At 40.0% G+C, this 71,748-nt stretch overlaps 2 protein-coding genes across 2 annotated transcripts; both read right to left on the reverse strand.

The window, feature by feature from the left end:
* Positions 1–9,696: 9,696 nt before the first annotated feature.
* Positions 9,697–35,625, reverse strand: LOC141514247 (mitochondrial dicarboxylate carrier-like). Its single transcript, XM_074224899.1, has 11 exons — positions 35,440–35,625; positions 21,872–21,991; positions 18,378–18,492; positions 18,193–18,241; positions 16,825–16,866; positions 16,114–16,157; positions 14,856–14,926; positions 13,532–13,624; positions 12,956–13,033; positions 12,487–12,543; positions 9,697–12,307 (listed from the first exon to the last, which is right to left on the reverse strand). Exons 1-11 carry the CDS (start codon positions 35,527–35,529, stop codon positions 12,212–12,214), a joined length of 855 nt encoding a protein of 284 aa, XP_074081000.1. The 5' UTR covers positions 35,530–35,625; the 3' UTR covers positions 9,697–12,211.
* A 1,005-nt stretch (positions 35,626–36,630) lies between these two features.
* MRPL12 (mitochondrial ribosomal protein L12) lies at positions 36,631–54,471 on the reverse strand. The gene is made up of 5 exons (XM_074224900.1): positions 54,364–54,471; positions 52,851–53,037; positions 52,345–52,428; positions 44,884–45,021; positions 36,631–44,682 (listed from the first exon to the last, which is right to left on the reverse strand). Exons 1-5 carry the CDS (start codon positions 54,435–54,437, stop codon positions 44,566–44,568), a joined length of 600 nt encoding a protein of 199 aa, XP_074081001.1. The 5' UTR covers positions 54,438–54,471; the 3' UTR covers positions 36,631–44,565.
* Positions 54,472–71,748: the final 17,277 nt, after the last annotated feature.

The raw sequence follows: 71,748 nt of genomic DNA on the forward strand, positions 1-71,748 counted from the left end.
TGTCTAGACTTAAGAAATTGGAGAAAAAAAGTAATAATACGGATTAAACTTAAAAAGTATGTCATGTACATTTTTTCTTATTCCATAGAGCTGGTTGTTTAAAAAAAAGCCAAATAAAAAAACAAAAATTTACCATCAAACCCCTCTGGTTAAGAGGTATAAAATTCAGAATGAAAGAAATGGGGCGGCTAGGTGGTGCAGTGGATAGAGCACCAACCCTGGAGTTCAAATCCAGCCTCAGACGATTACCTAGCTGTGTGACTTTGGGCAAGTCATTTAACCCTACTGCCTTGGGGAAAAAAACAGAATGAAGGAAATGATGATCCTTATGTTTCTTTGCCCTAATGTGAAGTACATTTAGTCCTGAGACTCAATCAACATTTATTAAGCCCCTATTATCTGTCAATACTGTGCTTTTAGGAAGGACATGGACTACTGGAGAATATCCAGGAAGGTCAACCTGGCTGGTGAGTGATCTATGCCACATGAGAATAATTTGAAAGAATTTAGGATGGAAAGATGAAAAGAAGACAAGGATAACATGATAAATTTTCTTCAAATATTCCAAGGGAAGTCACACATTAGTGGAATTATGTTGATTTCAGTTGCTCCCTGTTGGAAGAATCAGTAATGATGAATGGGAAATGGTAAAGATGGGTTTAAATTTGATAAAGAGGAAAAATTTTCCCACCCTTAGAACTGTACAAAACTGGAATAGAATGCTTCCCAGAGGTGGCTCATTGACATAGAAATTCCAAAAGGAAGCTGAATGATTTCTACTCCAGAATGTTTTTGAAGGGGTTTCCTAGATATTCTTTAAGGTCCCTCCAACTTGGGAGTTAACTTTCTGGCAGTTTAGATCATGCCCGGCCACCATCCTAGAGGATGGTAGCCAGGTTGGCTAAGTGAAGACCAAATCTTTGTTACAACTATAGCCCCATGCAAAATTTTCTGCTGGGGAAGGTTTGATTGGGATGGGGGGGTCTTCTCATTCCTTTAGCTCTTTCAGAGAATAAAGAAAAGGTTATTCCTTGAGTCACAAGCCAAAGGTCTCTACCTAGAATTGTGGAGGCAAAAAGAGAGAAGTTCCCCTTTTTTTGACATAACTTCATCATAGAAACTATCCTCCATTTTTTTTAAGATTTTATTTTGTTTTACAATTCCCCCCCCCCATTCTTGCTTCCCTCCTCCCACCCTCCACAGAAGGCAATCTGTTACTCTTTACATTGGTTCCATGTTATATATTGATCTCAGTTGAATGTGATGACAGAAAAGTCATATCCTTAAGGAAGACAAATAAAGTATAAGATAGTAATATTACATAATAATATAACTTTTTTTAAATTTGATGGTAATAGTCTTTGGTCTTTGTTCAAAGTCCATAATTCTTTCTCTGTATACAGATGGTATTCTCCATCACAGAGAGCCCAAAATTGTCCCTGGTTGTTGCACTGAAGGGATGAGCAAGTCTATAAAAGTTGATCATCACCCCCATGTTGCTGTTAGGGTGTACAGTGTTCTTCTGGTTCTGCTCATCTCGCTCAGCATCGAAACTGTCCTCCATTTTACTAGAATTTGGCTTTCCTTTGTCTCAGTTATTTAAAATTTTCCCCACTTCTTGCCAGTTAATCCAGTTCTATTTAATGGCCAATAATGGTAAATTTTACTTCTAGACTGAAAGACATTCACCTGCATGGAGCTAGGTCCTCTTTTGTAGGATTATCTAAGAATACATGGAGCCTGGGGTGAGGAGAGTAGGCTGCTTTCTTCCACAGGTGAGTCTGTTTTTCTGTTTTCCTTTAGTGAAGTGCTACTGGCCTGCTTATGAGAAAAACATGATCTTTTTAAAACCACAACAGTATATGGTGGAATTGGCTGAGAAATCCAACACACAAATCCAGAAGAGGAAGACTGTGGTCCCCCTCCCTTTGGAATGGCCCCAAGGCCAAGGATATGCTGGCAAATGCTGAAATAGCTCTTCAAAAGGCAGTAGGCACTTTAAAATTTAATCTGCATTATTAACATTTTCTGCTTCCCTTTAAGTCTAGGCAATGAACAAAACAATAAATCAAGCCCTGGTTTGTTGCCTTTGCTGATTTCTGAGCTCTGGAAATGCTCACTTGGAAAATTTCATAGTCTGGCTAACAAGTACCAACCTGCTCCAGCAAGGTTCAAAGTGAAGGTGGGAGAGAACCTTTTAAAATATCTTTTAGAGGCTTCACAGAAAGGCTACCCATAGGATACCTGACCTCGGGCTTGAGGTATCTGGACTTTTGATTTCCATTCAAGTCAGTAAGAGCCTTATTCCTGATTTTGATTTCTATTTGTGTGAAATTTCCTAGAAAGGAATTCTGTTGAAAAGAATTTTCATCACATTGAAATGTTGTGGGTTAGGCTATGTCTGTTTAGTCTGTATTGTCCACATCCTGGAAATGTGTAAAAGCTTCACCTCACCCTCCCATGTGGCATCTCCAGGGTGACTCTGATTGATGAGTTACTTCTGAGGGTCCCTCACCTCTTCAGTACCTTAACCCTGCAAGAAGCAGCTTCTTCAGCCAACATTCCCATGGGATTGAGTCTCTCTAGCAAAATGTGAACTATGAGCTAGAAAAGGAAGACTGGCTCCAATCTTAGTTGAACTTTACCATGGACTTGAGTCTCTCTAGTTTAGCTTCAATGAGATAGACAAGAGCTAAGAGAATGGAACAGAACCCTGAAATCCTCTATCTTTCCTGTCTGACTGAAGATGCCAGTTTCCCACCATGTCTCAGATTTCTGAAATTTGATCAGTCTTAGTAAAGCCTTCCTGAAAGTAACAAAACCCTGAAATTACAGTTTTTAGATGCAAAGGAGAAATTGGCCATTTCCTCATGTTACTATGTAAACAGCTTTTTTCTTGTACCCCTTCCCAAATAGTAAGGCAAATGGCAAAAAAAAAAAAAAAAGGCAAAAAATAAAATCCTTGCAATCAAATTAGAATGGCTCCAGGAATGCAGGTGCAAAAAGGAAAGTCTCAAAATCTGTTGTAGATCTCTAAGAGGAATACTTTCTGAGGGGAATGATGTCAGCAAAAATCTGTCTTAGCTTTTCTGAGTGTCTGTGAGATGTAATCAGTTCAATGAGAAGGGTAAATGAAGCCTTTAATTTAGCTGCAGTTTTGGAAGGATGGAAGAAGTACTTAAAGCTAACTCGTGAGCAGGTGTATGATTTTCTCTCCTTTTTTAAGAACTGTCCAATCAGAAGAACAAGGAAAACTAACTTTAAAAGTCTCCAGGGGGGGAAATGGCCCCAAGAAAATTAAACAATGGAATTTATTTCAAAGGAACAGGAACAATAATAGATTTTCTTAAGGATCTTACCATGGATTGTTAGCTTGAGAATTAAGAATTTGGATGTTTTTAATCGGTCCTATAATAAGCTGAATCTGAGAAAGGGGATTGTGTTTTGCTAATTGACCATGTATTATTTTATGAGGCAAAAATGTGCCTAAGATGATTTATTATTCAACTGGAAGTTACTAAACTAACCCCTTTTTTCCTAACCAAAGATGGTTGCTGTTTGGAAAAGACTGTTAAAGTTTTTCATGAGTTTTTTTTTAATACCTCCAGGTATGAAATTCTATATGTTGTGTGAAAAAATCTTACATGCTGTGATTTGTAATGCTAGAGTTATAATTTTAAATGGAAAGAACCTTCAAGAAAAACAAAACACTGTTTGAGTCTTTGTATATCAAATTGGGGGGGGGAACGAATTAGAACATGGTGCTTTCTCTAAAAATATTTAAATATTTGGATCCTTCATGTGTCAAGAAAAAATCAACAATAAATTGAGAGCTAAACACCTTACAAATCCTAAATGTTTAAGGAAATGTCTGGTAATCAATTTTCTATGAGAAAAAAAATGCTAGCTTCTCTATGAATGTGTGTGGAAATAAGAAAGCTTCTTTGGATTTTAACTTGAGAAATATAAGCCATGATAATTAGAAAATTGGTTTAGTTTCAGATTAATGGCTTTAATTCAAAAAGGCTATAAGAATTTTTTTTAAAAACTTACATATTTAAATATGAGCTTATTTGGAAATTTCCCTTCAATATATGGATATTAAGATGGCTATTCCCTTCTTCCCATTAGAATTAAAGGGAGGAGAGGAGGAAGATAAGGAACTAGAGAATATACCTTAGAAATAACGTAATTCACAAGAATAGGGAACATTTAGAATAGAATTGTGAAAATATTGCTTATGTAGTAAATAAATGATGAATTTGGGGTGATGTTATTCTGTGCAGGCTGTAATCAATTATCTTTTCTCTTCAGAATGTCAATATTTTAGCCTCTGTTAAATCTATCACTACTTCTATTTATTTTTGGAGTTATGAATAATTATGCACAATTGTGGAAAGCTATCTGATTTCATATGACTCATCAAGTATATGGGAAAAAGTTCATTTACTAGATTCTTACCCTAGCCAAGGGGTTAGAACCTTTTTTTGGTGATATTTGGCATTGTCTGGTGAAACCCACAAGACTCCTTCTTAGAAGGATGTTTTTCAATGAAAAAAAAATGAAAATACATAGGATTACAAAGGAAATCAATTATATTGAAATACAGGCCATTAGGTGGCACAGTGAATAGAATTCCAAGTGTGGAATTATGAAGACCTGAGTTCAAATCCAACCTCAGACACTTACTAGCTGTGTGACCTTGGCATATTAGTTTACTTTGTTTTGCCTCAGTTTCTTCATCTATAAAATGAACCAGAGAAGGAAATGACAAACCATTCCAATATCTTTGTCAAGAAAACCTCAAAAAGAGTCTTGAAGATTTGGACACAACTGAAAACTACTAAACAAAAAGTTATCTTTTTTTTTATACTCAAGTTCATGGAACCCTTCCACTAGCTTATGATTCATGATTGGGTTAGGAGTAACCTATATGACTATGATAGACCCGATACAAAATTTTTATATTCATGTTATAAAAATATAGCATTTTCATAACAATATTTTATATAATATATATATTTACTGCCTTAATAATTTAAATTCATGGATTGAACCATTTATAACATGGAAAATAAATGTTAATTAGCATACAATTTGGTTATCAAATGTGACCTGCAATGTTACCAACAGAAGAAAACCTCTGGAGAAACAAACATTTGTGACTAAATATATCCAATGCAGTGAAACTAAAAGCTCTTTCCCATTAATTTATATTGTTAAAGCCTACTGAAAGGGCTTTAGCCAAGCCCAGCTTTGTTATCCATTAAGCCCATGTAAAAGAGCATTGGAATAAGGGAGGATTTCTAAGGCTATGAGAAATTCAACTCTGAAAAAAAAATTACATAATGAAGGAAAAGCCCAGAGTCACAAAACCCCAAGACATATCTTTTTGTCAACTGCCTGAGCAGAGTCCCAGGATGGAGTGCCACCCAGTATTATGAGATAAAAGAAGTCTTCAAGGAGGAGGGGGTCATTGCTCTTCTGATCTGGTACCAGTATTGGAGGCAGGGGTGAGGTAGCAGGTGCAGATGCAGGGAGAAATTAGGGGCAGGCCTTTTATCTTTACCTTAAGAGGGTAAAGGAGGTGGTGGGAGGTGGGGTGTTTGAGGGTATCCCAGTTAGGGTTGTTGGGGTGGAATGGCACTCAATACTTGATAGAACTGACCCTTTGATTCTGCAAAGAAAACAATGTTTCATCCCAAGAAGAGTTAATTATCTTAGTCATAATGGACATAAAATTGGCTTGGGTAGTAAGGCTAATTCTTTGTACTCTTTGGTTCTCCACTACCTAGGTATGGCATAAGCCATTGAGGCAGCAGTTAAACATGCTTGAACCTGTGGATGGGAAGTAAATCCCAAAAAAATCCAGGGGCAAGGTCAACTGGGTGGTGTGGCACCAGCCCTGGAGTCAGGGGAACTTTAATTCAAATTTGACCTCAGATACTTGACTTGGGCAAGTCACTTAACCCTGATTGTTTCACATCCAGGGCCATCTCCAATCATCCCCTTTAGTATCTTGCCACTGGCCTCAAATGACTCTGGAGGAGAAAGTGAGGCTGATGATTTTAAATCTAATTCACTTGCTTGTCATGGCATCACCTCCCTTTTTCTTTGAAAATGAGGAAAAAAGGAGGCAGCCAGGTGGCACAGTGGATAAAGCACCGGCCCTGGAGTCAGGAGGACCTGAGTTCAAATCCGACCTGAGACACTTAATAATTACCTAGCTGTGTGGCCTTGGGCAAGCCACTTAACCCCATTGCCTTTGGCTTGGGGAATAGCCCCTAGGATTTGGCAGCTGGTGATTCCCTGCAGCAGGTACACCATATGTTGCACTCGGGCTCATTACTGGGGCCTGGTCTCCATGGAAAGGCTTCTTCAGGGATAATCCACCACTGTTCCCTCCAGACTCTCTTGGGGTAGGAAGAACAGACAACAAATTCATTAAAGTGGAACATGGTCAAGAGTCCTCCACAGTGAAGGGGAAAAGAGGACTGGGCCAAGCTAATCCTTGCAGAGGGAAGTGCACTGGAGAAGAAGGAACCAGTGCTCCCCACCATGGAATAGGGAATAGTAGACTATCAAGTGTATTGCTTGAAAGAAGCAGCCATGAAAATCAGTTCAATTTTTTCAGGCCACGGTGACTGGGACCCCCATACCTTTCTGGGCATGTGATCCCAAGGTCCTCTGGCTGAACACAATGTCACCACCATTGGACTTGACTACTGTGACCCCGAATGCCAAGCCACACAATCAATCATTAAAAACTAAATGGACTTCAAAACACCTACCTTGGGAGGGAGATTGGGAACAATATGACTGCATAGTGGGGGACACTCATTCAATTTCGGAATTGGCAGTTCCAACCACCCACCACTGCCACCTTTATGGATGATCAAACAAAATATGGCAGCTAATTTGGGCTATTATGCTCAAGATTTTTGAGGTATTCTATACTTGTAAGTTTCCTAATATTTAGATAGAAACGATATGTTCCCTTGTGAATACATAGATCTAATGCAGTTAATACAAGACTTTTAAGGGCAGCTAGGTGGTGCAGTGGATAAAGCAAATGTCTGACCTCAGACACTTTTGGGTGACCTTGGGCAAGTCACTTAATCCCACTGCCTTGCAAAAAAAACTTTTAGAGCAATTTATTCTCAAATTTATATCAATCATTCAGTCATCCATCTTGCAAAACAAATTGTAAGGGAAACTGTGAGACTTTATAATAGACAGCATTCCAACCCCAGCCTGTTAGGAACTGTATAATGGCAAATTGCAAGTTAAATTTGTGCTAAGACTGGATTACAATGGACTTCTTATATGCATATGGGGATTGATGGGAATAGAAAGCTTGGCTTGATTCCATATAAGATCCTCAAGACAGGCCTTATGTGAATTGCCTGCCAGACCAAAAAGATCTCCACGTAGTGAGACCACACCAATGAGTTGAGTATGTTCACTAATAGGTTTCATTCACATCTGCCTTACCATCTGATATCACCTGTCAAAATATCCAATCAGGAAACTGGATCTAGACAAAAAAAATCCATATTGGAAACTCTTGGACATGGAGTTTTCCCAAATCCTATCCTATAATGCTACACCATCCCCCACCCCATCAGACCAGGAAAAAGAGGTTCAGAATAGACACACCAGTTTGTTTCCACTTCCTTTGGAACCTTCTACTCCTACATGACAACCAACAATATAAGCTGGATCCTGATCCTCAGCTTTGGACTTTCGGGTCCCAGAGTAAACTGCTTGTCTCATGCAAGACATTGAGGATACTCTGTCTTAGATTTTCTGTTCTTCCAGTCTCCGGGTATGTGACCAGAACTTTCTGTAACCCAAGGATAGTGATTCCCCCTAGTTTTGAGTAGGAGGTCAAGTACTACTGAGGAACTACTTAACATAAATAATACATATAATAAATAATAGAGTTACAAGTTATTTTGAGGAGGGAAGAAGGATGGAGGCAAGAGACCGTCTCTCCTCCCTTACACGAGTAATTTCATGTCACAAAATGGCCTCTAATTCAGTTAAAGAGGTTTTTCTTGCTTTTGTCTCAGTTCCCATAAAGCCACCTTATTTCGTTTTACTTTTAGATTGACTGAGCAAACAGTTCAGGTCAAAAATGAGAAGTTATACACGGAAACTGAAATGCAAATTAGTCCATTTCCATTGCTAATACGACAGAAGCTAGCCAGTGTTCCTGAGGGCATAATGGGTTTCTTCAAGACCCAGGAAAGACAGTCTTCCTGTAGTTAAATGTGTTAACATCTTCTGTGTTCTTAAATAAAATTCTATTGGATTGTTTTTGAGCAAGATGTGATTCTTTTACCATGGTGGGTTCTAGTCTCAATTTAACTAACTCCCTGAATGATTTTAGCTCCCTCCAGAGCACCAGCAAAATAAGGAGGCTAATCACCTATACTCATCAAATTAGGAGAGAAAGAGTCTAAAATAGAAAAATTAAAAATTCAGTGGCATTTACTAGTCAGTATGTCAGCTAGTGGGGCTCAGAAAACAGGCACACAAATTCACTTTTGTTAAAGGCTATGAAGTGGTTGAACCATTTCAGGAAAGCAATTTGGAATCACCCAATAGAAGTTAAAAAATATTCATGCATTGTGATACAAAAAAAAAGGGCTTATAGCCAAAGGAAATTTGTTAAAGAAAAAAAATTTTAGAATATAAAAAATATTCCTAGCAAATTGAAAACAAACTCTATGCCCAACAATTGAAAAATGGCTTAATAAATTACAATGACTAGATGTAATGGAATGTGATGCTCTAAACAATGACAAAGAAGAATCCTAAATAATTCAAAGAGACACATGATGTCATGCAGTGGAGAAAGTAGGACTAAAAGAATACAGTGATTATAACTGTAATTAAAGATGACAACAGCAATAAAATTCATGTTATATACAAAAAAATATTGATACAACCTTGTTAAAATTAAGTTTCTTTTAACAACTGGTAAACAACATTGAATACCATTACATGTACAATCACTTTTTTTGCACTATTTTGTTCAGTAATTTATATTTGTTTTTATCTCTTTTTGCTCATATTGTTTGAATGTTGATGTAGGTGGAAACTGAAACAAAATCATCAACCAAAAAAAAGGTGAAAAAAAATCAACCAAGAAACAAATGAGAAATTGAACTAGATAATCTCTAAGGTCCCTTCCATGAGGTATTGTGGTATTATGGAAAGAGGGGTCTTGGTTCAGGAGATCCAGTTCAAATCCTAATCCTCAGTTGCTTTATTGTATTGTATTTGGCAAGTCACTTCGATTTGGCCTGTTTCCTCATCTGAAAATGATGATCTGTTTACCCTTACTACTACCTAATTAATGATTCTGTGAATTATTTTCTGTGAATTATTATCATTCAACATTGGGTGAATATAAGCTATATTATTCCACCCCTAAAATTCTGATTTTGATATTTTAAACAATTCTCCTAAAAAATTAGTCCTAGTGTTGTTTCACTTGGGTTTTTTTTTTTTGGTGGGGGGGAAGGGAGTGTACAGTCCTATATTCATCCATAAGTAAAAAATCCTTTAGATAAATAAAATTCATTTCATAATTTACTTATTGAGGGAGAAGGGGACACAACTCAGGCTAGAGTGGGCTAATTCAGCAATCTACTTGTACTATTACCAAGACAGGGTAATGAAAAATTGAGATACAAACATTTCTTTTATTTCTGTCACCCAATTACCCATGTCAAGTAAATCAAATTGGGCACCCAGCTCTGGAATGACCCTCCCACTCCCTCAGGAAAACATAAGGGAAATTTCAGCAAAGACAAAATCTCTGCTAATTAACCTTCTTGGTCTCATTAAGTAAATTTCTGGCCTCCTTTAAACATAAGCCAGGGGTTCAGGACTCAATGGCACAATGCCCATAACCTACAAGATCTATATACAACATACAGCCATCTAACAGGAGAAATGGGGAACAAAGTCAGGGAAGAACTAGAACAAAGAGCCTTGGGGGCAGGAAGTGGTGGTAGGGTGGGCAATGGAGCTCACAGACTGAGGCTGTTTTATCTCATGGAATCTTCAACTAATCCAATTTCCTATCCAACCGCTACAAGGATTCTCCAGGTCCTTGCCTATGGTCGATCAGCTCGGCCCTTATATCCGGATGCTGGTGGCAGTCTCCCAATTGGTCATGGCTCTAGTTCAGCACGCGGCAGACCCTCAATAAAGACCTGTGGCTGTGAGGTATGTTTCTATTCTGGGCCATGCTTTCCTCCATGGCCCCAGAATCATTTTCCAGTTGCTTCCCTCACACTGACTGTAAGCTCAAACAGGGCAGCAGCAGTGACCTCTTTGAACACCCTCTAAAACTCAAGATCCAGTTGGTGCTAATGTGCAGAGGGATGAACTCACTAAAAACTTCCTCAACTGACTTAGAAAGGGAAGCTTTTCTCATTGATTTACTGAAGTTATACTGAACCATTAATAAGCTACCTACTCTTACCAAACTCAGGTAAGGAGTACTAATAATAGTAGCTCATCTCAAGGATGCATGCCATAAATTAACTAATGTGATCCTCATCACAGACCGGTGAAGGAGGTGCTGTCCTTAGACTCATTTTCAGATGAGGCTCAAACAAGTTGAGTGACTTGACCAAGGTCAAAAGAGCCTGTCTCAGGGGCAGGATTTCAATCCAGTTTTTTCCAGCTCTGAAGTCCAGGGCTCCTTCCACCACGCAGTGCTGTCTCTCTAATTTTCACAGAACATGAGGTCACAGTATCCTGGTAAAGGCTACAGGGCAGGTACTTGACAACAGGTGGAAAGGAACATTAATGTCAGCTAGAAAATGGAAAAGTAATGGGTCCGAGGAGGGGTAAAGATCCTCCAAACAGCTGCCTGACCTTCTGGCTGGAGATCAGTCAACTTGACTGGTCCAACTTTTTTCTACATCAACTATCAGGGAGGTAGGGAACAGTAAGAGCTAATAAAATAAAAAGTCAAAATATACAAGTTTCCTTCCACCCCCAAGCCTCCTGACCTTTGACACAAGTCACTCAGTAGCGGTGGTGAAATGTGGTACCAAAAAGTAAGGAGATGGGAGCTTGGGAGAGCCTTTAACATAGAGGAGAAATCCCTGAAATCAGCAGCAGTGATTTGGTGCCTGAGTTTTGGCTAAAATTTGATCTTTAAAGCAATCACTGAGCAGGAATTGGCGATTGGGGACTACCAGAGGGCTGACTTGGGAGATAGGGGATGGGAAGCTGTGGTGGTGCAAAGGATGTTACATACTGGGTGATGGGTTAGCCCCTTTGATCTGGATGGCAAAAGGACAGGAACTCAGAAGATGGGATGAACTTAATGGGAGAAACAACAAGAAAGTGAGAAGGTGTCACCAGAAGGATGAGAGGGAATAAAGAAGTTATCTAATCTTTTTTTCCATCAGGATCTGTGGAGAGCCACTCCTGTTGGTTATCAATTTTCCTCTTTCACAGTCAAAAGAAGAGAGGAAAAGAATAAGGCTCGCTAATGAACACAACCCCAAATACAACATTAACTGAGTAGTTAACTTTCCTCTACAAAATCTTTTGCACTTAATAACTGCTTGAGGTGAAGAAGGGAAAAGACACCCCCCCACTCCTTAGGTTGGGGGGGTCGCCACCACTCGGGCACGCTTCACAAAACTCACAAGGAACTGGGGCAGGGATTGGCAGAGGGGAGAGTTCTGTAAATACCCCCCCCACTTGTATAAAAGCAAAAGGAAGTTCAGGGTGGAAGGGGGCAGGGGGCTTTTTTTCAGATTGGCTATGAAATGTATTGGATCCTCCCCTTCAGTGAGGAAGAGGTGAAGATACAGAGAATCTGAGGGCCCAGATGAGGAGCCAATGGGACAGTTAAGGCAAATAAGACTACCCAGATGGGGCCAAAGTGACTAGTAGAATTAAGAGGTTTCCATCAGGATAGGATGAAAAGCCATTTTGATCTCTAAGATTGGGGAGGGGGGAGTAGGAGGTGAGGATAGGACACCTTTGGGACAATCATGCTCAAGAGCCAAAGAAGCAGTGAGCCAGAAGGGAAAACAAGACAGGAATGTGTAAAGTCCTGGGCCCTGAGAGGAGGCTTGGGTGCTACCTCCCTGGGTCTCTTTGGAAGCATCCTGGGTAGACTGGGGCCTTGCTGCATCTGCCTGGCTCCCACTAAAACGAACCCAGCTCAAACATCCACTCCAAAGTATAAGCGGAGCTGTTCCAAAAAGATGAAGGTGAGGACGGTGTGGGGGACTAGACGGATTCCAGCAGGTAAAAAGCCCTGAAGTGAGATAAGACAAAATAAAATTAGAGGGTAATGTGTTCTGGGGAGGGAGAGAGAGGGGCAGAGGGAGGGAGGGAGGCTGAACCGGGGAGGGACCCAAATATCCAAATACATTACCCACAATCGTAGCTACACCCACTCTCCTCAAATCCTGCTTCCCCATAGCTCACAAGTACCTTGTAAAAGGCCGTTGGTCCAAGTTTTGCTGTCTCCATAGCACAGTGGATGACACCCTGAAATAAATAAATACATCAGTGCCTCTGGAGGCCAAGAGTTCCATCACACTTTCTATAACGAGGCATGTCATATCCTCAGCTCTCCAAACTGACCACCTCAAGAACTCTCAATCTGGAATCAGAATTAGCTTTCTTGACTGTGTGGTCTTGGGCCAGATACACCTTTGCCTGTTTTTGAGACTCAGCATCCTCCTCTGTCAAAGGAGGTGGGTTAGATTAAATGCTCTTTCAGATAGCTTTCAGTTCTCTAGTTCAATGATGCTGTTTTAGTCACACCAGGAACTTAGTTTTCTGTAGCATGTCAACTGAGTTTCTGAGAAATAAGTTCATGGAGGGGCCAATCCTGAAAGTTGTAGAGCTCAAGGAAAGAGAAAAGATGGGTGGAAATAACAAATACTGACATAGTTACCTTATATTCCCCTTTGGAGTTCATCAGACGAGTCTTCAGTACATCTAAGGGTTGGCATAGAAAAGTGGCACACCCACCCTATGGAGAAGCAAGGTTATGGGTTGCAAAAGAAGCTCTCTTTCATGAGTCTTTTCTCCTTGAAGCTCTCAGGGGTCTTGCCTGGTAGACAGCTCTAGCAGTTGTCTAGTATCAGAAAAAAACAATACCTGACAGCCCTGGAATGAAAGCTCTCACCCTTCAGCTGCCTTAGGCCAAGGAAGAATTAACCAGACCCCCATCAAGGCTGCCTGCCATTCAACCTCCTCCTCATTCCCTCCCCATCTCAGCTCTCCTCCTCATTCCCCTCCCCTCTTCATTCCCCAACCCATCCTCACTCTCCTCCTCATTCCCCTCCCCATCTCCAGGCTGACTCAAGGCTCTCAGCCACTCCCAAGTGTTTTAAAAAGCCAAGTATGTTTTTATTGGATATAGAACGCCCCTCTTCTACAGTTCATTCCTGAGTAGAATAGCATCTTTGGACTTCAGGGGGCCCAAATGCAAACCAGAATGATCATTTAAAGGTCATGGGGTACTTACAGCGATGAAACTGGACAGGAAGTGGGCAAAAATGTTGTCCGAGATCATTTCTGTGCTAAGAATTAGCTGTTTGATTTGGTCATAGCAAGACAGCTGCAAGGATTGAGGGAAAAGGACTCTTAGCATCCTCACCAAGTCCAGAGGAAGCATTCCCTCCAGACAAGAATTATAAGGGAATGTGCTGCCCCAAAGTACACTTATGGGAAGTAAAAGTGTTTCAGTGAGGCCTCTCTTTAGTCCAGAACCTATTTTTCCTACATCAGATAATTTGTGTTAAATTAATGCAATTAAGTATCCATGAGAGGCACAACAGGGGATCCAAGGATAAGTAGAGATGGTTCTGCAATTGAGGAGCATATGATCCCACAGAAGGACAGGGCAAATTGAAGCATATGGGTATGTAAGGGAGGGGAGGGAAGGGAGAGGGAGGAATATGGAAAGGTCATAAGTATCTCATGTTGGTAGAGGGGGCAGAACACCAGCCTTAGAGTTAGGAAAACCTTACACATATCAGCTGTGTGTCCATAAGTCATTCTTTTAACCTCTCAGTACCCCCAGGCACATAATTTTAAAGAACAATGAGTTGCCAGTCTTTATCAGCAAAAAGAGTTTGCACACAGATGAAGTCAGAGATATAGCTAAGTTAGGAGAAGAAAAAGGGAGTAAAAATAAAGAAAAGAAAAGATATACTCTGCTAAGAAAGACCAGGGTGTTGCTTTACTTGGCTGAGTATCAAAATTCCAGCTCTTTCATTTACTTGACTGTGTGCTCTTGGACCAAATACTTCTTTTCTCTAGGATTCAGTTTTCTCCTCTATCCAAGTGCCCAAATGATATTTTTGGTAAATGTTACTTTATTATTTTATTTTTTTCCAATTCCATGAAAAGATAGTTTTCAATATTCATCTTTCCGTAAGCTTTTGAGTTCATTTTTCTATCTCCCTCCCTTCTCTTCCCCCTCTTATATATACAATTTTGTTTAACATATTTCCAAATCTAATTAATTCTTAAAGGTTGGCAAAAATTTCAGAAAACCAAGGCTGGGATCAGGGTGAGGGAAGGAAATAATGAATTGGGGGGGGTGGAGGGGGGAGAGACCAAATGAACAAAAGCAGAAGTTAAGGTCAGACAAAAGCAGGAGTGGCCCAGATCTGGCTGAGGAAGGAAAACAACTGGCAGCCTTGCCCCCACTGTGGGAGACCTTGGGCTGGGGGCCACTTGCCACAGTTGACTTTTGCACTTTGATTCCCTGGTCAAAGAAAAGAAAGCTAGCTGTACCAGATCCCCCTACTTTAGAGAAGGTGTGCAGCCCCAAGGCCACCTACCTGCCCTACGGTGACAAGAGCCCCTCGGGAAGATGCCATTGTAGCTCCAGAAAACAACTTCTTTACACCTTCTGCAAAAGAGCAGAAAAGACTACCTTAATGGTTTGTTTCCCTTTAGCTCTCTTTCCTGACTGTAAGAGAACAGTTTCAGTTCTCACTTTAACCCCTGTTCCCCATGGTCCATCTTCTACTTGTCCCACTGCTGGCTCTGCTGAATCCATTCATTCATCACACATCCCTTGGGGTTTCCCAGAAATTCCCCAGTATACATTTCACTATTATCAATTCGATTCCACTACTATGTGCACAGAACCCAAACAGAAATAAAGGTGGTTTTCTAGAACTTCACAATCTTATAATTAAGAGGTGGCTGAGTGCAGTGGACAAAGAAATGGACTTAGAGCAAGGAATACCAAAGTTAAAATCCAGCCTCAGATTCTTTCCAGTGGTATGAACTTGGGCAAGTTACTTAACTTCTCTCAGTGTGATCTATCCAATGGTGATAATAATAGCACCTACCTCAAATATGGCATAGATCGAATGAGTCAACATTTGTAACATGCTTTACAGATGCTGAAGCACTATATATGAATGCCAGCTATTATTATTATTAATTATTCTTCTTGATCTAATAGAAATAGGGAATAATGCAAGGTGGATACAAATAAGCTACAGTATGATAGAAACAAAGAAGGGATCCAGGCAAAGTAGTTTAAAATTAATTAGTTAGGAAGGAAAGAAGGAAGGAAGGAAGGAAATAAAGAAAGAAGGGACACAGGGATTTCAACAGGCAGTGTGACCTGAGAAAAGAGTATTCCAGACATGACAGAAGGCTGTGTGAATTTAGGGTGTGTAAGGGACTACAGGACAAGACCAGGGAATGCTATTGGAAGCTGGGGAAGCCTATGAAATAAGTGGCTCTGGAGTCAAAGGACTGACACTTACAACCTGGGGGGGACCTTGGGCAAATCATTTAACACTGCTGAGCCTTGGGTGTCTTTCCTAAAAAATGAGGGAGTTGAAGACAATGGCATCTTTAGATCCTCCATCCTATGGAAGGTATGAGAAAAGCAGGTCACCCCCATATAGTAGAGGATTTTGAGTTTATCCTGTGGAAACCATCCTAAGGCAATAGGTTTAACTACACCCTTCAGTTCAAGCCCAGGGACAGAGGATGTTCAGAGCTGAAAGGGCCCTAAAGAGGAGGGTTGCCAAGGACTGACCCAGAACTACACCATCCCTTCTGGAATGGACTTACCTTCACGGGCTATACGAAACAAACCGTCTAAAGCATGGGAGTAGCTATGGGACACAAGAAAAGTGCAAGGTAAGCTCCACTTAAAGGGAATTCACACACACCCCCCACCCCCCACCCCCAGTGACATTCCTTCCGGATCCTTTTGCTGATCTCCTTAACAATAATCTTTACAAACTTGGATTCCTGCCTCTGGTTTCCAGATCTCCCCACAGCAGTAAGGGACTTCACAGTTCTTTTATTCAACCTTCACTCCCCTTCCTTCTGTTCCAATTTATCTTCTCCCCAGCCAAACATTTCAGAGTCAGATTGTGGAGAGTGGGAAGGGACTCCAGAGTACTGGGTCCACTATCAGTCTCCTCTATACAAGCCATCCCTCAACTTCCAGTAATGCAGAGAGGGGATTATTACTTATCAAGGCCATTCATTTCATCCTGGGATAGCATTAAATGTCAGAAAGTTTCTTTCTAATGTCTTTACATACAGACATGAACTCTATTTCTCTGGTCCTAGTGCTGCCTGCTTGGACCAAGGTAAACAAATATCCTCCATTTTCTTCTTTGACCTGACACATCAATCACATCCCCACCCTAGGTCTTCTCTTCAAGCTAAACATTCCTTACTTTCTTCAAGTCAAATTCCTAAGATGTTCTTTGCCTATTATAAACTAGACCCAAGAATTAACAGCCACCCTGACCCTCTTCTACTACTCACTTCCGCCTTTGGTGCATAGGTAACTTCATGTCATTCTGCATCCTGAAAGCCAAAATCACATACAACAATCAAAAAAGGTAAGTTATAGGTGGCACAGGGGATAGAGCATGAGCCTTGGAGTCAGGAGGATCTGAGTTCAAATTTGATATGTACTAGCTGTGTGACCTTGGGCAAGTCACTTAACCTCATTGACCCACATAAAAACAAAAACAAACAAAAAAGACAAGATTAGAGAGAATGAGCAACAGATGGGGCTAAGATGAGAATCTGCCTGTTTCTAATAGTGAGATCCTGATTTCTATCCCAAGCCTCTGGAAGTTAGGAATTTTCAGACAACATCACTTATCAGAGGGTGGCTAGGTAGCACAGTGGATAAAGTACTAGCCTTGGAGTCAGGAGTACCTGAGTTCAAATCAGATCTCAGACACTTAATAATTACCTAGCTGTGTGGCCTTGGGCAAGCCACTTAACTTCATTGCCTTGAAAAAAAAAAACCTAAAAAAAAGTATCACTTATCAGTTTCTTTTTAAATTTTGTAAGACAGTGGGGTTAAGTGGCTTGCCCAAGATCACACAGCTAAGTAATTATTAAGTGTCTGAGGATGAATATGAATTCAAGTACTCCTGACTCCAGGGTGGGTGCTCTATCCACTGCGCCACTTAGCTGCCCTTTTAATAGTGCTTTCTGAACTAAGATTCATTAGAAAATTCTTTTATTATGGAATCAAGCTAATTCTCACACTAAATGTGAGTTAAAATAGGGCAATGAAAGAAAACTGAGTTTGGAAACAGGTCAAAATTTCACCTTTAACTACTGTAGAAGGTTACTCAGAAAATTTTTGACTCTATATTATATATAATATAATATATATAATATAATAACTTATATAATGTTACAGTAACATGAGAAAAGAAGGAAGGGTTTTTTGTTAGGGGTAGAGAGGGGGGATTGAACAGTGATCAAAAAAGTAAAAAAAATTTAAAGAGAATTACTAGAGACTAAAACTCAAAAAGGCACCAAATGAACATAAAAATTGAACTAAATGTCAGAAAAAATGGGTTTGATTTAAAAAGAAAATATTTTGTGTATATTAAAAAAACAAAAACAAAAAGATTGCTTTCTGGTTTAGGATTTTCATGCTATCAGGGCTTCTTCTTATTCTGAAGAGGAAATCAAATCCTATTGAATTATTTTTTAGATTAAACCAGATGAACAAGTACAGGTCTAGTCACATCTTTTTTTTTTTTTTTTTTGGTTTTGGTTTGTTTCCTTCCCTTTGTTTACTTCAAGAAAACCAAAATAACAATGGTCCTAAAGGGAAAGGCCGTCAAACTGACCAGATATGACTGAGGGGTCACACACACTTGCCTGACATTCACCACATCTGCAGGAGTCCCCACAAAACCACCAGCAAAACCTGAATGAGGAAAAGAGAATATAAAATCTCATAACCACGATCTGTCAACAGACTCTTGGAACCATATTTGGGAATCCTTCTGCTAAATCTACCTTCTCTCTCCCCACTCCCAAATATCCTTTAATAACCCTCTTACCTCCAAAAGATCCCAACAGAACCTTCTTATAGAAAGGGATGGGCCCATGGCTCCCTTGAGTCAGTTGATCTCGGAATGAGTCGTAGATGGCAAACCGAGTAAGGGAATAGGTCATCTGTGATTGACAGCACCATAATTTAGAATGATAGCTCTTGGTGAGACATCTTCACACATAGTATAGCTTCAGATTAGGACACAAATGCCAACAGGCTGTACCTGGACATAGCCCGTTGCCCTTAAAGCAATAGGGAGCCTGTGAGGGCTAGCTCTCCCAATCTCTTGGACTCCTATTTATTACAACTGCTATTCACTCCCCCTTCACTGATTTTATGAAGCTCAGTCCCAGTCCACCACTCAGGATGAAGTAGGTTTCTTTGTCCCTCTTCAGCCTGGGTCTGTGACCCTCTTCTTCCCCCACTCTCTTCAGTTTTCTTTCACCTAGAACAGGTGAGGACTTCTGCCTGGTAGAGCTGCCCACAGTACAGCTTTACTCTTTGCTAGAAGCCTTCAACTGAGTTAGATTCTTTTAAATTCAATTTTATTTTTAGTTCAAGATTTTTGTCCTCTTCCCCCACACTCTCCTCCACCCTTTGAGAAAGAAAATATAAAATCTATTACAAAATACAAATACTGTTGCAAAATAAATTCCCACAAAAAGGTCACATCCAAGACACACACACACAGAGAGAGAGAGAGAGAGAGAGAAGAAAATATGCTTTAATCTGTACTCCTGAGTCCATTATTTCTCTCACTGGAGGTGGATGACAAATTTTATCTCAAGTTTTTGGGAAATGTGATTGGTCATTGCATTGATAAGAATTCAAGTCTTTCAAAATTGTTTGTCTTTACAATATTGTTATTTTATGTCCCACTTGGGTTGGAGGCAAAAAACAATCAACTAAACTTTTTAATCACACTTTAATCCCTTGGTCATTTCTTCCCCAAGGTTTAAGTCCCAATACATGGCCCCAAGGTTCTGACTGGTGTAGTAAGCAAAAAATTTAAAATTTTAAAGTATGTGTTTCAACATGACAAATATGGAAATGTTTTACATGATTGCACATATATAACCTATATCAAATTTTAAAGAAAGGACAGAGGGAGGAAACGAGAAAATTTGAAACTCAAAAAATTTTTTAAATGAATCTCAAAAATTGTCTTTACGTGCAATTTGAAAAAATAGTAAAATACTATTAAAAAAGAAAGTGTGTGTGCTTCTGCTCACCAGATCTTAAACTCTACCTGTAAATCTTCATGACAAAGTGTGGGAAATAGTCCAGCTAGAAGGATTTTAGTCAAGAAAAGGAGGTAAGAGAGGCTGTCCTGTATGGTAGGAGCTCTTTGCAAAGTTTCTATTTTTAAAATTTAAATTTTTTTTTTAATGTTTAGCTAAGTTTCTTTACTTTGGTTAATAGAGAAAGCCTAATTAATGACATTCAAACTCAACTAATCCGCTCCTCTTCTGAACTTTGCCACTGCATAACTGCATTAAACACACTCAGTTTTACTAATTGGATATACAAACTTTGTTCTGCTCCTTTCACCTAACACTTTCACATACTCATTTCTATGAATCAACATAACCCATATGCTTAGCATTCTGAATAACAATATCAGATGTTAAAACTACACATAGCAAAGGGGCAAGTACAACTTTGATAGATTATATATATATATATATATATATATATATATATATATATATATATACATATATATATATGTATATATAAAGTGACTCAGTCCTATGAGAACTGCAGCAGAAAGGCATTTGAACCCAAAATGAATGAAGCCTTACTAAGGAACAATTAAAATAGTTTTTTTAAAAGTTAAGTTTGACTTTGAAGACCTGCATTTAAGGACAGCTCTCTTCCTTTTCCCTTTCCCACCAGTATGAAAGATATTCACAAGCAGAGCTAGGATTCTGACAAATATAGTACAGCACAGTGTTTGTGTGTGTGTGTGTGTGTGTGTGTGTGTGTGTGTGTGTGTGTGTGTGTGTGTCCAACTCCTGTTGACCCAGGTAAGAGAAACATAGCCAGGCAACAAACCTGCGCAGAAAAACACCCCAGGCCTTTCGTAAACAAGCTCAAAGTGCCAACTGTGTGGTTCATCAAAAAAAGGAAAGGAACAGTGCCCTTGTCCCCTCTCTTGACTGGATCCTAATTAGAACACTGGATTTATTCTGTTTACCACATTTTAGGAAGGACTTTGACAAGCTAGAGTTCATCCAGGAGGGTGGCCAGGATTCTGAGGGGACTGGAAATGATGTCAGGTAGGAAAAAATGTAGAGATTTAAGTTGAAATTGAGAAGAGTTGTTCCTTAACCCTGATCTAAAGGTTGATACCATGAAAAATTACAAAGACTGGGGGCAGCTAGGTGGCACAGTGGATAGAGCACCGGCCCTGGAGTCAGGAGTACCTGAGTTCAAGTCCAACCTCAGACACTTAATAATTACCTAGCTGTGTAGCCTTGGGCAAGCCACTTAACCCCATTGCCTTGCAAAAAAAAAAAAATTACAAAGACTTGACTTAGTTGGCCAGGGAGAACAGAAGAATGAGCACTGGTACATTGGCAGAGTTTGGCCTCCTTAACCTCGGTGCCTCTGAGTCTACCTCCAGTTTGGCTTGTATGGGTCTTGTTTTACCTATGTTTATAAGCTGTCTCGTCTGTGGTTGTTTGCTTGCTTACTTGCTTGAGAGAAGTCATTTTTTTTTTTGTTGGTTGTCATGATCTTTTCTTGCATGCCCAGGGAAGAGCAACTAGGACTTTAATAGCACAGAAGCTTTTTTATGTGTTTTTTTTTTAAGTCAATTGGGGTGAAGTGACATGCCTAGTAAGTGTCTTAGGTTCAACTAGGACCTGAGGTACCAGGAAAAATTTCCTAACTAAAATTCACAAACTTCAGGAGACAGTGGAGTTCCCAGTCCCTAAAGCTGTCCAAGTGGAGACTACAGGACAACTTTGCAGGGGGGGAAAAGGGTGTAGAGGGGATTCTTTGTCATTCCAGAACATAGGGGCTAGAATGAACGACTTTCAAAGTCCCTCACAACTCTAGAATTCTAAGCATTATTGTGTCCAAAATAGGGAGTAGCCTTTCCCAGGTATAGGTTGAGTTGAGTCCTGGTTAGGTGAAAGGGATTCCCAGAGGCTAGACTATCAGAAGTCTCTATCAACCTGAGGCATCTGTGTCTTCCTAAGGCTGCCCTCAATCCAAGGGGAGCAAAAAGGCAGGGAAGTCCCTCCACTTTCAGATCAAGAAAATCCCACAGCCAAAAGTCACCTTTATCAGGCTGGAGGACAGAGTTCAAATCTGACCTCAGACACTAGCTGGGTGATCTTTGGGCAAGTCACTATTAACCATCAGTTTTCCCCAGTCTGTGAAACGAGTGATAATTCCTCATTAGGACTGTTGAGCGTCTCAAAGGAATTTGTTCTCTTTAAAGTGCTTTAGAATAAATATGAGCATTATTATTACAATTAGCACCCCCACCTGCCGGCAAATGGAGGCGCTGATGCCATTGTACAGGGCCAAGAAGCCGTCTGTCCGCACCACTTTTAATGCCATGCCAGTCATCTTCATTTCTATCTTCTGCTGCGTCTGTAGATGGACCTGCACAAGTCAAAACAAAAAGCATTAATTAATTGTATATGAGGCAAGTTAAGCTGCAAAGGCTCCCCCCACCCCAACACAAAGAAAACAGAAAAGAATTTTTCCTTTCAAGTTCATAGTTTAATGAAGGGAAACAACATGCACAGAGCCAGGCAATGGGTTTCCAGGATGATGAGAGCCGGATTTGGGGATCCATCCAAGGTCCAAGTAATTAGTTAGAGAAGCCACAAAAAAGTAGGGACTCCAAGGGGCAGCCAGATGGCACAGTGGATAGAGCACCAGCCCTGGAGTCAGCAGTACCTGAGTTCAAATCTAGCCTCAGACACTTAATAATTGCCTAGCTGTGTGGCCTTGGGCAAGCCACTTAACCCCATTGCCTTAATAAATTAAAAATTAAAAAAAAGTAGGGACTCCATAAAAGACAACATGGGCTAACCAGTTTCCATGAACTTGTTCTGGGCCCAAGGGGAGAAGCTGTCGCTAAGGGCATGGTGAGGATGCTGTGGCACCTGCACACAGGCACATAGCAGTGGTGCCCCTGGACCAGGCAAAGCAGGAGACTATATCAGATAAGAGCCAATCCCTTTTAATCTCAGAAGCCTTGCTGAATACCTATTCAGAGAAGTGGTTCTAGAATACACCGAGTTTGAGCAATCCTTCCAAAAGCTTGTCACAAAACCAAATTGATACCAACATTTCCCTCCTTGGAAGGAGAGTTTGATAACAAGTGAAATTGCATACAGCAACCAGCAGGAGCTTAATAAATGTTTACTGAACGAATGAATACATCAACAAAAGGTGCTTATGATACCTTTTCTAAAGTCCAACAGACCTAACAAGATATTGTTGGAAATTACCAGTCACCAGAAAGCTGTTGGACATTGCCTGCTACCAAACAATTGACCTTGGATGCTGTTGACAAGGGAAGAGAATCAGCAACACAGAGTCCAGTTATAGAAAATGATAATTAGTCTAAGTTCAAAGTCAGTTAACCTTAATTGCATATAAAAAGGCCACTTATCTAGGTGCTGTATAGAGCTAGAAAAAAGTCATAAGAAAATTAATCTTGAACAATAAAAAGTCAATAATCTTAAGGGGAAAAAAAATAATGAAAAAAGTGGCAAGGAAGGGGACCTGGTAGTAACAGAATTCAAATTATGCTACACAGCAGTAATGACCACAACAACTTTGGACTAGATAAGAAACATTAATCATAGGGATTAAGCACAAAGTATACAGAAGCAAAGGAACACAATATTTGATAAACCCAAAGAAACCAGCTGTCAGAGAGACAATTCAATCACTCAAAAAACAAACCAAAAAAAAAATTGGGAAAACTGGAAAGCAATCTGGTAGAAATTATGATTAGACCAATACCTTGTACCATACACCCAGATGGCTGATTTAAGACCTTCTTGCTATTGTTATTCAGACATTTCAGTCTTATCCAACTCTTTGTGACCCCACTTGGAGTTTTCTTGGCAGAGATACTGGAGTGGTTTACCATTTCCTTCTCCTGTTCATTTTACAATGAGGAAACTGAGGCAAGTAGGGTTGGGTGACTTGCCCAGGGTCGCACAGCTACTAAGTGTCTGAGGTCACACTGGATCTCAGGAAAGTGAGTCTTCCCAGCATTCTATCCACCGTACCGCTCACAGCTGCATTTAAGACTTTTTTTCAGCCACAATGTCATCATAAACAAATTAGAGGACTAAGGAGGAAATTACCTATCAGATATATGAATAGAAGATTTCATGAACAAGAGACAGAGAGTCACAGAAGGTAAAATGGACAATTCTGATCACGTAAAATTAAAAAGCTTTTGGAGAAACAAAATCAATGAAAATTTAGAAGAGAAGCTGGTAAATGGGAAAAAAATTGCAGCAAGTGCCTGATTAAGATCTCATTTCTATATGTCTATATAGTAGCTCCCTGTATACAGAGAATCTACAAATTCATAGCAATAAGAGTTATTATTCCCCAACTGATAGTCAAAGAATATGAACAAGCATTTTTTCAGAGGAAGAATTCATAGCTTTCAATAGCCATATGAAAAAAAAAAAATGTTCCAAATCACTAGTAGAGAAATGTAAATTAAAATAACTCCTTACTTAAGTTATTAGAAAAACTAACAAAGAAGGAAAATGACAAATGTGGGAGGGACTATGAGCAAAAAGTTCTTTAATTAACATACTATTGGTGGAGTTGTGAACCAGTATAGTCATTCTGGAAAGCAAAAATTATGCATAAAAAGTTATTAAACCATGCATTCTTGTCTTATAACTACAGAGATAAAAGGACAAGGATACACGTACAAAAAGACTTGTATGAACTGATAAGGCTGAAAGGGTGAAGAATCAGAGAACAAGTCACAATAAGAAAGAATATTATAAACAAGCAACTTTGAACTCAAGAGTGCAGGTTGAGACATTTTTTTTGGACAGGGATAGCTCAGGAATATTGTTTGATTACAGCTGTTTGGTTTTTTTTGTTTAGGATTTTTGCAAGGCAAACGGGGTTAAGTGGCTTGCCCAAGGCCACACAGCTAGGTAATTATTAAGTGTCTGAGACTGGATTTGAACTCAGGTACTCCTGACTCCAGGGCCGATGCTCTATCCACTGAGCCACCTAGCCGCTGTTTGTAACAGAGCTTTTGTTTTTCTTTCTTCCTAAATGGGAAAAGGGGTGTGAGAGAGAGGGAGAGAAGGTAGGTTTTTATTGATTGGAAAAAAAATAAAATTTAATTTAGAAAACTCTTTATTGAATTTAATAATAAGATTGGGGAGAGAAAGGGGAAAAAAAAGAGGAAAAAGGAAAGACATTAGATGATTCATTTGAAAAAGCTCAGGCATCCAGTAGAATACTAGGAACTTTGCTTGTTGAAACAAGAAATAAACAGAACCTGAATTGCATGATCTTTCCTCAAACCACTTTTTCTGAGGAAGGTGGGAAGATCAACAGGAAGGCTGTCATTCTATGCTAGGACAACCAAGAAGGTAACGTCACCTTTGGCCACACTTCCTCTAAGTACAACCACAACACCCTCCCTTGGCTAGGAACCCAGGTAAAATAAGGGTCTCAACCTTCCCCCATCTTATGCTTTCTTCCTATGAAGGGCTGTGGGTTTTTTAAAATTACATATTTTCATCCTAAAATTAAACCAAGGAGCATATATATACAGAACTAGAGAAGGAGAACTACAGAAAGACAGCAGAGGTCCATTTTGCACTGGTTGTTTTTCTTCTTCTAGTCTTATAATAAACTCAGCCTCATCAGGGGATGTGGATTTTGCTGAAGTTTGTATTTCTCATGCTGGGAGTCTTTTTTTTCTTTTTTTTTTTTGCAAGGCAATTGGGGTTAAGTTGCTTGCCCAAGGCCACACAGCTAGGTAATTATTTAGTATCTGAGACTGGATTTGAACCCAGTTGCTCCTGACTCCAGGGCCAGTGCTTTATCCACTGCGCCACCTAGCCACCCCGGTCTTTTTTTTTTCTTAACCAACTGGACAACATTAACCTTTTTTTCCTCAGAATGAGATGTAGAAGTGACTACACTTAAGAGAGGTGCAGTCACCTTAGAACATTGCCTACTTCTGTTATCTTGGGGAGCCTGCTGATATTCCAGCTTCCAAACTAGATCCTTCAGAATTATGTCAGTGATATGGAAATATATGAAACATGATTATACATGTATAACCTATAACAGATTACTTGTCATGAGAGAGGTTAAAAAACATGGAATTCAAAATCTTACACAAAAATGAATGTTGAAAATTAACTTTGCATGTAATTGAAAAAAATAAAATAATATTCAGGGACTAAATCTGGAAGGAACTAAGTCACTCATCTCCAATCCCCTCTCTTCCACATTAAGCTTTTTCCACTTTGGGCATTCTAATAATGATAATAATAATAACTAGCAATTTTGGGTTTTTAGATTTGCACAGCACTTTACATATTATCTCATTTTATCCTTACAACAATTCTAGGAGTAGGTGCTATCATTTCTCCCATTTTATGGCCGAGAAAACTGAGGCAAACTAGGCTAAGGGACTTGGTCCAAGGTCACACAGTCAGTTAAGTAGGAAGAGGAGTCTTCCTAAATTCAAGTCCAGCACTCTGTGTAACTATCTGTTTACTTCACCTTGAAAATCATGTAAGCCAACCCATACCTGGAAAGAAATTTCAAAAAGGCTGTACAGTCTATAATTTAAAGACTTCCAATGATGGGGAATTCAGCTATCTTGAGACAACCCACTGGTTCTCAAAAAGGTTTTCTTCATAACTTATTTTTTTTAGGTTTTTTTGGCAAGACAATGGGGTTCAGTGGCTTGCCCAAGGCCACATGGCTAGGTAATTAAGTGTCTGAGGCCGGATTTGAACCCAGGTACTCCTGACTCCAGGGCCAGTGCTTTATCCACTGCGCCACCTAGCCATCCCCATAACTTATTTCTAAACAAAAGAAAAACTCGGGGGTGGCTAGGTGGCGCAGTGGATAAAGCACTGGCCCTGGAGTCAGGAGTACCTGGGTTCAAATCCGACCTCAGACACTTAATTACCTAGCCGAGTGGCCTTGGGCAAGCCACTGAACCCCATTTGCCTTACCAAAAAAAAAAAAAAAAAAAACCACAACAAAAGAAAAACTCATCAGAGTAATAGGTCAAGAAACCATTTGGAATATATAATACACTTAACCCTGTTTGCCTCAGTTTCCTAACCTGGAAAATGCATTGAAGGAAATGGCAAACCACTCCAGTATCTTTGCCAAGAAAACTCCAAATGGGATCATGAATAGTCATACTGACTGAAATGACTCAAATGGAACAATAGCAATTTGTCCTCTATCAATCACAACTGTTAATGGTAGAACAGAACAGATCTAGAACACGCATTTCTTTGTGTTACTAGAGCAGTACTCCTTCCAATAACTAAATTACAAGACAAATTGTAAGGACTCATTAGTTTGTTTTAAATAAAATAATTTTAAATAGTTTTTTTTTTCTGGTTGTTAGCTGTTGCCCTATACACCAAAATATTTCCTAAATTTATTCACAATTAGATTTTTAAATGGGAACTCCTTCAGATCTGGGAGCTTTAAGGTTGTTAGCTTTGGGTAAATTTTTTAAAAAATTAGCAGTTTTCTAATATAATGAAAAATTTACTAGAATAAATCAAATAATTCTCTAACACAGAATGCAGAATTTTTACTGCCTTAACTTTGTTTTTCAAAAATGAGCAACGCATTTTAACATGTAGAAATACTATGTCCTATGTATCTTAAAATGACATGTTTTCATAGATGAAATTAGTGATACTTAGATAATTCATAGAATATTATAAAAGGAGATTAAAAAATTATGTTGACATGTTTCTTGTTCCACATCATCTTATGTCAAACTGGGAATCAAGATTCTCTGGCTGATGGCTGGCAGCTTAGTTAGAAGCATCTGAAACACGGTGGCAGAAGTTTGCTTTAAAATTTGCAGCATCTATGGTGGCTGCTCCCAAATGGCAATGGCAGCAGTTGGGGGCTCAACACCCAGGGTTAGTGATTCCTCACTAAGCTGTATTTCTTCAAAGAACTTCTGCACCTTTAAGATAGTTTGGAAAGCCCAGCTCTTTCTTTAATGGGCTTGTTTTTTCACTCTCAGGACCTGTTTTTGAAATTGGGGGGGGGGTCACTAGATCTCTTGCAGTTGAAGTAAAAACAATGCTGATGAAGAGTCTCCCCCCCAACACTCCTAGTGATCACAGAACTGCTCTGGGACACCAAGTTTCCATTGCTTCCTGCCCCCTCAAGACCCCCAATTCTGGAGAGTTAGTTTTTTCTGTTCCCATCCAGTTAATGTACAGTTAATAAAAAATAAAAACTATATGACCCTGGGCAATTCACTCACCCCAATGATGCAAAAAAAAAAATGACAAATAAAATAAACTATATATAATGGAAGTTCACACTTTCACCCACAACCTTCTTTTGTTCTTTGTAGACCAAAATGTTTGAGTTCAGTGATAATTCTATAATAAAAAAAGAAAATTATTAAATGCTCAGAAAAATGCTGATTTTTCTAAGATGTAGGTGGCAGGATTATGAACATCTGAGAACTAAAGCTTGGATGAGACAGGATTTAACTATATTTGTCAGACCTTCTTTATTTTAAAATAAGTTTTATCAGAAGACATCAGACGATAACTTTGTCTTTTACATTACAGCCATTTCTGGAAATTATCATCCAAGTTCCCATCTGACCTTTCTGGGAGAACACAATGAAAACGAGATGGGAAACAAACTCTTGGCTGGCCACGGGAAGAAGACAAAGGAAACCCCTGTCTTCCTTCACCCCACACAAATTTTGTCTTAAAAAAAAATGTGAAAAGTCTCCTTTTGAAAATCATCCACCCACTTCAAAAGACCATACTAGGACACTGGATGACTTACCTCCTACTTCCAAAGGAAATGTCATCAGATTCCCTCCCATACATGCAAACAGAATTGGTTATTTTTAAAATTTAATCAATATTTATTAAATACCAAAGATGTTAGTTGCAAAGTACTTTGTGGACCTCATAATTAGTCATAATGGCATAGATGTAGAACTTTATATTATAAATTATATATATAAATATATTTAAATCCATCTTCTTTAACATCATGACCATTTAGCAAAGACCTGAAAAACCAAGGGTTTGCTACCTAGGGGAGGGGGTCATGGTCTGGCCTTTCCTGGGATGGGAAGGTCAATCCAACCTTTCTGGAAGCTATGGTTCTATATGGCAGGCAGAATTTGATTATGTTTCTTTCATAATCTCTATTTTATTTTATTTTTTAAAATATTATGGTTTCCCAATTTTAAGTAAAAACAATTTCTAGCATTTTTGTTTGCTTTTAACAAGGCAATGGGGATAAGTGACTTACCCAAGGTCATATAGGAAGGTAATTATTAAGTGTCTAAGGCTAGAATGAACTCAGGTCCTCCTGACTTCAGGTCAGTGCTCTTCCCACTGCGCCACCTAGCCACCCCAAGATGAACTTGCTTTTTTTTACCTTGTATAATAGATTGGGAGCAATAAGCAGCTATCACCTTCATGCTTATTTCTTTTTAAATGTTTAAGATGCAATATGAGATGATCATAAATTCCATTAAAAAACAAAAAAAGAAACAGCTAACTAATCCTGACCTTGAAGAAAAGGTGGGGATATGAGAGGGTGTATCCCAGATGTGGAACACAACCTGTTGATGACTGTGAATTTTGCTATTGTTTCCCTTTTTTGTTATGCTGTGTTATAATAATATTCTTGTTATTCTGGGTGTTGGAGATGCAAATGATGTATTCATAAAGCTATCAATAACGTAAGTGCACCTAACACAATTTGATGAATTCAAGTCACTTGGGTTCAAATGAATGAAATCTTAAACTACTTTAAAAATGAGCAGAAAGATTGCTGAACCTCTTGCAAGTGATCTTTGAACACTCTTTGTGACCCTGTTGGGGTTTTCTGGAGTGGCTGCCATTTCCTTCTCCAGTTCATTTTACAGATAAGGAAATGGAGGCAAACAAGGTAAAATGACTTGCTCAGGGTCACACAGCTACCAAGTGTCTGAGGTCACATTTGAACTCAGGAAGACTCATGTTCCTGACTCTAGGATAGGTGCTCTATCCACTGTGTCACCCAACTACCTCTGTCTGGCCCACATTAGGCCCCTGGAGTTTGTGGATGGACTTGAGAAATGCAATTGGGGGAAAAATATATCTTAAAATTAATGACATAATAATAACAGTAATAAATTTTCTTCATTCTTGAAGAAGAGGAGAGGTAATGCCATGATGTGCCAAAGCACATGAACTGGATTTGAGTAAGGAGGTGCTGTGCTAAGTCACCAGCCTCATTTTCTCCTCCTGAGTCATCTGGGTTCAGTGGCCAGATATGAATCAGGATGATTGGAAATGGTCCGGGATGCAGTGTGAGACCTTGACCATTTTAAACTATGGTCTTTAATTGGTCTCAGTTTGACTGAATCAATGTCCATTCAGTGATTAAGGCTGGGTAAGAAAGAATATTTAAAAAGCTGGAAAGTGTTTTATTAATTTCCTCATATGAGTCTCATGGCAGGTTGGAAAGAGGATCTGGGTTCAAATGTGCCCCTGATCCTTGACTAGATGTATAGAACTCTGCAAACTTGGAGTGCTTACATAAAAGTAAGAATTATTATCATTGCCTAGCTTTGAAACAATGGACAAGTTGTCTCACCTCTCCTGACTTCCATGTTTACAGGTTCCCAAAAAAACAAGGAAGTTGGACTTTGATCTCAGACTCCTTGCAATTCTTTTAGTTTTATTAGCACATCTTCCAACCGAGGACTCTTGGAGTGGTTCTTCTACTGCACAGAGAGGCTGAGGACACCAAGAAAGGCACCCCCCCCCCCCCCCACCAAGGGAGAGAACTAGAGGCATTGTCTGTGTCAGCCCACTCCCAACCATGAGACTGTGGGACTGGAGGCCCTGTTATCTTCCCCAGGTGGAACGAGGCCAAGAATATGGAGAAATGTTCACTTGACTAAGCAAATTCTGTTTAGTAATCTGTTTGCAGAAATTGCAATGCTTAGCAGCCTTCATTGCCTGGATTACTAGCCCAGGTACACAGCCCAAGCTCACCCCTACTCCCCCCCCTTTGCACCTCTCTCTTTTCCAGAACTGTAATCAAATACTATTACACAGCACCACACCTTTCAGAATGGGTAGGCTAATAGACAGCTCCACTGTTCCTTCAGCAGCCCAGGAATTAATCTCCCAGCCTGCCACAGATGCCCCTTCCTCTCCACAGCCCCCTCCTGCCTTCCTCTAGTCTTAACTGAAAGCCCACCTTCTTCATGAAGTCTTTCCCAGGTCCTCCCAGCTAATCCTGTTGGACAGATACTGCAGTCCCCATCACACTCTTTTGAGTTTTGTTTTACTGCCCTATAATGGGCATTTATTTTGAGATTGCCCTTTCTAACAACCCTTCCCCACCCCTTACCCCTAGTTTTGTGCTTATATATTACGGAAAGGGTTAGCTAGATGGCACAATAAATGAACAGCACTGGATTTGGAATCAGGAGGATGGGAGTTCTAATCCAGTCTTATACTAGCTATATGACCTTGGGTGAGTCACTTAACCGTGACTGCCTCACATCCAGGGCCATCTCCAGTGGTTCTGATTCATATCTGGCCACTGGATCCAGATGGCTCTGGAAGAGAAAGTGGGGCTGATAATTTAGCACAGCCCCCCCCCCCCCCACAATCTAACTCAAGTGCATGCCTCCCTGATGTCACAGTCTTCTTTGGGAACAAAGCCTGGGGCAGCTAGAACCTGAGTTCAATTCCAATTCCAGCCTCAGATGGATGCTTATTTACTTGAGTCACTTAACCCCACAGTCTTGCCAAGAAAAGAGAAAGAGAAGGTGGCTAGGTGGCACAATGGATAAAGCACCGGCCCTGGAGTCAGGAGTATCTGGGTTCAAATCTGGTCTCAGACACTTAATAATTACCTAGCTGTGTGGCCTTGGGCAAGCCACTTAACCACATTGCCTAGCAAAAACCTAAAAAAAAAGAGAGAGAGAGAGAGAGAGAGAGAGAGAATGAAGGACAAATATGATCATCACCACTGTCCAAAGGAGAGTATGATTTTCATATTAATCACTATGACATGTATAATGAATTCACTAATAATTCATTTTTAAAGATCTATTTTCCAAGCAGACCCTGGCTCAGGAGTCAGAGAAGAGTACAACACAGCCTGAAGTGATCCTTCAACCCTGACAGGAATCTACATTCCTATACTTGTGTGTGCTAAGCGAAGGGAGTTGAAAACTGTCTAACCTTTTCCAAGTCCCAGATTTGGATTAGGTAATCCACCACAGATCCCCAAGAAGATGATCATGGCATCAGGGAGGTGATGTCATAACAAACATGAATTGGATTTGAGTGAGGGGGTGCTGTGCTAAGTCACCAGCCACACTTTCTTCTCCAGAGCCATCTGAGTCTAGTGACCAGATATGAACTGGGACTACTGGAGATGGCCCTGGATGGGAGGCAATCAGGGTTAAATGACTTGCCCAAGGTCTTACACTTAGTAAATGTCTGAGGCTGGATTTGAACTCCCATTCTCCTGACTCCAAGGCCAGTGCTCCACCCATTGTACCACCTAGCTGTCCTGCCCACAAGTCTAAATGATCAACCATTCCCACAGAACCCTTGTATTGTCCTGCCCCAGTGGACCTGCATGAGACACCCTCAAGCTTCAGAAATGATTCTGTTGTGATTCACCTTCCCCTGTATGTATACCATCTCTGCCTTCGAGGCAGCAAGTCAGGGGGGTACTTGGGAGCTATCAAGAGAAAGATAAAATTGATCAATTAAGCTGCCACTGAACTATTGGCCCCTGTCTCTGATTTGCTCTGTTTTACCATTCCCAAGTTAAGAGACTAGCTCAGTAAAATTCTGTTAACAAAATCCTGTTTGCATATTGTATTTCCGATTAGTCTGTGAGATCCTGAGAGCAAGGGCTGGTTTTCAGCCTTCTTCCTATCTACAGATAGAAGGTATTTCATAAAATGTTTGTTGATTTGAGTTTTAGAGGGATTCTTAACCTGGGATTTATGGATAGATTTAAGGGGTCAGTGAACTTGCAAAAGGGAAAAATAAATCTTAATTTTCTCTAAACTTCAATGAAAATTTAGCAACAAACATTATTATGAAAAAGGGTTCATTGGTTTCAAATTGTCAAAGTAGCCCATGTCACAAAAAAAAATACTAACAAACTCTGCTCTATAAGAATCTAAGCTCCTTGAGGTCAGGGATATTTTGATTCTGAATTGCTAACCCTTCAGTTTAGCATCTTGCTGTTGTTTTTTCTTGTTTTTCAGTTGTTTAAATCATGTCTGACTCTGAATGTCCCCATTTGGGGTTTTCTTGGCAAAGATACCAGTTGTTAGGGCACACATACTCTCTCTCTTTCTCTGGTGGAGGCAATCAAGGTTAAGTGACTTGCCCAAGGTCACAAAACATTAAGTATCAGAATTCATATTTGAACTCTGGTCCTCCTGACTTCAGACCCAGCAATTCATCTACTTTGCCACCTAGCTGCCCCAGCACATCGTAAGCCCTTAATAAATGTTCATTCACTCATTCATTCAATGTGTCTGAATATATTCAGGATGCTGTGGTCTACTTTTGATCTGGTATCCCCTAAGACAGTCACAGCCTAGGAAAACCTGCAGCCCTTACTCCAAGGTAAAAAGTCAACAGAAGGAGCCAAGACAGCAAATTTTAAGAATCATAAATTTAAAGGCAAGTTGCCCTTCAGGTCCTTCTAAAACTTTGCTTTTCCAAACTGTAGTTAATTAGGTAGAATCAAAGCAGGGTTGAAGAAAATAGGTGAAAGTCAATGAGGCATTCTTTCTTAGTACAAACTGAGAAGTCAAAGTCTTCAAGAGCTTAAAATGGAAAAGAGTAAATACTAACATTAGAAGTGCTTTAAATACAATTTATAGTTAACAAACTGGTCTGTGGTGAGAGATAATTGATAGGCTGAAACATCTGATAAAGTCCAATGGGAAGAACTCTGGAGCTGATTTTAATGTTAAATCTACTCTGTAACTCTGAACCCATTTACATCTCCTTCTAAGGGTCAGTTTTAAATGTCAGGGTCTTAATGACCTCTAAGGGGATTAGATTGAGAGATCAGGTTCCTAAACATTCTGTGATAAGCCTTTTTAAAGACAATCTCAAGCCACATCTCCTGCACGTCAGCTTTCAGATCATGCTAGTTAAGAGAGACCAGTCTGAGGTCACCCAACCTTCCTTTCTGGAAGGACAAACAATAATTTTCTGGGTCTCAATTCTAGTATTTTATATATCTGCAATTTAATTTGGCATTCCTACTGAGAACAAAAACCCTGCATGGGTATCCCTACTATAAAGAGCGATGAGAAAAAAGGACTGGGACAGAGCTGGTCAGATTGAGGGGTCTTCTCCCCATAAATAGCCTGTTATATAGACCAGCCTCCCTTTTGCCACTTTCTTTTGGGGTGCTTAATTAAACCAATATTACCCTTGGGTAATGCTAAGATGATGGCTCTGTTCCCTTCCCTGACTTCACTGATGTTTCATTATGTCAGTCCAACGTCCCTACCATTCTTCTCTACCCCTTCCTCTGTATGTTCTGGAACCCCTGTTCTGTTTTTTGTATTTTTTTGTGGACCAAGGATTAAAAAATCTGCCCAAGGTCACACGTTAAAAAACCAAATTTCCCGTCCTATGCACCGTGCTCTGCCCCCTCTCTTGAAATGGCACCACATCGACAGTTTGCATTTCTCCAAGGCAGCGCAGCCTTCTGGCTCTGCCCCCTCGGGGTCTGCCTAGCAGTGTCCAGCTCCTTCGGCTGCCACCGTGGCCGCGCGGCCCGGCTGCAGGGCCGGGGTCTGCGGGCACAGAGGGGGCACACGCAGCTCAGCAGCAGCTGCCTTCAAGGGGCTTCCAGTCCAGACTGCATCAAACAGGCGGGCTGGCGGGGTTCACCCCCCTCTGCCCGGGTGCCCCGGCACGCCCCTTCCCAGGCTGGGGTGGGCGGCCTCTCGCCCCCCGGGCTGGGCGCAGGGCCCGGGCCTGTCCCACGATCTGGACACGGCCGGACTCGGCCTCCGCCCGGGGGCTCGTGGCTTCCCCGGACCCGAGCATGTCCACTAGCGGGGGAGCAAGGCCCGAGGCTCCGGGGAGGAGGGCACAGCCGGGGCACAGTCCTGGCAGGGGCCCGGCCCGGCCCGGCCCCACTACTGTCCTGGGGCTGGCAGAGGCAGGAGGGCTGCGGGCCCCGCCGCCCGCCCCCGGAGCCCGGGTCTCTTCCCTCGGGCCTGCCGGGACGGGAGGCGAAGCCGGACGCGCCCAGCCCGGGGTCCAGCCCGGGGTCCAGCCCGGGGCCGACCCCGCCTGCCACCCCCACTCGGCCCGCGGGGGTCGCGGCAGGGGCGGGTGGCGAGGAGGACCGGGGCCGGGGGCGGCGGGGGCCAGGCCGGGCCGGGGCGGCGGGGGCGGGGAGCCTCGCCGGGGACGTCTGGGGGCCGGGCCCGGGCGGCGGGGGCCGGGCCGGGGCGGCGGGGGGCCGGGCCGGGGGCGTCTGGGGGCCGGGCCGGGGCGGCGGGGGGCCGGGCCGAGGCGGCGGGGGCCGGGCCGGGGGGCGTCTGGGGGCCGGGCCCGGGGCGTCTGGGGGCCGGGCCGGGGCGGCGGGGGGCCGGGCCGGGGGCGTCTGGGGGCCGGGGGCAGCTGGGGGCCGGGGCGTCTGGGGGCCGGGCCCGGGGCGTCTGGGGGCCGGGCCGGGGCGGCGGGGGGCCGGGCCGGGGGGCGTCTGGGGGCCGGGGGCAGCTGGGGGCCGGGGCGTCTGGGGGCCGGGCCCGGGCGGCGGGGGCCGCTCACCTTGAGCAGGTCCAGCGGGTGGGTGCAGCACGCGGCCCCGGAGGAGGCCAGGCCCCCGAAGTACCAACGGGACGCGCGCTTCTGGGCCATGGCCGCGCCGCGCCGCCCCGGGCTGCCGGGGCCGGGGCCGGGGCCGGGAAGGGCGCGCGGAGAGAGGCCCAGCGGCGGCCCGGGCTCGGGGAAGCAGGTTCAAAGCACCGCCCGCCGCCCCGCGCAGCCAATGGCCGCGGCCGCCCGGGCCCGGCCCCGCCCACAACGGCCCGCCCGCGGCGCGGCGCGCGGCTGCAGCGCCCGGGCCCGGCGCGTCTTAAAGGGGCCGAGGCTGCGCCGCGGGGCCTGAGGGCGGGGAGCCGGAACCGGAGTGGCGGCGAAGCCACGCGGACACCCCGCCCTGGGTGCCGAGGGGACGCCTCCTCCTCGGGGCGGGCCGCCCGGCTCGGCCGCTGCCAGCCTCCATCCCCCGGGAAGGAAGCCGCGCCCCCACGTCGCTGAGCGCGCCGCGCCCGCGTGCCCGGACCCCTCCACTGCACGTGCCCCCAGCGGGCTCCACCGGACGACAGCGCGGGAGCTCAGAGGCTCAGCTCCCCGATGCCCGCCACCCCGCCTCTAGTCCGGACCCTCGGCTCTCCCTGGGCCGCCGGGTCGGCTCGGAACTCCCTGAGTTCGGCCCGGGGCGGCGGGAGGAGCTTCGCCACCTGAAGGGGCCGGCTCTGCCCCTGGGCATGCTGGCCCTCTGCGTGGCTGCCCAGCGGGGCTGCCAGGCGCTGCTCCCTTGGCCCCGGCCCTGCTTCCTCAGCGGATCCCGGTGCCCCAGCGCTGAAGCCCCTCTGAGCCTGGCACGGCCACAGCCAGCGTCACTGAGACCCGTGGCTTCAACTCCCCATGGGCCAGGAAAGTAACACCGGAGGATAGAACTGTAAGAGGCCTCGGCCACCTGGGGTCCTGGCCCCAGCCGGGCCCCGTGGCACTTACCTGCAGCTGCGCACTTGGCGCAGGAGAGGTCATAAGTGCTTGCCTCTCAGTTTACTCATTGGCAAATCCTTCCTCCTGGGGTTAGGAGGAAAGCACCTGGTTGGGCCGCTCCCTTCTCTGGCCCTGTCTCCTGGATGAGGCTCAGACCCTGCAGGGCCCACTCGGAGATCCTTGTTCACTGCCTCACTTTGGTGGGGAGCGGACGGGCGTTGTCCACTAGAAGGCTTCAAATACAGGCCAGTGATGATTCTGTTCTAGGGAGTCCCATCTACCTTTGCAGAGATTCAACACCAGATAATCAACAAGGTGACAAATTTTGGTCAGTGCTAGATAAAGTCTCCTGTAAGTCGGTGTCAAAGTTTGGCTAAGTAGAAGGAACGAATTACACCAATAAAATCATCAGTCCTTTTAGTATATTAATGTCAGCTACTCTTTATTATTCCATCAGAAAAGGCCTCATTTGGGCAGTATTTGACCCTTCAATAAAATTCTTCCTTTCTCCCCTTTCCGTTTCCAATGAGACTCAGTCCCAGCCTGAAGGCAGGGTATTGAACCACAGGGTGTTAACCCAAGCTGAACACTACTGTCTTAATTGGCATTTCACTCTTATTCATATTAGCACTTTTGACATTATTACATTTTAGATTCTGTCAGCCCCTTATTCTTCAGGACCACAAATATGTAAATCCTGGATACTGAGAAAAAAGCTAAATCTAAAAGATTATCAGGATATACTAGGAAATGCAACTTAACTACTTTGTGTCTGAGATCATGAAGAGATGTGCCTGCCAAGGTTGGATTTTTTTTGCAGCTTCTTTCTAATCCTCACAAATCACAACCTAACCACTAATAAGTCATAGACCAAGCCATAAGCAGCCAAAACTGTTTAGATTCTCTCGGTATAGGAGAATAAGAAGGTGGCCAAAAATAAGAAGTAGGGTAGTCTTACATTCAGGGATACTGCCTCTTCTCAGCTCCTACCAAATGCACAACTGAGTAACAAGCCAACAAAAAACAAAATGACATCCCTACTTAGCCTGGAGTGACTTAAAGGGCTGTCAAGTACCCATTCTTCAGGACCCAACTCCAAAGCTACCTCCTCCATGAGACTTTCATCTCTTGGAGGTTATTAGGGGATCCCACAGAGTTGTTTTTTATGTGTTGAAGCCCAGTGTATAGCTGTTTATAAATAATCTATATCTTACCTAAATGGATCTGCCTCCACAGGGCTCATTGATGACTTCTGGTAACACTCAATTAATTTATACAGTCTTTCTTATGAGGCAATCAATAAGCAGGAAATAGGTTAGTAGTAAAATAATCCAGCCTGAAGTGATTTACTCACCAAAACATGGATGGGGATTGTGATCAAAACATCTAATCTGTTGCTTCTCACTGAATAAAGAACAAGGAAAAGACTATCCCCAAAAAACTGGTTTTAAGTAAAATAAAAATTCTCAAATTCTCTTTAGGTCTAACTTATTTTAAATGCTTCATATTCTCTGAATACAAGTGAATCAAGGCAGAGGTCAGCAGAACATAATCCTTTTCTTAAGGACTTTGCTTCATAGCAAAAAGTTTACTGGGCACTTAAAATACTGTATGACTGTGGGTAAATTACATTACTTCTCTGAGCTCAATTTCCTCTTGTGTAAAATGAAGGAGTTGGTCTACAAAAGTGTGATGGTGGTGACAGCAGAAATGTAGCAGACTGCTTTAATTTCAGCTTTGTGATGTTGGCCAGGTCACTAAACTTCTATTGGTTAATTTCTTCATTTGCAAAATAAGGTGAATGGCCAAAATAATTATTAAAAATACATTCTATGGGGGCGGCTAGGTGGCACAGTGGATAGAGCACCGGTCCTGGAGTCAGGAGTACCTGAGTTCAAATCCAGACTCAGACACATAATAATTACCTAGCTGTGTGGCCTTGGGCAAGCCACTTAACCCCCACTGCCTTGCAAAAACTAAAAAAAAAAACCTATTCTGTGATTAAGTAATCTTAATCTAAGTATTCTTCTAGGATCCTTTAAATTCTAGACCTATAGTCTGGATAGCTAACAATCATGGGGAATGAGGATAAGGATTGATTGGTATTAAGGATTTTCCAGGTGAGGAAAAGTCCAAAGGTCAAATTGATGCCTACTTTGCAATTTAAGAGTCTCAAAGGTACTTAAGAGAACTTAATGGCTAAGTGACTTACCACAGTCATACATACATTGTATCTTCATAGATAGTTATTTTGTCAACCATGCCAATCATAAAACTATTTATCAAATCTGGTAGGAACCATAAGAAATCATCTAGCCCTTGTTCTAGAGATGAGAAAATTGAAGAACAGAATAAGTGGGCTGGTTGGTCCAACTTTTTCTATCCAGTTGATTATTCAAACACTGAACTCTAAAGCTCCACAGATTTTAACAGTAACAAAGACAGAGTAAGTGAAATCTGTACAAAAATCAGCTTTTTACCTAAGCCAAATAAATATCCTAGACCACAGCCCTCCTGGGAAACTTATGAAGAAGCAGAGCTCTTCCTATTGCTTGTCCTTAGGGTTCCAAAGTTAAATCATCAATAGATGACTTTAGAAAACAGAGACCAATATAAGGAATGAACAGTAAGCTACCAATATGGAGTTGATAAATAGGCTTTGTTTACCTGAACCATACTTTAGGCTTTATGAATGATGGGATCCTGACAAGAGTGAGAAAACTGAAATCTAATCATTTTGAAAGAGGTAGGGAGGGAAAAAAGGTCCAGAAAAAAATAATTAAACCAGATGATAGCAGTGAACAAATGTATATGGCACATAAACAATCTTAAAATAGATGGCAAGGAGAAAATAAATTAGAAACAAGTTAGAAATGATTCTTATGGCATATGTGTTTACACACTTGCTCTGTATATTCATGTTCTTTGTATTGACATGTGTACCTAAACACATATTACCAATACAAAGAGTATAAATAATAAGTTCAGAGAGGAAAGAAAAGTATGAGCCCATATCTCAAGGACTCAAATATCTCAAGGAGGATGGAGGCTCTCAAAAACTAACATAAAATTCCTATAATAAACCACAAATGAGGTAGAGGAGGCAAGATCTAAAGAAATCAATGGGGATAGCTCTATGGTGCACTGTCTGATGAACTAAGATCTCAGAACACATACCAAAGATGAAAATGTAACTATTACTAAGAAAAAATAGAGAAGCCTAGATCTGTAAAATAATGTCAGTAAAACTAAAAGCTCAGAATAAGCTGGTTTATCAAAAAAAATTACTGAGATTAAGAAACAGCTATCTCAAATGGGTGTTCCAGATCCCTATCATTAGCCTCATCCTGCTCAACACTTCTCAACAAGACATAAGAATTTAAATACCTGAGAGCTCACAACCATCATACAAGTGGTGCAGTGGATAGAGCATTGGCTTTGGAGTCAGAAGGATGGGAGTTTGAATCCAGCCCCATATGCTAGACACTTACTGTGTGACCTAGAACAAGTCACTTAACCCTGACTGCCTTGCATCCAGGGTCATCTTTAGTTGTTCTGATCCATATGTAGCCATTGGACCCAGATGGCTCTGGAGAAAATCAGATTGGTGACTTAACACAGCACCCCCACACACTGAAATCCAATTCACATGATTGTCACAGCATTACCTCCCTTCAGTAACTAAGGACAAATCATCATCAAGGCAGATAGTGCTAATATTATGGTTTCTCTCAACTTCATAGTTAAGCATTGAGGTTCAGGAGTTAACTAATTTTGACTATTGTTACATATTATTCTTGCAGTTGGCATATGAAATCAAATGTGCCCCCTCTGGGCACATTTTGAAAAGAAATAATGCCATATAAGAAAAGAATACTTAGCTTGGGGAAAGAGATGTAATAGTCTTCAAATATTTCAAAGGTTGAAATGATATAGAGGGAATAGATGAATTCTGTACAGATTCAAAGGGACCAATGAGTGCAAGTTGAAGGGAGGCAGATTTCAGCTCTATGAGAAAGATTTTTCTAAAATTTGGCTGGGGGGCAGCTAGGTGGCCCAGTGGATAAAGCACCAGCCCTGGAGTCAGGAGTACCTGGGTTCAAATCCGGTTTCAGACACTTAATAATTACCTAGCTGTGTGGCCTTGGACAAGCCACTTAACTGTTTGCCTTGCAAAAAAAAACAAAAACCCTAAAATTAGGCTGATAGAAAAATGAAATTTCTTGCTGAGCAGCATTTTTCCTTCTCGTTTTAAATCTTTATCACAAGAAATAGTTTACTAGATAGAAAATAGGGGAAAGGGGACATTTAGAAATGAATACTATGTTAAAAAAAAAAGCATCAATAAAAAAATTTAAAAAGCCTCCTTTAAAAAACAAGTTACCAAGAGGTCAGCTAAGCCCCTGCATGGGATGAGTCACCTCTAATGTGCCTTTCAATCTCCACGTTTCTAAGAGAATCTTTCTGCTTCCTAAGGATACTAGACTACTTGGTACTAGCTAACCTTAAGACAAAGAGTCACTGCAATGAAATAAAGATACAAACCCTATCAATGGTGGTATTAAACAAAAATGGTTGGTTTTGAAGTTCAGGGAAAAGAGGAAAGATATGTCTACTACTCAAGTTAGATGGGATCATAACAAATGGGAAAAATGAGAGCAGCTCAATTCATATTTAGGCTGTTTTCTCTATTAACAAATTTTAGACTCAAAGATGTAATGAAAATAGTGAGACAGAGTTGCTACCCCAAAATGAACTTAGTCAATCAGTAAACAGGAGTGGCAGGGGATGATTGGCAAACAGATGTGTTTGTTTTTTAAAAAGGTCTAGGGAGAGCTAGTGGTTAGAGCACCTGCCCTGGAGTCAGGAGGATCTGAGTACAAATCCAACTTCAGACACTACCTAGCTTTGTGACCTTGGGCAAATTATAACCCCATTGCCTTGCCAAAACAAAAAACAAAAAAGAAAAAAAGTCTAGAATTGAATCACTGAAGGTCTCAGTAAGTCTGACACTGATTTTTAGTAAAATTATAGAATGTATTTTATTAAAAGGTTAGTGAACACTTAAAGAGAAAGAAAAGCCTAATCTCAAGGCTCCAGCATGGCATTTTCAAAAGCAGGTTGTGCCAGTCCAATTTGATTCCTTTTTTTTAAAAAAAGATTACTGAACTCATAGAACAAGAGAATGCAATACAGTTTATCTAGATTCTAATTAAAGTATCTGACAAGTGACTACATAATTCTTGTGATAATGATGGATAGATGGGATATGTGATAAAAGGTAGTTCAAGAAACTGAAAATCTAGATCTACCAAGGGACAGCTAGGTGGTGCAATAGAGCACTGGCCCTGGAGTCCGGAGGACCCCAGTTCAAATTAGGCCTCAGACATTTAATAATCACCTAGCTGTGTGGCCTTGGGCAAGCCACTTAACCCCATCTTGCCTTGCAAAAGCCTAAAAAACAAAAACAAACAAAAAATTAGGTCCAAAAAAGTAGTCATGTGTAGTTTGAGATCCACTTGGAAGGTCTCTGGCTGATGCCTAAGGGATCTCTGCTTGGCCCTATGCATTTAAATACTCCTGTAAAAGCACATATCCACATTTATCAAAATTTGAAGCCATATAACTAGGTAATAGTCAAGATTTAAGATCTTTATAAAGGATAGAAGGTTCAGCCAAATCTAGTAAGATGAAATTTAATAGAGCTCAGTTCTTATACTTGAATTAAACAAAAGATCTGAGGGTATTAAGAGCAAGCTCCCTAAATATGCTATGTTTAGTTTGGGGAGGAGGGAGGGAAGGGTAAGTGGTAGAAAAATATGGAACTTAAAAGTTTACAAAAAAGATAGATGTTTTAAAACTATTTTTGCAAGTAAACTGGAAAAAAAATTAAAAAAATTAAAAAAACATGCTGACACACCAAAAAAAAGCGCTAAAGTTATCTTATTCTACATGAAGCCAGCATGTTGTCACTGGATGCAGGATGCCTTATTCTCACCTAGACTACTTAGATGTTCAGTTGTGGGCACATTTTTGAAAGACCATTTATAATCTGAAAGAAGATAACCAAAATGCTGTTCAGGATCGCTACAAGAATTGGGAATAAATAGCCTAAAGAATAGAAAATATTGATACAGGGGCTCAGTTGGTAGTGATTGATTACCCAATAGCTGATGTTCAAATATCTGATGGTCTATCACTTGGAAGAGGAATTAGACTTACTTTGTCTAGCTTGAGGGAAGAACCAGAAGTAGTAGGTTTCAAAGTTGTAAAGATTTAGCACTGATATCAGGAAAAGTCTCTTAACTATTAGAGGTAAATGAGTTAGTTGCTTTAGAAAGGAAAAAGGTTTCCTCCTCAATATTTAAGCAAGTGCTCAATGACCATGTCTTGGGTATATGGTAGAGAGGATTCTTGTTCAGGTTAGAAGTATCTTAAAGCTGAGATTGTAAAAAAAAAACCCAACTGAAATTGTTATACATGAATCCAAAATCCAAAGCTAAAAGTAAAAATGGCAAAAAAAAAAAAATATATTACTCCATTACCAAGAACTGAGTTTGAGAAAGGAGGAAGTATAAACTGTAACCAGTTGTAAACAGTTATTTGAGATTTGGGCATAAGCCTTCCATTAAATATTGATTTTTCTGCTTTAGTCTCTGTTCCTAGGGATATATAACCCAAGAAATAGATGCCAGAGAATAATTAGCTTCATCATGCTTTATACTATCATCTTACAAGGGGACCACCACACCTCAGAAAGCAAACAGAGACTTAGGGAGGGGTCAGATTCCCTCAGTGCAGCTAGCAAATCATTAACTTTTCAGTTACTACATAGCTGGAACTAGGGAAAAAGTTTGGGCAAGACACCCAATATAAACTCTGAGATTGGAAAGCTTTAGATGGTCTTTTCTCTCTTCTGAAGACTTCTACTCTCCAAGTTATCAAATGCTCCTAACTCCTAGGCCTGTCTGCCATACAGGACAGTAGAGGTTTTCAAAGCTGGCCAGTAGGTTTTTTCTGGATAAATTACTAATTGTACATATAGGTCCTAATCTCTTCTGAATTTACAGAAGCCCTATATAGGACCCATCCCTAAAGTTAAGCTCAGCTTTTGGTTATAAAACTGGCTCTTTCTAAGGGTGAGATCAACTGCTTTTAAGTGCTGCATCTACTCTCATTCCCTCAAGTTTTGACATTTGTAGGTGAATTAAAAGTTCAAATTAGGAATTCAATGTCTCCAAGAAGCTTTCCCCCCTATATATTTGTTAGAGCAATTGAACTTTTACTTTTTCCTAAAAGCACATCCAGAATACTTCTGCCCCTATTTGTTCCCACTTTTCTTCCTGCTTTAAATACCTTCTTTCTTCATTATGTAAATTCATCCCTTCTTTTATGGTCTTTCTTGAACCTTACCTTTCTCAGCCTTCTATATACTCTGGGTGATCTAGCTGTCATAACTCCTATAACACTTGTTTGTCCCAATTCCTATGATACCCTTGTACTGTTAAATATCTATGTATATATGTACTGTTCCTCAAATCAGAATATAACTTGCTGAGAAGATGTGTCTGAGCTTGTTTTTTAAACCAATACCCATCATAAAGTCATTGTATCAGATACCACAAAGGGATGTTGAATATGATAATAAAGGAAGTACTTTTTCTTAAGGACTTGAAAATTACAGTGTATAACTGGCACCATAATAAAGACAGGCATGTGGACTTAGGGCCCAGACCACCCTAAAAACTTGGGTTACTCCCCCCCCACACCAATCTAACTTTGGTAATTTAAGACACTGCTGTGTCAATTCTTGGCTGCCTGTCACTGGTCTTCAGCATAGAATTCTAAACACACTGCAAGTCTGGGTAATGATATATTTTCCTCATAGACTACTGTTTGAACAAATTTGCTCCCCACTCTTATGTTTCACAGAGTCCTTCTTCACAGTAGACTTTTTAAAAGGGGGCAGATGGGTCTCCCTTTCCCTTCCAGAACAGAGTCCCCTGAAAAGCAGAGAAAGTTCTTTCTCAAACTACCCACACTGGTCAAGCACATCTGTTCAGGTCTGCAGGCAGTAATACACAGGAGGCTACTGCCCGAGTGGTCAAACTGGACTGGAGTAAGCCCAACTTTGCACAAGTCCTTCAGAATCCCAAACTCCTACTACTCCAAAATCACGGTGCCACCAGCTGCTTCCAAAGCTGCTTTAATCTTCTCTGCTTCTGATTTGGCAACATTGGCTTTGATTTCCTGGGGTAAAGACTCTACCAGCTTCTTTGCCTGAAATGATGAAAATTGAAGGATTAGAACATAAAAGCCCTTTATAAAAGTCCTTGGCTAGAGGAGCAATTTCATCATTATGATCCTGGCATAAGGATTCCAGGAGAAAGCTAGTGAGAGAGCAGAGGATGAAGATTATCTTAACTTGGAAACCATTGAAGTAGAGGGTCATACTGTCCTTGGGACAAGAACTCATCATACCTGGACAAGGTTTATGCCTTGGATGTAATTCTTTACTTCCTTGATTAGTTTCACTTTATCCACAGGCTTGGCTTCTGTCAGTCGAACAGTGAAATGTGTTCTTTCTTTCTGCTTGGGTACCTCTTCCTCTTCTGCTGCCTAGAATAAAAAGAGAAAAAGGAAAGGTGAAGTTGGATGTAGCTGTAAGCTGATCCCTCTGACTATTTTCTAACTCCCAGTCTAATTTTTCTTTTTTGGAAGTGGGCATTCTTGACTTCATCTCTCTCTTACCTAACCTTAATGACTAAAAAGGCATTGCCTCAGTCAAAGTGTGACCTAGGAAAGACCTAGCTTTAATAAGCCAAAGTCTTTCACTGCATCCAGGGCCATCTGCAGTCTTCCTGATCCATATCTGGCCACTGGATCCAGATGGCTCTGGAGGAGAAATTAAGGCAGATGACTTTTCACACCACTCCTTCACTTAAATCCAATTCGTGTGCTTGTCATGGCATCACTTCCCTGATATCATGATCTTTTTTGAGAATGAAGGACAGACATCAATATCAAGATCATCATCATCTTCATCATCAGGGAAATCAGATGGCTATCAGAAAAATTTACTGTTCCTGAAACTCCTCCACTCAGAATTCAAATGAGAAAATGTAATAAAGTAGTTTTATAAATGCAATATATTATAATTATTACTATTCAGCCCTAAAAAGCTCAGGAATATAGGAACTCAATACAGAACTCAATGAAGATTTAGTTAATTCACTTTTCCAATAAGATTACATATAAAGCAAAGTTATCCATTGTGACCACCTCTTTTGAAAAAGTTGTAGAAATACTAGCCTGTGTAAGAAGATAATATTTTTTTAAATGAGGGTAACAGGTACAAAAAAGAAGAAATATAACATGTTTAGAAAACCTCACAAATTCAAGTAAAATTAAATGAAACAACTTCAACTGAGTAGCAAGATATAAAATAATCAATTTTTCTTTATATCATTAACAAAATTCAGGAACAAGAACAAGAGAAATCCCATTCAAAATAAGTCCAAAAGGTGTAAAATATCCAACAATTCACCTATTAAAACACAAGTCTTTTATGAATATGACAACAAAACATTCTCATGACTAGTCTGTGGTAATATTATTATTAAATTTACAAACCTATGGAGAAACTAACAAAGGACTACATAAAGAAAATTTGAAAAATAACAAAAATCAAGAATCTCAAAAAAATAATGAAAAAGGGAGCCTTCCAAGATTAGGTCTTACAATGTACTATAAAGAAATAAAATAACAAAACTATTTTGCTATTAATTTGAAAAACATAAATGTTGATTAATGGAACAGATAAGCTAAACAAGACCCAGAAGCAATTGAAACCAAGTAATGTTTGATAAATCTAAAGAGATCAATTATTGAGCTAAGAATTTCCCATTCAACAATAACTGCTAGGAAATCCAGAAGAGCAGTCCGGCAGAAATAAGACCAAATTTCACATCATACCCCAATAAACTCCAATAAAATACATAACTGAAATATAGATCATATAAATAAATTGGAAGATTTAAAAAACTTTTAAAATCCCTTTCAAAAGTATAGTTTGGAGGCAACTAGGTGGCACAGTGGATAGCGCACCAGTCCTGGAATCAGGAGAACCTGAGTTCAAATCCAACCTAACACTTAATAATTACTTAGCTATGTGACTTTGGGCAAGTCATTTAACCCCATTGCCTTGCAAAAAAGAAAAGAAAGAAAAAGTGAACAATTCTTAACTAGACATATAGAGAGGATTTATCAAGGATAAAAAGGGCAATTCCAATCACATAAAATAGTAAAGAAGTTGCCCAAGCATAAGGCATTTATCACTTTTTTGTACCTTTTTCTTTATTATCTGCTCTTTCTAAAAAGGAAGCATATGTCATCTAAGTTTCCCCAAAAGAAAATCAATATTTAGAATTAGAACAGAAAATTAACAGGAGGGAAAATCTTTGTGAGTTTTCTCTGATAATGGTCTAATCTCCAAAAAATTAGAGAATTGATACAAACATATGAATAAGAGCCATTCTTTAACAGATAAATGGTCAAACGATATGAGCAAGTAGTTTTGTGTAAAGCAATCACATGATAAAAGTTCAACATTATTTAAAAAAAAGGAAATTTAGTGTATATTCTTTGATCCAGCAATATCACTACTGGGTCTGTATCCTGAAGAAATAATGGAAAAAGTAAAAATAACACATATACAAAAATATTCATAGCAGCTCTTTTTCTAATGGCAAAGAACTGGAAATTGAGGGGATGCCCATCAACTGGGAAATGACTGAGCAAATTGTGGTAAATGAATGTGATAGAACACTACTGTTCTATAAAAAATCATGAGGGACGGGATTTCAGAAAAACCTGGAAAGACTTGCATGAATTGATAATGGAGTGAAATGAGCAGAATTAGAAGAACATTATATACATTAACAACATAGGGGTGATGATCAACCATATGGACTTGTTCATTTCAGCAGTAAAATAATCAAAGACAATTTTAAAAGACTTGTGATGGAAAATATCATCCATATCCAGAGAAGGAACTGTGAAGTTTAAATGAAGACCAAAGTTTATCTTCAATTTTTAAAAGTTGTTTGATATGTCATTTTTTTCTCTGTTTTCTTTTTCCTATTTGAATCAGTCTTCTCTCACAGCATGATCAATATGGATCTATGTTTAGCATGATTATACATGTGGAGCCCATATCAGATTGCTTTCTGTTGGGGGAGGGGAAGAGAGGAAGGAAAATGTAAAACTCAAAACCTTGCAAAAAAATTTGGGAAAAACAACTAAATAAAATATTAAAATAATAAAACGATAATTTTTAAAAAAAAGTAAATTTAAAACATCTGAGCTTCTACTTCATACCCATAAGATTGGCAAAGATGACAAAAGATGAAAATGCAATTGTTGAAAGTGCTATGGAGTTATGAACTGTTCCAACCATTTCTGATAAGTAATTTGAAAATACCCCTAAAGTCATTAAACTGTATATTCTTTTGACCAACCAATACCACTAAGCACATCCCCCCAAAAGATCAAGAAATAAAGAATCTATATGAACAAGAATATTTTAGCAGCATTTTTTGTTGTAATAAAAAATTACAAAGAATGGTTAAATAAATTATGATGTATGCAAATAATAGAATATTACTGCAAGAAAATTATAAAAATGACAGATTCATAAGCAGAACAAGGAGGACAATTTATACAGTGAGCACAATAATTTAACAAAAATAATTTTGAAAGACTTCAGTGTTCAAAATGGTAATCATCAAAACCATCTGGTACTGGCTAAGAAAGCATATATGAATGGAATAGATTAGGTACATACAACAGAGTAGTAAATGACCATAGTAAACTAGTGTCTGATAAACTCAAAGATACAAGCTTTTGGGACAAGAACTTATTATGCGACAATTGCTAGGAAAACTTTACCAAAATAAAGTTAAAATGGGTTTATTATTTAGACATAAAGGGTGATATCATAATTAGGGAAGCACGGAAAATGTATCCATAGATAAGAGAAAAATTTATGACCAAACAAGATAGAGAACATTACAGGATATAAAATGGATTTTTTTTTTTCAGTTTTTGCTAGGCAATGGGGTTAAGTGGCTTTCCCAAGGCCACACAGGTAATTATTAAGTGTCTGAAGCCGCATTTGAACTCAGGTCCTCCTGACTCTAGGGCCGTGCTCTATCCACTGCGCCACTTAGTCACCCCTAAAATGGATAATTCTAATCACACTAAATTAAAAGGGTTTTGTATAACTAAAACCTATTGCTGCCAAGATTAGACAGCAGAAAATTGGGGAAAAAATATTACAGCAAATTTCTCTAACACCTCATTTCTCAAATATACAGAACTGAATAAAAAAAAAGAACCGAGTTAAGCCATTTCTGCAATTGATCAAAATAGTCAAAAGATACAAACAGGCAATTAAAAAAAAATCAAAGCTATCTACAATCATAAAGAAAATGTTCTAAATCACTATTGATTAGGAAAAAAACTCTGAGATATCATCTCATACCTCTCACATTGGCTAACATGACAGAAAAGAAAATGATATATTGGAGGGGATGTGAAAAAAATAGGGACTCATCTACTTTTGGTGGAGTTGTGAATTGATCCTGGAGAACAATTTGGAACTATGCCCAATAGACCATAAAGCTGTACAAACCCTTCAACCCAGCAATACAAGTATGAGATCTGTATCTCAAAGAGATCAAAGAGAAAAGGATCTATATACCATAAACAATAATATTAATAGAAGTTCTTTCTGTGGTAACAAAGAATTAGAAATTGAGGGGATGTCTATCAAGTGGGGAATCAGGATGACTGGAAATGGCCCTGAATAAGAGGCAATCAGGCTTAAGTAACTTGCTCAAGGTCTCATAGCTAGTAAATGTCAAGTGTTTGAGGCTGAATTCAAACTTCTGTCCTGATTACAATGCCAGTGTGCTATCTAGCTGCCCTGAAGAGAGCAGAACCAGAAGAACAATGCACAAATACTGGGGCAATACTGTATGATGATTGACAGTGAAAGACTTAGCTAATTTCAGTAATGCAATGATCTAAGCTTGTCCAAAGTCCTTAAGGAGAAAAATGCCATCCACTTTCAAAGGAAGAAATTATTAAGGAGTCTAAATGCAAATCTTAGTATATTTTTTTTGTCCATGTCTTCTTCTGTAACAGAGCTATTATGAAAATGTTTTAAAACCTAAATAAAAAAATTGGAGTTTATTTTGGGGCAGCTAGGTGGCACAGTGGATAAAGCACCAGCCCTGGAGTCAGGAATACCTGGGTTCAAATCCGGTCTCAGACACTTAATAATTACCTAGCTGTGTGGCCTTGGGCAAGCCACTTAACCCCATTTGCCTTGCAAAAACCTAAAAAAAAAAAAAAAAAATTGGAGAGAGAATGTTTTGTATGACATAGGCATAACTAAATGTGTTGTTCTGCTAGACTATACTTATTGGTTATAAAGACAGGGTCTCCATTAGAGGGTGTGATGTTGGATAGTGATGCCAAAAAAAAGGAAAATCAATGTCCATCTGCAACCCCCTTTTCTGTTCCTTGTAAAATGAAATGTTTATATCTGTAAAATTGACAACACAAAGATAATTTTAGAAGAGAGGATCAAGATGGATTAATGGACAGGATGGCTAACATTATGTAATCAAGGACTTAGGTTCAAATCCTTCCTCTGACACAAAATATCAGTGTGACCATAAACAAATCATTTAACTTCTCTGGGTTTTCTTCAAATCAAATGAGAATAGCAACTATTGTGTAATTCACATAAAATTATACATAATAATAAAATAATTAACACTTTGCAAACTTCAGTATTATGTGAAGTCATTTTTCATCTGTACACATATTCTTCCCAGTAGAATAACAGATTTAAAGTTGAAAGAAATTTAGTAAGTTATTCAGTTCAATCACATAGCTTTATTGGCTCCATGTAGATCCCACCATTTTCCTGGAATGCAGTGGGTAAAAAGTTAATAAAAATAAGATATATATTATATCATGTTTTACAACTAAGTCAATAAGTGGTCTGTAGGGATCCTGATGAATGACTTAGTGACCCCTAATTTCTGAGTTTCACACCATGAGTCAAATTCAATCTACTCATTTCACAGCTGGGGAAACAACCAGGAGGAATCACCCCAAAATCACACAGCCAGTGAAGAGCAGAGCTGGAATGTGAAACCAGCCCTGATGCCAAATCTAACATTACACTGCTTCTTTTACAGAAATAATCAATTTTCTAAGTCTGTCTTTTTTTAAACTTTGGACTCCTATTACCTTGCATTGTTCTATAAGGCAAGATCTTGATGAATGAATTAAAAAAAAGATTTAGATATTTATAGCATTCTAATCTCTCTCCTAAAATTGGTTAATTATAATTTCAAATCAATACACCAAACATTTATTAAGAACTTGCTACTATAACCAGAGTACTGTGCGGGCTAAGCATTGAGGAATACATGTTTATGTATGTACATGCTATGTACAGAAAGTTTAGAGAAGTCATGGTTAAAGGCAGAGAGAAGGAAGGGACCACAGCAGTCACCTAATCCAACTTACACCAGATGAATCCCTGCCTATACAACCACAAGTAGAAGCAGCAGCTAACATTTATCTATCACTTACTATGTGCCAGGAACTGTGTTAAGCACTTTACAAATATTATTTCATAGTCTCCTTATAATAACTCTGGTAAAGCAGGTACTACCATTATCCTCATTTTATAGATGAGGAAACTGAGGCAGATAATGGTTACATTATTTGCTCAGGGTCACTCAGCTACTAAATGAAAGAGGCTAGATTTGAACTTGGGTCTCAGAATCTCAGTCTATACTTTATCCAGTCTCTACCTGAGCTAAGCTCTAAGGCAGAGATGCTCAATACCTTTTGAAGTAGCCCATTTGACTTTCAAGAGGAGTTCTGATTGTTAGAATGTTTCTTTTGACAGCAAACCTAAATTGGCCTCTAGGTATTATTTGCTTGCTACTCCTGGATCTGCCCTTTGAAACCAAATAGTCTACTCTCTTTTTCACAACTGTCATCATGTTTCTCTTGCGTCTTCTCTCCTCCAATTTAAATATACCAGTTCCATCAAACAGCAGAGGTACCACAAGACTGGAGAGAGGAATAGCTAATAAACTGAATGACAAGACCCAAAAAGATCTAGACAGAAAACTGAGCTAAAATAAATATCACAAAATTTAAGAGAAATAAATCTTTTTTCCTTTTCTAAATTTAAGGGCAATTGAGACACTAAAGCACCGTTGGTAGAATTTTGAACTGATCCAACTATTCTGAAAAGCAATCTGGAACTATGCCCAAAGTGCTATAAATCTGTGCTTACTCTTTAATCAAGTAATACTAGTAGGATTATATCCCCAAAAGAGGTAAGAATTGGAAATCAAGGAGATGCCATCAATTGAGGAATGGCTGAACAAACTGTGTAGATGATCATGATGAAAGACTATTGTGCTATAAGAAATGACAAGCAGGATACTTTCAGAAAAACTTGGGAAGACTAATAGGAACTGATACAAAGTGAAGTATGCAGAACTACTCATTAACAGCAATACTGCACAATGATCAACAGTGAATGATTTAGATATTCTCATCAGTACAATGATCCAAGACAATTCTGAGGGGCTTAGGACAAAAAATGCTCTCTACCTCCAGTGAAAGAACTAATAAAGTTTGAATTAAGATCAAAACATACAATGTTACTAACAAAGAATTATGTTTTGCACGACTTCACATGTATAACCAATAGTTTTGTATGATACTACTAGGCCTCAGGACATAATGGGAAGAGAAACACAAATGATACAATGCCAGGAGGTTACTTCAGAAGAGATGGAGGAGAGAGAAGTTAACTTAAACAGTCCCAGAACTTACCTCAGGGGCTACCTTTGCAGTGGCAGCACCTGGTACCATGCCACCCATTGGCATCAGTCCCACATCCTGGATTTTCAGTGTTTTCTGTAGTAATATAAAAAAGGAACAAAATTTAAGGACTGGTATTCCATCCTCTAAGTTAAGTAACTGATGGGAGAAACTTCCTCAAAACCCAATATTCTCCTATTCAAGCCTGGAAAAGACACTAATTTACCATTTATTCAATACCCAGTTCAACAAATTTATGGCTCACTTCATTCTCTAGGCAGTGCCATGAAGGTGGCATAGTAACTAGAGTATTGTACTTGAATCAGGAAGATAGCCAAATTCAAATCCTGCCTTCAGATTCTCACTAGCTATGCAGTCCTGAGAAAAATCACATTACTTATCTAATTTCCTCATCTATAAAATAAGGATAACCTACCTAACAAAGTTATTGTAAAATGAATAAAGAAAACAATCTGCAAACCTTAAAGCACTATATAAATGATAACTATTATTATTACCTTCAGTAACTCGTTGAGATCAGAAATTTCCAGCAGAGTGAGACCAGCAATGTCCTGTACTAACTGCTGAATCTTAGGAGGGTACTGCTTGGGGGCATTATCCAGAGTAGCTCCAGCCAGAGTTTCACTTCTCCGATGACAGCTGCTTCTCATTAGCCTCAGGGTACAAACACCCAATAATGGCAGCCTACACCCAAACCCATTCAAATAAGAGACTGTTACAGCTTGAACCCAATAATTATGCTACAAATATATCTTAAAAGCTAGAAGGGATTTTAGAGATACATGGTCCAACAGCCTTTGTGTCATGGATCCTTTTAATAGTCTGGTGATATCCACAGGCCATCCTCTCAGAATAATGTTGTTACATGGAATGCGGGATGGTACCCCACCTGGAGTTATGATTCAGATCCAGGCTCAGATACTTCCTAGCTAGGTGACCCTGGGGAGGCGCTTCAATCTGTCTGCCTCAGTTTCCTCAACTGTAAAAATGGGATTATTAGCATCTATCTCCAAAGCTTTTCATGAGGATAAAATGAGGTTAATATGTGTAAAGTTGGGGCGGCTAGGTGGCGCAGCGGATAGAGCACTGGCCCTGGAGTCAGGAGGACCTGAGTTCAAGTCTGACCTCAGACACTTAATAATTATCTAGCTGTGTGGCCTTGGGCAAGCCACTGAACCCTACTGCTTTGCAAAAAATAAAAAATAAAAAATGTTAAAGTGCTTTATAAGTATAAAATAAAATATAATTATAAATGTTTAAATATAAGGGCCATATAAATGACAGCCTGCTATACTTATTAGTGACCACAAATCTCTGTAAGTGTTAAGATGCACTCCGGGTTAAGAACCTGATATTCCAACCATCACTTCAGATTACCCAGGAGGACCAAAAATGCAAGGCAAATCATTGTATCCTATGCCTAAGGGAAACTTGTGGCTGCTAGCTGGGCCAGCTAGTGTCCACAAAGTCTGGCCCGAGGCATTTATTTGGGCCAAATCCGATGTCTTCCTCACTTTCCTCAACTGAAAAATGAACATAGCAGTCTCCACCTCACCAGGTGAGGATGGCAAAAGGGGAATGTTGCTTTCACTCTCCCCCGGCCCCTCTGCAAACTGGAGAGAAAGAGAGGGGCCCAACGTCGGGCTGGCAGAGCTTGGTCTTCTCCCAGGCTGGCAGCCCCGGGGTGGGGGGGACAAAGAAATGGCGGGATGCGAGCGGCCCCCTCCCCCTTTTCCTGGGTGCAAGGAATGGCTGCACTTCCTTCACCCCACTTATGGGGGGCGGGGTGCAAACTTCACAATAGGGACGGGGCCCAGATTGGGGGTCTACATGTCCAGACCAAACGGGGGGGGGGGCGCCGGGTCCCGATTAAAGGCCGCAGGCTCCAACAGAAGCCTCCCCGCCAAGGAGGGCCCAACGTAAGGCACGGCCTCCCGCACCCTCGCGGCTCCCACGCCGCCCCGGGGCCCCGAGCCCCACTTTGCCCAGCGCCAGCCGCGGGGCGGGTACCTGGTCTGGAGCAGGGCCGCAGTCCGGAACCTCAAGCAGGGGCCCCCGAGGGGGCGCGCGGCCGCGGCCAGCATGCCGGTGGACGCCAGAAGGTCACTCACGCGGCTGCACGGGCGGAAGGCGACGCTCTGCCCCGGAAGTGCTCTGGCGGGGGGAGGCGCGAGCGGCGCTCTCCCGGGGCCCCGCCTCCGGCTCGGTGCGGCACCGTTACCCACAATGCCTCAGCCGGCCCGGAAGGCCGAGCCGAGGCTGCTGTGTGGCCTCGGCCCCGCCGCTGCGTGTCCTGTGGAAGGGAGGACCGATTTTAGTATGGTTTTTATTTGGCCAGCGTCGTAGATGTAGCGAAGTTGGGAATCCGCCGCTTGGGGCAGCTCCCTCGGGCAAACAAGCCAGGTAGGGCGGCAGGCCCCCACCCAGGCCGTGCCCCGGAGCACGGGCCCAGAAAGCAAACCGCAGCGTGCCAGCCGGAAAGCACTCGTTAGGTGCGGCTAGGTGACGCAGTGGGTGGAGCACCGGCCCTGGAGCCCCGAGCACCGGCCCTGGAGCCCGGAGCACCGGCCCTGGAGCCCCGAGCACCGGCCCTGGAGCCCGGAGCACCGGCCCTGGAGCCCCGAGCACCGGCCCTGGAGCCCCGAGCACCGGCCCTGGAGCCCCGAGCACCGGCCCTGGAGCCCCGAGCACCGGCCCTGGAGCCCGGAGCACCGGCCCTGGAGCCCCGAGCACCGGCCCTGGAGCCCCGAGCACCGGCCCTGGAGTCCCGAGCACCCGGGTTCAGATCTGGCCTCAGACGCTACTAATGACCCAGCTGTGTGGCCTTGGGCAAGCCGCTTAACCCCACGGCCTTGCAAAAACTAAAAACAAGCACTCATTGAGCAAACATCCACCCCATGCATGCTTTATTGCAAATATGCATAGGGGACAGAAGAAGAGATGGGGTAGAGGAGTTAGGGAGGTACTTCATTTTGTTCATGAGCCCATCAGATCTCTACCTGGAGATTAGAGAGCATATTTTATCATGAGTCTTTCCTAAAGTTAGTTGGTGATTGTATTGACTAGAGTTTACAAATCTCTCAAAGTGGCTTATCTTTGCAATATTAATATAACCCTATGAATTTCATCCAGGTTCTGATCACTTTACATCAGTTCATGTCTTTCTAGAAACCGTTCCCTTCATTTCTTACACCACAGTAATATCTACCTTCTTATATTGTCTATGCTTGTTTTAGTCGTTCTTCCTCCAGGTCTTACCCATTCCATTTTATGGGGCCATTACCAATTATCTGGGTCTGGGACTGCCTAGTTGAGCCAGTTGAGTTATTTTCTAAGAAAACAAATCTTAACCTTCATAGAAACCTCAAATGTTGCACAACCTCCACAGAGACCCCCAAACAATTCTTAAACCCAGGAAAGTACAACCCACAGCTTTACTGTAGTATCTACCCTATAAAAGACATGCTCTCTCAACTCCTGGGTGCAGGAGTCTCCTTCACCATTCCTTCAATGAACAGCTTTACCCTCCCCTTCATTCGCCTCTTGCTGTTCTTATTCCTTGGCTTTCCAACCTTAACATTTGACCTTAAAGCCTTAACCTATGTCTTGCCACTGAACTCTGGAAGAGAGAATGAGGCTGATGACTTTGCACAGCACTGCCTCAAAACCAACTCGCAAGTCAAGACATCACCCTCCCGATATCATTGGTCCTCTTTGAGAAGGACAAATACCACCACTACCACAATGGCATTCCATTATGCCATAAAAAGTTCAACCATTCCTTAGTTGATACATACCTCCCTAGGTCAAGTTCTTTGCCACCACAAAAGGTACAGTTATACTTTTGTATATTTCAATCTTTTCCCTCTTTTTTTGATCTCTTTGGGGTATAGACCGAGTAGGTATCAAGGGGATGTTCAGTTATGTCCCACTCTTCATAACCCCAATTGGAGTTTTCTTGGTTAAAATGAGCAGGCAGAGTTAAATAGCTTTTTGGGTATACTGGTAGTTCCAAAATGTCTTAATTTATATTACTCTCTGGTTTCCTTTAAGTCCCAACTGAAATTCCATCTTTTGCAGTTAGTCTTTCTCAACCCCTCTTAATTCTAGTGCTTCCCCCATCCTATGTATTCTGAATAACTTGATTTGTATATATTTGTTTAAATTTTAAGTTCATTCCGGATAGAGATTGTCTTTTGGCTCTATTTTATCCCCAGTGCATAGATGAAGTAGGCTTATTAATGTGGCTATTGAAACTTGGATTTCTTCAGAAAAGTGCCTTTTCAGATCCTTTAACCATTCTTGAGTTGGGGAATGGCTCTTTTTCTGATAAATTTGACTCAGTACCCTAGAAAATGAGACCTTTATCACAGAAACTTGCTACAAACATTACCCCCCATTCCCCAGCCATTTCCTGCTTTTCTTCTAATTTTAGACTTTTTAGCATAAAAAAAAATTACTCTCTTTTACCTTCTATGAACCTCTTATCTTGGTCATTAATTCTTTCCTAATCCTTAGATCTGACAAGTTATTTCTTCCATGCTCCACTAATCTGCTCGTCTAAATCATGTACCTATTATTAGTTTATTTTGGTATATGGAAGATGTTCTATACCTAGTTTCTGCCACACTATTTTCCAGTTTTCCCAAGTTTTTACTAGAATCCTTATCTATATAAAAATGTAAATCTATTTAGTGCTTTATGATTGCTTACTCATGTGTATCTTTTGAGTTTTGAGTTTGAATGTCCAATTTCCTACTCATCTCTAGTCTTTTCATCAGGAATACTTCAATATACTCAATTTCATTAATGTTAATGACCCTTTTTTTTCTCTGTTGGATTATCCTGGTTTTTTTTTTTGTTTTTTTTCTAGTAGGGTAGCTTTCTGGAATATCATATTCCAAGCTGGTAGCTGTTAAAGGTGGTAGCTGTAATTCTTGAGTCATCTTCATTATACTTCTGTGGCACTTTAAAGTTCTGCTTTCTGGCTGCTTACACTATTTTTGTCTTGATCTGGTACCACTGGATATTGCCTTTCACATTCCTGGAAATTATCATATTAGGATTTTCAGGTTTTGACTGATGAATTTTTTTCAATTTCTACTTTGTCCTTCGGTTCTAAATTATCTAGGCACTTTTAAGGTTTTATTGAAATATGATGCCTAGTTCTTTTCCTTTTTTTGGTCCCATTGTATAGTCCAAAGATTCTTAAATTATCTGTTCTTGATCTCTTTTGTAGGTCAGTTTATTTCCTATAAGATAGTGAACATTTTTTTTTCAGTCTTTTGACTTTTATTATTTCTTTATGTCTCATGTAATCGTTAGTCTCCAATTGGTCATTTTCTTCAGTTACTGAGCATGGGAATGCTCCCCACTGTCACCTCTGCCACCATGTTTGTGTGGCCAGTCTCTACCCTGCTGTCCATACATCTCTCTTTTTTTTTAAGGTTTTTGCAAGGCAAATGGAGTTAAGTGGCTTGCCCAAGGCCACACAGCTAGGTGATTATTAAGTGTCCATTTGAATTCGGGTACTCCTGAGTCCAGGGCTGGTGCTCTATATCCACTGTACCACCTAGCCACCCCCATACATCTCTTTCTATCTCTATAAGCTGATCTGGGATGGGAAAATAATTTATGACTTTTTCTTGACTTTCTTGGTTAGCATTTGATCAGTGTCCTTTCTAAGTTGTTGTGGAGGTGTTTTGGGTGAACTGAAAAAAAAATTATCTCACTGATATCTTGATTCTGCCCCTAAACAACTATGTACAAGTCAGTGAGAATTTACTAAGTGACTACAATATGCCAGTTACTGTGATATGCACACAGTATACAAAGGCTAAAAAACTTAAAAAAACAAAATCATAAAACAATTGCTGCTCTTAAGGAGCATGAGAGACAATGGGGAGACAATAGGAAAACAGCTATATAGAAACAAAATATAATTAGAAAAATTGTTAATAAAAATTTGCCATTTAAAGTGGAAACTAATCTCAAATCATCTGACTTAACTTGCCAAGAACTCATAAACAATAACGAAAATGACTTTGTATTGAAAGGAAACTAGAACCTCTCAACTCTCCCCTGGTATTGCCAACTCAATCTTTACTATGTATAACAAAAATAAACCAAAAAAAAAAATCTCAAAGAATCTCAATAGTATTTGTCCATGCTTCATAGCATCCAGAATCATCAGAGGCTAGTGGCAAGATATAAGTCAAGACAACTTCTCATGTCCCAGAATGCAGTGGAGACCTTGGCTTTTTTAAGCTAAAGTGTTTCCCAGTTCTCAGTCTGAGGCAATGCTCATTCAGTGATTAAAGGTTAGGTGAGAATTGAGTAAAAAGATGGCTAAATTTGCCCTCCCAAAAGAATCAATCTAGGAGGGGAAGACCCTAAGAATTTCTGGCCAGATCAAAAAACAATTGCTATTCCATACACTTTGAACCATCCAAAACAAAACAATGAGCTAGTGAGGCTTGGGATTTAGGATTGGGCAATCAGTGAAGCCAGAGTGATTTGGATATAAAAGCCCAGTAAAGTAGCTCCATTTGAATAACAGTTGTCTTTTTCAATGCCTGTTTTTTACAAAGCTTTATTTCAAAGAACAGGGCTTGGAATATGATATTCTGAAAGGCAAAGGAGCTTGGATTATAACCAAGAAAGAATCAACTACTCAGTAAAACTGAGCATAATCTTTCAGGGAGAAAAATTGACATTCAATGAAATAGGGGACTTTCAGATGTTCCTGATGAAAAAACTACTACTTATTAAAAAATTTAATTTTCAAGTATAAGTCTCAAAAGAAGCATAAAAAGGTTGTTAAGGTCCGAGAAAAGTCCTGAATTATGGAACAGAGGCACTCCATACGATGGAGATGCAATAGCAAGGGTTTATTAAACTAGCTCAAGCTAGGGTTCCGTCCTAGGACAGGGCTAGGACCCTGGAACCCCAAGTAAAGTGAGGAGAGACCTTATATATGGTTCGGTAGTGGAGTTTCAAGCATCTGGCTGCAGATTGTCTTGAGATGGTACGGCGTGTTCTTATTGGATGCAGGTCCTCGGAGAAGTCCCCCTGCTGCATGGTCCGAGAGCTGACCAGGCAGAATCTCCAGGAGCTGACCAAGCAGAGACTTAGGAGCAGAATTTAGGCAAAAGTTCATAGATTTCGACATTCAGGGTCTTACAGGCATTCAGGGTCTTACTCAGGGTCTTACAAGGTAAACAGGAATTTTATTGCATTAGGTTAAGTTGGTTACAACCCTACACAGAAGATAGTTCTTGTAAAACTTCTAAATTGAAGATGTTTTTCCCTTTGTTCTTGAAGACATTAGGGAATTAGATTTGAATTAGATTTGAGTGATTGGGTGCTATACTAAATCACCGGCCTCATTTTCTCTGGAAATCTGTCATCTAGGTCTGGAGGCAAACTATGAATCAGAACAACTGAAGATTGCCCTGGATGCAAGGCAGACAGGGTTAAGTGACTTTCACAAGATCACACAGATAGTAAGTGTCAAGTATCTGAGGCCAAATTTGAACTCCGGTTCTTCTGACTTAAGGGTTTGACTCTATTCACTGCACCATCTAACTGCCCCAACTCTTAAGAACTGCAAATTATATCACAGAAAGAGATGCAGAAGATGTATTATAGCAGAAAGGAAGGAAGGAATTTGATTCAGAGGGAATAATATACACAGTATAGGACAGTAGGAAGATAGAGGATCAAAAAAGGATGGGGAATGATAGAAGATAGGGCAGAAAGGTGGTGGTCAGAAACGAAGTATTGGTGAGGACAGAGACACTGAAAGGAGAGAGAGAGAAAAGTATAAAAGAGAGAAAATAAGAAGGAAATTCACAGTTAGGAATCATAACTGTGAATTGGATGTACTCTTCCATAAAATGGAAGCAGAAAGCAGGTTGAATTAAAACCAGAATCCCACAATAAGTTGTTTATAAGAAACACCTTTGAAGCAGAGAAACACAGAAAGAATAAAAAAAAAGAACAGAATACATTATGCTTCAGCTGAATTTTTTTAAAAAGTAGGATTTACAGTCATAATCTCAAACAAAGCAAACTCAAAAACAGATCTAATTAAAAAAGGCAATGACAGAAACTACATCTTGCTAAAAGGTACCATAGAGAATGAAGTACTATCAATATATGCACCTAATGATATAGCATCTAAATTTCTAAAGGAGAAATTAAATGAATTATAAGAAGAAATAGAGAGTAAAACTATACTAGTAGGGGACAGAACTAGATAAATCTAACCACAAAATAAATAGAAGGTAAGGAAATGAAAAGTTAGATGTGATAGATCTCTGAAGAAAACATGAGGATAGAAAGCAATATACTTTTTTTCCTCAGTTGTACATGGCACTTACACAAAAATTGACCAGGTATTAGGGAACAAAAAAAACCCTCAATCAAATGCAGAAAGAAATAGTAAATGCATCCTTTTGAGATCCTGATGCAATAAAAATTACATTTAATAAAGGACCATGGAAAAATAGTTTAAAAATTGATTGAAAACTAAATAATCTAATCCTAAAGAATGAGTAGATCAAAGAAAAAATAGAAATAATCATTTCTAAAAAATGACAGTAATGAGACAACATACCAAAATTTATGAGATGGAATCAAAGCAGTACTTAGGGGAAAATTTATATCATTAAATGCTTACATGAATAAAATAGAAAAAGAACAAATCAATTGGGCATGCTACTAAAAAAGTTAGAAAAAGAATTAAAAATCTCAAATTATCAATTTAGAAATTTTGAAAGTCAAAGGAGAGATTAATAAAATTGAAAGTTAAAAACTATTACACTAATAAATAAAGCTAAGAAGTAGTTGTATAAAAAAAAAACCCTAAAGGAAACCATTGATTAATTTCATTAAAAAAAAAAGTTCTATACCAGGGTAAGGTTCGGGAAGAGGATTTAGACATGAAAGGGTAAGATCATAAGCCAGTAGGAGAATAAGGAATAGTTTATCTGTCAGATCTATGGAGAGGGGAGTTTATGCCCTCAGTTGGGGAATGGCTGAAGAAGTTGTGGTTATATGAATGTGATGGAGGACTATTATTCTGTAAGAAATCATGAGCAGCTTTTTAAAGAGGCAAAAAATTAGAAATTGAGAGGATGCCCATCAATTGGGGAATGGTAGAACAAACTGGTTTGAACACATAAGAAATCATGAGGGGGGCAACTGGGTGGCACAGTGGATAAAGCACTGGCCCTGGAGTCAGAAGTACCTGGATTCAAATCTGGTCTCAGACAATAATTACCTAGCTGTGTGGCCTTGGGCAAGCCACTTAACCCCATTTGCCTTGCAAAAACCTAAAATAAAAAAAAAATCACGAGGGATGAAATTTCAGAAAAGCCTGGAAAGACTTACATGAATTGATACTGAGTGAAATGAGCAGAACCAGAAGAACATTATAGACATTAACAACATCACTGGGTGATGATCAACCATGATGGACTTGTTCATGTCAGCAATACAATAAATAATCAAAGACAATTTTAAGGGACTTGTGATGGAAAATACCATCCATATCCAGAGAAGAAACTGTGGAGTTTAAATGAAAACCAAAATTTCGATTTTTAAAACTTGTCTTATATATTCTTCTATCACAACATGTTCAATATTGATCTATTTTTTAGCATAGTATGGGAGAGGGAAAAGGTAGGGGAAAAAATTGTAAAACTCAAAATCTTGCCAAAAAAAAAGATTGGTAAAAACTACCATTGCATGTGGTTAGAAAAACTTTTTTTATAAAGATTTTATTTATTTATTTATTTTAGAAAGATTTTGAGTTTTACAATTTTTCCTTCATTCTTGCTTCCTTCTCCCTACCTCCAACGGAAGGCATTCTGTTAGTCTTTTCATTGTTTCTAGGGTATACGTTGATCTCAGTTGAAAGTGATGAGAGAGAAATCATATCCTTAATGAAGAAAAATAAAGTATAAGAGATAGCAAAATTACTTAATAAGATAATGGGTTTTTTTCCCTACATTGAAGGTAATAGTCTTTGGTCTTTGTTCAAACTCCACAATTCTTCTTCTGGATATAGATGGTATTCTCCATTGCAAATAGCCCAAAATTGTCCCTGATTGTTGTACTGAAGGAATGAGCAAGTCCATCAAGGTTGATATCATCACCCCCATGTTGCTGAGAGGTATGAGGTGGTATCTCAGAGTTGCAATTTGCATTTCCCTTAATAAGTAATGATTCAGAGCAATTTTTCATGACTATAGATCATTTTGATTTCCTCAGCTGTAAATTGCCTTTGCATAGCCTTTGACCATTTCTCTCTCTCTCTCTCTCTCTCTCTCTCTCTCTCTCTCTCTCTCTCTCTCTCTGTGTGTGTGTGTATATATATATATATATATATATATATATATATATATATATATATATATATATATATATGAAATAAGATGTTTATAAAAAATAAAGTGGGGGCACCTTTCAGACTGGCCAATATGACCAGAAAGGACAATGATCATTGTTGGAAGGGTTGTGGGAATCTGGGACACTATTATATTGTTGGTGGACTGTGAACTCATCCAGCCTTTCTGGAGAGCAATTTGGAACTATACCCAAAGGGCAACAAAAATGTGCATACCCTTTGATCCAGAAATACCACTACTGGGTATTACTACCCTGAAGAGATGATGAAAAAGGGTAAAAACATCACTTGTACAAAAATATTCATAGCAGCCCTGTTTCTGGTGGCAAAGAATTGGAAATCAAATAAATGTCCTTCAATTGGGGAATGGCTTAGCAAACTGTGGTATATGTATGTCATGGAACACTATTGTTCTATTAGAAACCAAGAGGGATGGGATTTCAGGGAAGCCTGGAGGGATTTGCATGAACTGATGCTGAGTGAGATGAGCAGAACCAGAAAAACATTGTATACCCTAACAGGAACATGGGGGTGATGATCAACCTTGATGGACTTGCTCATTCCATCAAGTGCAATAATCAGGGACAATTTGGGGTTTCCTGCAGTAGAGAATGCCATCTGTATCCAGAGAAAGAACTGTGGAGTTTGAACAAAGACCAAGGACTATTACCTTTAATTTAGAAAATAAAAACTGAGATTGTCTGATCTTGCTATCTCTTATACTTTATGTTTCTTCCTTAAGGATATGATTTCTCTCTCATCACATTAAATTTGGATCAATGTATACCATGGAAACAATGTAAAGACTGGCAAATTGCCTTCTATGAGGAATGGGAGGAGGGACATAAGATTAGAGGAAAAATTGTAAAACAAAATAAAATCTTTATAATTAAAAAAAATAAAGTGGGGGGGTTGAAAAAATCATAAGCAGGCACACTTCAGAAAAGCCTGGAAAGACCTACATGAACTGATGCTGAGTGAAGTGAACAGAGCCAGAACATTGTACACATTAATAGCAACATTTTGAGATGATCAACTATGATGGACTTGGCTCCTCTCTCAACAATTCAGTGATCAAGGATAAATCGAAAAGATTTGTGTCAGAAAATGGTGTTCTCAGGGCTGCTAGGTGGTGTAGTGGATAGAGCACTGACCCTGGAGTCAGGAATACCTGAGTTCAAACCTGGCCTCAGACACTTAATAATTACCTAGCTGTGTGGCCTTGGGCAAGGCACTTAACCCCATTGCCTTGCAAAAAACTAAAAAAATAAATAAATAAATAAAAATGGTGTTCTCATCCAAAGAAAGAACTATGGAATCTGAATGTAGACCAAAGCAAACCCTGTTCACTTTTTAAAATTTCTTTTATTGATGCTGAGTGAGATGAGCAGAATCAGAAGAACACTATACAGCCTAACAGCAATATGGGAGTGATAATCAACCTTAATGGCCTTGTTCATACCAACAGGGCAACAATTAGGCACAATTTTGGGATATCTGCAATGGAGAATGCCATCTGTATCCTCAGAATTGTGGAATTTGAACAAAGACCAAAGACTTTCTATGTACCTTTAATTTTAAAAAAAATTGCCTTATGTAATTCTGCTATATCTCATACTATATGTTTCTTAAGGATATGATTTCTCACCCATCACATTCAATTTAGATCAATGCATACTATGGGAATGATGTAAAGACTAACAAACTACCTTCTATGGGGTGTGGGGGGAGGGAAGCAAGATTGGGGGTAAAATTGTAAAACTCTAAAAACCTTTCTAAAATTTAAAATAAAATAAAATATTCATTTGCATTAAAAAAGAAAAAATAAAATTTCATGTTTTTTCTCTATTTCTCATGGTTTGTTTTTTCCCCTTTAGTTTTAATTTTAATTCTTCTTTGGTAACATGACTAATATGGAAATATGTTAAACATGATTGTACATATATAAACTATATCAGATTACTTCGATGTCAAGGGAAGAGGGGAAGGAAAGAAAAGATGGTAGAAAAATATGTCATTCATTAACTTACAAAAAGATGAATATTGAAAAACATCTTTGCATGTAATTGTAAAGAAAAAAATATATATATAATATGAAGAAAACCTAATTACCACCAATGAAGAGGAATTTAAAGCAACAATTAGGAGTTATTTTGCCCAATTCTATGCCAATAAATCTAAATCTAATTGAAATGGTTGAATATTTATATAAAAATATAAATTTCCCAGAGTAACAAAAGAGGAAGTAGAATATTTAAAAGGACCCCATTTTGGAAAATTGAACCAAATTATCAAAGAACTCCCAAAGAAAAAAATCCCTGGGACCAGATAGAATAACAATTCTAATGCTATTCTTAAATAATACTATTTAGGAAAATTCCTTTTCTGATACAAATACAGTGCTGCTACCTAAATCAAGAAGAGGCAAATCAGAAAAAGAAAACCATGAACCAATTTCCCTAATGAATATTAGTGCAAAAATTTTAAGTAAAATACTAGCAAGGAGATTATAGCAATAGTTCACCAGGATCATAACTATGACCAGGTGGGACACATACCAGGGATGCAGGACAATATTAGGAAAACTATAAGCATAATTGATTATATCAGTAACAAAACCAACTGCTATGACTGTCTCAAAAGAGGCAGAAAGTTTTTGACAAAATAGCACCCATTCCCATTAAAAATACTATAGAGAAAAAAACACTAGAAAGCATAGGAATAAATTGTGCTTTTTTCTTAAAATGATTACAGATAATGCAGCAAGCATTATCTGTAATGGAGATAAGCTGTAAGCCTGCCCATTATCACCACCTTAATTCAATATTGCTTTAGAAATGTTAGCTTTAGGGGCAGCTAGGTGGCATAGTGGATAAAGCACCAGCCCTGGAGTCAGGTAGTACCTGGGTTCAAATCCGGTCTCAGACACTTAATAATTACCTAGCTGTGTGGCCTTGGGCAAGCCACTTAACCCCGTTTGCCTTGCAAAAAAAAAAACAACCCTAAAAAAAAAGTTAGCTTTAGCATAAGAAAAAGGAATTAAAATAGCTAATGAGGAAACAAAACTATCACTTTTTAGATAGTATAAACTTCGAGAATGCTAGAGAATTAAGTAAAAAACTACTTTAAATAATTAATTTTAGCAAAGAGGAAGGATATTAAATTAGCTCACATAAATTATCAGCATTCTACAGTATTTCCAACAAAGTACAGCAGCAAGAGATAAATTCCATTTAAAATAACTATAGACAATTGTCGAGTCTGGAGGAGGGAACTCGGGCCGACATCAATATGATGTATAAGCTGGTTCGTTTATTGATCACAGGATACATACTTTTATACTCTAAATTTACGTAACCAATTACATAAGTGTTTTAGCAAGGATTTTTTTCACATGCATACCTTGTGTATGTCTTAGGTGATTGTTTTGAGAACCAAACAGTGATTTGATAAACAGTGCAGAAGGTAATTTTCTCAGAATGCACTATCTATCTGAGCCTGGGAATACACCTCCTTAGCTCAGACATGCAGCTATTCCCTTATCTAAGCTCTGAAGTACATCTTGCTGGTTAAAGCACATAACTATTTCTGTGTTAACCCTTCATAGCTCTTAGCCTGGAATACATATGACACAACAGACAATAAAATACTCTGGAGTCTACCTGCCAAATGAAACCCTCCAGAGAAAGAACTGATGCAATTCCAGTGCATATCTAAACATACCAATTTCACTTTGTTTTTCATAGTCTTTTTTTTTTCTTCTTTCACAACATGACTAATAGGGAAAATATATTTTACATGATTGCACATAAATTGCTTACCATCTTAGGGAGAGGGGGGAGGGAGTGAATTTGGAAATTTTTTATAAAAGTTTATTTAAAAAATCTAAAAATTTTTTATATGTAATTGAAAAAAAATGTCAAAATCTCAAAAAAAAAATCTCCAAGTAACAGAGGTACCGTTTCCTAGACAATCAAAATTAGAAATTTCCAAAGTTGAATAAAGTTTTCTCACAGGACAGAAACTGGACTAGATACCAAGGGGAGAGAGGAGGGAAGAAAAGATGGCAGAAAAATATGTAAGTCAAAAGCTTACAAAAAGATGAATGTTGAAAACCCATAAGTGAATACAAAGGGAACTGAGCTGGACTGAGCTGGATCCAGGATTGAGTTATAAGATGCAGTCAGTGTAGTTCACCACAGACTTGCATCTCTTCAGTAAAGGGTTCTAAGAACACTTTAGAAACATCTTCAGAGTGGGCAGCTAGGTGGCACAGTGGATAAAGCACTGGCCCTGGAGTCAGGAGTACCTGAGTTCAAATCCGTTCTCAGATGTAATTACCTAGCTGTGTGGCCTTGGGCAAGCCACTTAATCCCATTTGCCTTGCAAAAACCTAAAAAAAACCCCAAAACAAAAACATCTTCAGAGGCAAATGAAGAGCCTACCTAAACCAAATATGAAGGCCATCAAGTGACAGTGAATACCATTCAACTAAAGTGATCTCCCCCACAACTTCTTTTTTTTAGTTTTTTGCAAGGCAATAGGATTAAGTGGCTTGCCCAAGGCCACACAGCTAGATAATTAAGTGTCTGAGGTCGGATTTGAACTCAGGTACTCCTGACTCCAGGGCCGGTGCTCTATCCACTGTACCATCTAGCCACCCCCGAATTTCTTTGTACTTTATCATCTACCTGTAATCATCCAAGTTCCTTGGGCAGGAACTAGGTCATTTTTCATCTTTGTCTCTCTGGCTTTTAACATAGTGCCTTGCATACAGTAAAATATTTTTCAAAATTGTACTTGCCATGAAGTGCTTTTTTTTTTTTGCAAGGCAATGGGGTTAAGTGGCTTCCCCAAGGCCACACAGCTAGGTAATTAAGTGTCTGAGGTCATATTTGAACTCAGTCCTGACTCCAGGGCCAGTGCTCTATCCACTGTGCCACCTAGCCGCCCCTATAAAGTGCTTTGCAAACATTATCTCACCTTCACAACGTTGTGAAGGTGGTGCTATGAACTTCACTTTTCAGATAAGGAAACAGGCTCAGAAAGGTTACCATGTGTCACAAATCACACAGCTCTTTAAAAAGCAGCAGGGGTAGAAATGAACATGGGACTTCCTAATACACTTCATTGCCTCAGCAAGTTTTGTTGAATTGTTAAAATCTTTTCCAGTTCCTTTCTGTGCAACCTATTTTTACCAAAGGATTTACTAAGCAAACTTGTCTTTTAAACTTTCTTTTGGTTTATGTGATAATAGCTCTCCAGTGGACATTGAGTACTTTCCTCCTGTATGCTGAAGGCCAGGCTGGTAGGTGTTTCTTGAAGTTCTTCATTCTGGCTTCCCATTATGGCTCAAACCTCAGTTGAGAAGTAACCACAATGTCTAGGGCTAACTTGGCTCAAACTGAACAGACAACCAAGAATTGTGGAGAGAGGTGGCCCGGATCCTGATTCAGCTGCCCTAAATCTAACCATCTTCCAAACTCCCCTCAACCCTTGCACACAGGTGGCAGAGGCCAGGAACTAACACCTAGTTCCAGAAGACCTCATTTTGCTTTTGGAAAGGAATAATTACTTAAAAGAAATTCCAACAACAAAATGTAGACATACTCCTCCCAAAAACCCTGGTTAGTAGGCAATTATACCCATTTTAAGGGGTATAATGAGGCTATCTGCTGTACCTCCCAAGTTGCCTTGTTCTGGCACTGGAACAAAGAAACACTGATGAGTCCCCCCACCCCCAAAATCTTTTTCATGGGTCCACCTAAAATGAAAAATAGACACTAATATTTGAGGTCCTTTCATGAGGCCTTGAGGAAGTATTTGAGGCAGATCAACTGTGAAGCCAAAGAGCCTCCTTCACATGTATAACCAGGTTTTCTATTCCAAATTCTTTCCCTCTAGCCCCTCCCCATTAAGCAATATATAAAATATATTCAAATGTATGCAAAGCAAATTTCCATATTAATCAAGTTGAGAGCACAGGTCCTGGAGTAAGGAAAAACAAGATCAAATGTGGCCTCATTCAATTACCTAGCTGTGTGACCTTAGGCAAGTCACTTAACCCCATTGCCTTGTAAACTGCCCCCCAAACAAAAGTTCATTTTTCTCTCTGAAGCTAGATAGCATTTTCATCATGAGTCCTTTGAAATTGTCTTAGATCATTATACTGATTAGAACAGCTAAATCTTTCACTGTTGATCCTTGTGGCAACATTGCTGTAATGTGTACGTATAAAGTTCTCCTGGTTTTGCTTACTTCACTGTGTATCAGTACATATATATGTCTTCCAAGGTTTTCTTTTAACCGTCCTGTTAATCATTTCTTATAGCACATTAATATTATCCCTTTCACATACCACAATTTTTTCCGCCATTCCCCAACTTGATAAGCATTTATTGGGATTCTTAGAGCCATATATACTCTCTTGGTTTTGCTCTTCACTTCACACACTTCAATAGGGAACCCTCTCTTTAGAAGAGGTTTACCCTCTAACAATATCTTTGGGTCTTTGGGAGTCAGCTGGGGGACAACTTTTTTTGAATGAAGGAGGATTGTAACAGGTGATGACAATGACTCTTCAATTAGAGCATGTGTCAGGGCTGAGATTAATGAACTCAAATGAGAAAATCAAGGGAGCATCTGTAAAATACTGGCCTCTGACTGAGATCTATTATCACTTTTTAGAGTCTAGACTTTCAGCAGCTGTCCCACTGGCAGTTATTCAATAATGTTCATGGAGTGCCTACTGCGCTTCTAAAACATAGGGTTTAGTGAGAAATGAGGTGTTATAAAAGGAAATGGAAGATGACTCCCCTGTTCCTTTAGTAACTCACCATCTCATAGGAAACCAGAACACTCCTATAATAATTTTACCCACGAAAGGGTGAAGGGATAAATTGGGATCTTCCCTATCAGCAGTTATGGTCCAAGGGGAAGGAACTTCCTAAATAAGCACACTGAACTGAAGCATGTTGACCAAAGCATGTTCCAGGGCAAGGAGTGCTGGGGAATATTCCTAGTAAACATATTTTGGGATCCACACCTGGGAATTTGGCTCATCCCTGGGCTTTACCACCATGACACCTGGAGAAAGTGATTATATTTGGGATCTGAGGGTGTTCTGGTAACTGGAAGATCATTGATTTCAGTTGAGAGAATCCATTGATCAGATCTTGTAAATCCTTGGACCTGTGCCACTTGTGTGTGAGCACTATTAAAGGTCTTACTTGGGAAAGTGGGCTTTGTAAGTCACCCCCTTCAGAGAGGTTGCTTTGCCAAAGGGACTTTCCCAATTGAGACCCTGGAGGCTGTGTGTGATTTGACTTCCCCAGACAGTCAGATTTTCAGGTGTTGGATTCTCCTCTAAGTAATCATGTGTCTTTTGGGTTAAAAGAATATAATCTTGGGTTATAAGTATATCATCGTTAAATTTTCATTTAAAAACTGAGTGAGCATGACATTGTGGGAACAGATCCAGACCAATCAAACAAACCAAACCAGCTCATAACACTGTTATACCCAATTTCCCCCAAATTGTCTAAAAATTGCATTGTAAAGGACATAGATTCATAACAACAGTCTCTCTATGTTGACAAAGATTATGTCAGAGGTTCCCATCTGACCCAAAGGGGTTGGGTCAACTTTGGCAACTTCTTAATTCTCAGGCTCTTTGCTCCCATCAAGGGAACTTTAGTACAATACTTTGTAAGGAGCCATAAGTTTTTCTTACAAGTGTTCAGATTTACAAGGCTTTGAGGCACAGAACATATTTACATAGGAAAACAAACAGGAAAAGAACAGAGCACTGGTCTTAGATTCAGAAGGATGGGTGTTCAAATGTGGCCTCAGATATTTGACTCTAGCTGTGTGACCTTGGGCAAGTCACTTAACCCTGATTGCCTCCTATCCAGGGCCATCTCCAATCATCCTAATTCATATCTGACCATTGGACCCAGATGCCTCTGGAGGAGAAAGTGAGGCTGGTGACCTAACACAACTCTCCCTCACTCAAATCCAATTCATGTACTTGTCACAACCTCCCTGATGTCATGGTCTTCTTCAAAAATGAAGGACAAAAAACCTTAAAAAACATTATCCTTGAGTTCATAATCAAAAGATTCTGCTGCCAACCACACCATCCTCCCTGCAAGATGAGGGTGGAACTGGGGTGTCATCCTCCACATACATGTTCAGGCACACATTGCTTTTTGAATCAGCATCTCCTCCCTAGTTGCTGTTCTCTGTAGATGACTAATTCTTGTTCTTTCAAATCTAGCAGGTGTCATGGGTCCTTTACCATTCTCTACTTTCCTTTATATCATTCTCCCCTATTCAATTCTCTTCTATCAGATGGTACAAATTCCCTCCTTTTCAGGGACCACCAGCTCTGGAGCAGCTGGACCCTTAAGAGAATCTTCAGTGTAACCTTAGTTGACAAAACAAAATAGTTGTTTCATGGCTCAAGTGCTTGAGCTATTTAAACCTGTTTTAAACTATTCATAGCTCTAGGGATGGGAACACCTTTTTTCTTAAGACTTAATGGATTTGTTTCCTGCTCCTTGTCAATTCTTGGTGATACCTTTGCTTTTATCTTGCTCGTTCCCCTCGAATTTCCTTCTTAAAGGTCTCCAAAGGAGAAAACAGACTTTAAAAAAGAAACTAAACCTCTCTCAAGCCCTCCTCAATCCTGGTACCTCTCTTACAAGTTGTCTCTATCTTGTTTGTACATCACTGCTTACCTATTGTCTTCCCCATCAAACTATGAGAGCTTTGAGAGTGGGGGTGCCTTTAACTTTTCTCTTTGTCTCTTACCATATCTTGTAGGAGGAACAGCAGTTCCTGGGGTCCCAGATCACCTTGTTTTCATATCGGCAGAGCCTACCCCTATAAAGAGCTGATGCTTAGTAAGTGCTTATTGAATGGCTTTAATCCGACTCCCTCACTTTACTGAGTGAAGACATGAAATGAACTTGCTAAAG

The sequence above is a fragment of the Macrotis lagotis genome, chromosome 2, assembly GCF_037893015.1.
Source record: "Macrotis lagotis isolate mMagLag1 chromosome 2, bilby.v1.9.chrom.fasta, whole genome shotgun sequence".
Taxonomy (NCBI): Eukaryota; Metazoa; Chordata; class Mammalia; order Peramelemorphia; family Peramelidae; genus Macrotis; species Macrotis lagotis.

Excerpts from the sequence above, each read along its gene's own strand:
- LOC141514247 (XM_074224899.1), bottom strand. The coding sequence starts at position 35,529 with ATGGCCCAGAAGCGCGCGTCCCGTTGGTACTTCGGGGGCCTGGCCTCC. Across the intron at positions 18,493-21,871 it reads GCGCCTCCATTTGCCGGCAG|ATGACCTATTCCCTTACTCG; the intron begins GTGGGGGTGCTA and ends TGTCAATCACAG. Across the intron at positions 12,544-12,955 it reads ACTCCAAAGGGGAATATAAG|GGTGTCATCCACTGTGCTAT; the intron begins GTAACTATGTCA and ends TATTTATTTCAG.
- MRPL12 (XM_074224900.1), bottom strand. The coding sequence starts at position 54,437 with ATGCTGGCCGCGGCCGCGCGCCCCCTCGGGGGCCCCTGCTTGAGGTTC. Across the intron at positions 53,038-54,363 it reads GCGGCCCTGCTCCAGACCAG|GCTGCCATTATTGGGTGTTT; the intron begins GTACCCGCCCCG and ends GTTTGGGTGTAG. Across the intron at positions 45,022-52,344 it reads CTGCAAAGGTAGCCCCTGAG|GCAGCAGAAGAGGAAGAGGT; the intron begins GTAAGTTCTGGG and ends TTTTTATTCTAG.